Source organism: Bidens hawaiensis, unplaced genomic scaffold, assembly GCF_021521415.1.
Source record: "Bidens hawaiensis isolate Kalapana, Puna unplaced genomic scaffold, B.hawaiensis_p1.1 tig00002123_1, whole genome shotgun sequence".
NCBI lineage: Eukaryota > Viridiplantae > Streptophyta > Magnoliopsida > Asterales > Asteraceae > Bidens > Bidens hawaiensis.
Window position 1 is genome coordinate 173,072 of NW_027491112.1, and position 72,089 is coordinate 245,160.

Below are 72,089 nucleotides of genomic sequence, written 5' to 3' on the forward strand. Positions count from 1 at the left end.
GGTTTCACAACGGATGCCATTTTTTCTTGTACTTTGTCTCTTAGCTTTTGTTGTTCTGCCTCGAGCCACGCCATGATGTCTGGCGCCATGGTTGCTTTGGAACGTGTCTTCGCTTTTTGTTTATCCGTGACGGTAAGGTGAACGGTGGAGGTGTTTAGAAGACCTCCGCCTGTATCCTCTACGTCCAGATTTTCAATGTTTTCTTCTAGGTTGGCTTTTTGGCCAACCTCCTTTGGTGTAGTCTTGCCACTCATCTGAGTCAAGAACGGAGTGAGTTACTGTTCTAGCTATATGAACGGATGGCGCCAATGAAGAAACACGAACCCACCCCTCAAGGTCTAACACGTTAGTCCGAGGGTAATGGTTAAGTATTCTACACGAGGGGTTATAAAACCTTCTTGGCGCAGATAAGTGTAACCTGCAAAACAGAAACATCGTGAGCTCGTTACGAGGAATGGGTGGATTCTCTCGTAACCACCCTCCGGCGTGAGAATCAGTACTTGATAGTACGAAGTAGTATAATTTGATAGTGATAGTAGGGGAAAGTATATGATTTACCATTTAGAGGTTTACTGGTATTTATAGCCTGAGGAGAGAGTGTGTGACCAACCACCTTGTCAGGTTTTCCACAAATAATATTCTCCATTCGTGCGGTTGTGGTGGTTGGTAGAAGTTGGTGGGCATCATGGCCTTTTGACAAGGACGTGGTTGTATTGTTTGTACCGTCCTTTATGTGTTGTCTAATCCCCATTAGTTTGGTGTTTATCCCTATGTGGGTTACCATCTTTTTATCCCATGCTGGTGAGACTTTTGCATTACCATTCCCAAGGTGTCAGGAAAAGTAATATTTGACTACCCTCTTCGCGCCATGCACTACGCCCCGCGTTAGTGATATTCTGGCGCTTAGTGTTCCGCACAGCGTATGCAGTTAGTGATACTTTGTCAAATGGTGGGTTTCATACCCTACCTCTACAAGATTTAATTGCAGTTTGGTCAATTTGGTAAAACTCAAATCGCAAAATTCAACACCATGATGGATTTTTTTCAGGATTAACCCATGTGTCAGTCCTTTTTTTGTAATTGGTCCTCCGTCAAGTGAAGCAGTTTGAAAACGGTGAAATTACTATTTTATCCGTGATCGATTATAATGAACAACCCTCTGCACTTTTCAACCTTGCTATCATGTTCTTTATAAAAAAAACAAAATTAAATGAGAAACCATAGAGTTCAAAATTAGGGTTCATCAATTTTCGTTGTTGTTGTTAATACAATATCTTGAATATTCTTCCATCTCCATAATGCAAACATCATACCCAAAATTGTCTTCCATCTCCATCTCTATAATGCAGACATCAATCAATTCTACAAATTCATTCAGTGTGTTACTGAGAGTGTTGCTATTGGTGATTTCACTTATCCTGATCAGAACATATACCAGCGTCATCTCTTTCTATTTCAACCCTAATTCCACGATCAAATTCTAATAATTCAACCCATTCACATCAAATACCCCCAAATCCACATTATCGCAAATTCATTTCTCAAATCATTCCAATTTCACCCTTCACAATCCCCCCTAATTATCAACAAAGATGATGGGCACCGTTGTATGTATAGTGTGTACTCATCGAATCCTTGTTGACGATTACCATAACACCAGAAGACGAATGTTCTATCCGTTGACGGAGTACGGTGTCGCCAGAGAAGTGGAAGAGATGTTGTGTAAGCACCGGTATGGTGACGACGGTTACCCACCTCCCAACTCCAGCATCAGCCGCCACCATCGCCACTAAACAACGTGTAACACCTCGACTTTTAGCGAATTACGTCCAGGTGCAACGTACAAATCGCTCATAAGCTCGTAGCACTATTACTAGTAAAAATATAATTAATTTATTTCATAAATTCGCAAGTACACGAATAGCTTGATAATAAGACAAATACCATTACATTGTAATAAAACAAATAATATATATTCTTTATTTAAATATCCTAAGGTCGACTAATGATCTTTGTCCTTAGCACATCATTGAATTTAACCTGCAATACGTTTAAAATAATATATTTTTACCAACAACACATGCTGGTGAGCTTTCATATGTAAAACATTTGTTGATTCACCTGTCACGAATGCAATATATTCAAACATAATGTAAATGGAATGCAACCAAAAATAACGGCCAAACCTAAGGGAATGCTAAGGATACCACTATTATCGACAACCGAAGTTGAAGTATAAGTAGTGTAGGTACGCCCCGTCCCTCCCTCCTGCTTTAATATTTGATGTATCAACCATAAAGCAATAAACACACTGCACATTATACGCGTATAGTCATTATAAATAGTATGAAATAATGTTATTCACATGGATGACATAATTGCGAATCGGTTTATAAACAATGATAATAAAATAAGGAGAAGCATGGTAACGTGTTACGCTCCAAAAAAATATTAAAAGTGAAAAGGGGTTATGAAAACCTCACCTCGAAAATGAGGACGATAGTTTGAACGAGTCAAACAAACGAGACGAAGAATCACAGTGGATTATTCTAAACAAGTAAATACTGCTAGATTTGTTACGAGTCTAAATGGAAAGAAAACTATGACAAATTGGGACTTAAGGATTTTTAATTTAAAATGAGTTTAACTAAAATGAATTAAATTTATATAAATCGATTGATATTTATTAGTTGAAGAAGGATTGTAAATGAATAATTATAACTTATAAATATAAGCTTTAATAACAAGATTAAAAACAATTTATGATTAAACGTTTCATTTTTTGAGTAACATAATAAATTAATTTACTGGTTAATTAATTTAAAGGATTTTACATGAATTATTTTAAAAAAATTATGCATATTAGTTTATGCTGAATAAAAATAAACAATAATTAAATTACTCAACTAATTATTTAGAGATATCAATGAAAAATTTAAATAAAACATTTTTTATACTCATTTTATTTTAAAGAAAGTTTATAAGTTCATGATGATAAATGGATCATAAGATTTAACTAAATATTTATGTTTTTCTTGCAAAATAATTAGCATTGATACAAAATTTAGAAAATCAAATTGTTTATCTTGGATACATGAAGAACAAGTTATGAACATTCAAGGTAAAATCAAAACAAAAGCTATAAAATGCATGAAATCGTAAAACTTACTTGTTAGTGTTATCAAGCTTAAGAAAATAACATTTTGAGTTGTGAAAATGATTGTGGATTAGTCCTTTTTTTATAGTAAAATTGTAGAGTTGTTATGTTTATAAAATTTATGGAATTTAATCACGTTAATATAATTAAAAACAAAAATTAAAATGGTTTAAGAGGTTTTCAAAGTGTTTAACTTTTTCAATAAATTTTATTTAAGTAAAATATTCATTGTTTTTTTTTATTAGTTAAATACAACATATGAAAGATGGCAATAAAAATAATATTAATAATAAAAATAATAAATATCTAAGAATAATTCTAGTGATCTGAACCCACCCTATCCCTGAACCATAAATTAGATGTGGGGTTTGGCCAAACGAATAGATGGACGGCTACGGTGGTGTTGGCCGGAGAAATTGTTGGTGATGGTGAATTTAGGCGGTGGTAGTGGGAAGAAATGGAGGATGTCGGGTTGTTTTAGCAAGTGGTTTAGGCTTATTATTATTATTATGCGTGAAAAGACGATGTTACCATTTGTTCTAACGGTCAAACAAACATAAAATTCAATTGCAAAACATTACCATCATAGGGGTCATATTTACGAAAAATCCACCACGTGGTTTAATCCTATGTTTTGGGTTATAACATGAACCAAAACTGCAATTAAGTCTTGTTTATATGTAGTGCAAAAATGTTTAGTTAAGTTACATTATTTATTTTTTTTATAAACCGTAACAAACATAAAAGTTTTATTTAGCAGTGGAGACTCATGTCGAAAGTAAAATCACATCCCCGAATATAAAGATTACTGTGTGAAAACTGATGTAACGATATAATGTGACGAATTCTACTCAAGTGGACTTATGTCGAAAGTGAAATCACATCCCCGAATATAAAGATTACTGTGTGAAAACTGATGTAATGATATAATGTGACGGATTCTACTCAAGTGGAAAGTGAAGCCACACGTCCACACCCGATGATCTTAAAATAGCTTTTACAATCCTACATAGGTTATAACGTGCGGTCCTAAGCTGACCAACGCATATTATAACAAACTACAATAAAGTGATCATAAACAACCTATACAATTATAATAAAATCCCCATACACCTATACAAATCGTAAAATACCTACACAACTATAATAATCCTATAGACCTATACCCAAATTTCAAATTGACAACCTACATATCTATTGTTGCATGAAAAAAAGTCATTTTTATTGTGGTGTAGTGCTAAAATTTCCGAGTTCTTTAATAGAGAACTCAGGTTCCACTGACAACATTTTAAAGATGACATGGGTGGCTCAGTAAATGTGGGATCTTCAGTTCGATCACGAGTGAGTCCAGGTTTAATTATCATTAGCGGGTTTTCAAACGGATAAGTTTTCCTTGAAACTAGAGAATTTAAAGACGTTTAAAGGCTCTAATGTAAATCTTCCGGCAAGAGTTGTGAATATTTTTGGTATTAATTTCTGGAATCCTCTTGGGGACCCACTTCTGCATCATGTGAGAGTGTGTCATCTCTTCTTAGTTTTCATAAAAGTATAAAGTGAATTGATCAGTGTATTATGTAAAGTTAAAAATTCCTTTGCCATTTGCCAAGTGTATATACATCATGCCATGCACCACCACGTCACCCAATACCCGTGATCTTAAACCTTATATATAAATAACTCTTGCATACATCTACCCTTAGTTGCATGTTATATATCCGACCATGGTTTCCAAAAGTGTCCTCATCGGCTTCTTCCTCTGCCTTCTTGGCACCACCACCTTCGCCGCCACTCGCTCCGGTGGGCCTGAGGTGTGCGACATCCAACAACTGACCACCTCCCAGCCTGCTGAGCGGTATGACTTCGAAGGTGGTTCTGTGGAGTTGTGGGATATAAAGGATCAACAGTTTCAGTGCATCGGTGCCTTCCCGTCAAGGATTACGGTTCAACCCGGCTCTCTTCAACTTCCATCATTCCATCATTTCCCTCTTCTAGTCTTCGTTCAACAAGGTATATATATAACATTGGTATCCTGTATAAATAAAATTTACTTGGTAAACATATAAATAACAAGAGTAATCTATCAAGGCACAGGATCGATCATACACTTTATTACTGTAAGAGAAAATTGACTCAAAACTTGTTATAATAATTCTCTACTAATCACACATCTAAGAGCATTCTTAGCAGCTCATCTAATAGTTGTGAGAGAAATCTCCAAAATATTTTAGAGGATTGTAAGGGTGTGTGTAGTGGTAAGGAGAAAGGGGTGACAAAGTGAAGTTTTGTGGCAATAAGTCGGGGGAACACCGCCCCCGGGCTACACATGGGCGAAATTTGTGTGTGTGGGGGTGGTGGTGGTGGGGTTGACATGCAGTTCTCGCCATGTGGTGTTTTCGTTTTATTATTATTATATGTTTGTGTGTGTGCGATATATATATATATATATATAGGGCTACAACACCATTACACCCTGAAAACAAAAACATACAATTTGCTGACTGTGCATTATGTGTCGTAATTCGTCCCAATTTGTAGTCCCTTCACTACACATAGCCAAATTTAAAAAGTGAGGAAATTTAAAGAGATGGATAAATTTGGAGTAAATTTGGAGGAACAATGTTCCTCCTTTATTTATTTTTTAATATATTTTAAAGTGGTTGTGAGTGGAGGAAAATGAAAATATAATTATAAATATGTAAAAAAATATTATTTAATTGTATATGTTTTGTAGTGTAATTATAGAGATAGAGATAAATAAGCTACTCGGAATGCTCTAAAGCCTTTAACCAAGCCCTATATTTAGAATCTAACATACTTGGTGAGCAAGACATTGCCATAACATATTACAATTATGAAACTAAATCTACTCGACCAACCAGGCTCGGCTCCGAGAAAGCAAAAAAAATTTTGGGCCAAAGGCGAAATATTTTTTGGGCCTTAATTAAAAATGAGTAATTTTGTTGGTTTAAATAATTACATTTTTATATAGGTTTACTTGGTTATAATTTGGGTTGTGTAAAAATTTAAATAGGATTAAACATGTCTCAATTGAGACTTAACCCATAACCTTTTGGTTGAGAGTAATACCTCTTTGTCATTAGACCAAGCTAGTGATCATGTAATTAGGTTTAAATATTAAATATACATGTAGTTTTTAATTAAAATAAATATAATTTTTAAAAAATAAAATTTCCAGCCTAACGGGGTGTCGGGCCTGTTGCCATCGACCACCCCGCCACCCCTATGGGCCGGCCCTGTGACCAACTAGTCATTTTAAGTCACTCTATATTCACCAACTTGTGAATACGATTTAAAAATTACCAATAAGTAATTATACAGTTTTTACTCTAATTTTTTGTGTGTTTCTGACGCTAATGGAACTTTTTGTATTTTACTCTCTCTCTCTCTCTCTCTCTCTATATATATATATATATATAATGGTTCAAACAAGAATAAAGAGTTTTCTAGGAATTGTAAGAACCAATAAATTTGTGACATTTGGCATTACAAATGATGGTGAAAGGACAATTCTAGGAAACTATGTCGGTTATTGGTGATTTTAAATTTCAACCATTGATTAACATGATCCAATGGCTATGATTTATTCCTAGTCTTCCTAGAAAACTACTTATTTTTAGGATAACCCTCCCATATATATATATATATATAATTATTAGGCAATGCTAATATTTTAATTAAAACACTAACAGGTGAAGGAGTGATGGGAATACATTTCCCCGGATGTGCCGAGACGTACGATTCTGGTGGTGACTCTTATCAGAAAGAGTTTCGGGTTAAACAAGGAGACGTCATCGCCATTCCCGCCGGCGCCGTCCATTGGGCTTACAACAACGGGAACAAAGATTCGGTTTCTGTCATAATTAATGATCTCAGCAACCCCTCAAATCAAATGGACATGATACCAAGGGTTAGTAATCTTTTATTTTAAAACGAAAAATATTACACCTATTACAAAAAAATTAATTTTCTTTCCTGTTTTTGGTAGACATTTCATCTTGCCGGAGTTTACAGTCAGCATCAAGGTCACTACTACGTCGGTAATAGTATTTTAAACGGCTTTGACACAGCATTACTAGCGGAAGCCTTCAACGCCAACCCAGAAGCCGTGAGGGCCATGCAAATGTCTGGTGGTACCGACGCTGAACGAGGGTTCATTGTTAAGGTCCAGGAACCCATGTTATTCGATGATCGACAATTATCAAACGGCCTTGAAGAACAAAACATATGCACCTCAAAAGCCTTCTACAACTTGGATAGCCAAAGAGAAGCCGATATCTTTTCCCGTCAAGCCGGAAAGGTCAATACCGTCAACAAGCACAAATTACCACTTCTGTCTTACCTGGACCTCAGTGCGGAGAAAGGATACCTTCAACCGGTATATATCAACCTTTTATTTACAAATGCATGCATGCATATTTGATATTATTAAAATTTAATTTGTGTTAGTAGTTATAACATATTTATGTAAAAAGTGAGCTCTATTAGTTTTTATCATAAAAAATCTACAATATACAAACAAATGTTTGAAATGTTGACTCTTCTAAAATTCTTAAAAAATAAAGCATATAAGCATAAATGCATAATACATTCATTTATACTTATTACATACATATTTGCTACATGTCTGGTTAGAAATAAAAAATATATGCAAAACAAAATAGTTTAATGAGTTCTTTTATTATATTTAGCATTCGCATACAGTTTGTGTATTAAGTTAAAAATTATTAACACTTAAAAGTTTTATTTATGCTTCTCTCATAGGGATGGCAATGCTTCGGGTTTAGGTATTCTGCCAAGCATCATCCGAGTTATATATGTGGTTTCTTAATTCCCATTTAATTTCTAAATGAATTGATTTGCTGTACAGAATGCATTATTGTCGCCACTATGGTCAACAAACAGCCACACTATGTTGTATGTGCTCAGTGGTGATGCTCAGATCGAGACCGTGTCGAATCACGGTGAAGCCGTGTTTGACCAGAAAGTGAGCACAGGTGACATTGTTGTAGTTCCGCAGTTTTTCGTGTCAACAGCTCGAGCTGGTGAAAATGGGTTCGAGTGGGTGGCGTTCAAGACCAACAAATCTCCAATGAAGAGCCCGTTAGCGGGGTACACCTCGGTGTTCCGAGCTATGCCTCTTGATGTGATCACTAACGCGTACCAAATGTCGCCTAAGCAGGCTCAAAACTTGAAAACCAACAGGGAGACCGAGAGTATACTGTTTTCTCCACAAACTAAGAACTAAATAGCCAAAGGTCTTAGAATGCGTACCAGAATAAAAAGTGTATGAATAAGGTCGCTAGTTCACATCTTGTCTTCACTTTGTATTGTGTCAACTTCTAAATAAAACTAGCTAGTTGACTTAGGTTATGTCATATTCATCAAGAGCTTATCAGCATAATTAAATAACAAAAGAAAATATCAACAATTCATTCATCAATAACTAAAAAACCAATATCATCAATAATTTATAAACAATTGTCTTCTCCACTACGATCACTTTCCATTGTGTGTTAGTGCTCCATTCCACTGTGATCCAACTAATCAAAAGTAAAATAATACTAATTGATATCGAAATAGAAGACTCGACAAGCATGCTTAATTTAACATAATTAACATGATATTAGAGGATCAAGGCCAAGTCATTTAAGTTTAACAAAGAAAAAGAGCTTGAGGCAGGAACTGTGTTAGAAGTTAGCGAGCAACAAAAAAGTATTAATCAACGGCATATATATACGCAACCTAGAAACACACAACAGTCTTTGACTAAATTTAGTGGATCACATTGTCATAATTCACGACAAGAGAGTCTATTTTTTCTATTATTGTTATTGTTATATTATTATTTTATATTTTATTTTAATGTATATTGTATTTTTTGTTGTATCTTTGATATATTACTATTATATTTTTATTTAGTGTTATACTTTTATATATAAAAAAATAGTAATGACCAGACCAGTGATGGAAAAGTTTTCAAGTCGTGTGGTATGTGGAACTATGCTCCACATTTTTTTTATCTCGTATACAAAATATATGGAAATGAGTTAGCATTTGTATGACATTATCTACGCCTATCAATCTAAAAATTCATCCTTAGAAGGCAATTTTTTGTATTTATTTGGACTCAACCCCATAACTTTTAAGAATTCATCTATTTGAATATTTATTCACCAAAATACTTGGCTCCAACCCATAATCTTATCGGTCGACCTTAGAATTCTTGATCCCTGCGGTTTTACTTTTGTGTATACAGACAACACGTTTGATGGTTGGAGTTCTGATTTTGACTTTTGTCGACTTATGGCGTTTGCATTTTTATCTTTATTTTAAATTGAAAACTGAAAAGCGAACGTTAAGTGTTAAGAAATTAAGCATGTCCGTGTAGCTTTTGACAGACAACCGGACGGTTCATAAACACTTTACCGAACGAAAATTCATGTCCGTCCATTAAGAAATTAAGTTTGTCTGTGTCCATCCGTTAATATTGTAAATGAACAGTAACAGACAATAATGGACAAACGGACAACATTAATGGACAAACGAACATGTGAATATTAATAGACAAGAGACACTAATGGACGCTAATGAATAAACATAAACGGTTACATATTGATTCCAAACATAATTAAATTCAAACAACTTCACCTACAAATTTAGAATTACACCATATAATATCCAAATATACTTAACATTTAATATATTAACAAAAAGTGGATCACTATAAGAGACATCATACATATCTAGCAAAACAAAATTGTGATTAGTAACACTAGAAATTCCACAATTAAATTACAATACTAATATATCTAAACACTTAAAATACCAGACGGAGGTAATCGGACGAACGTGACCAGACATTCACGAACACTACAGAACGAACTTGGCCCTTTTCTATGTACGTCCGTTAAACTTACCGAACAATTTTTTTCCATGTCCTGTTCGTTTATTAAACGGATGAACATAAACGAAATTCTTGTCGAACGGACAATCAGACGTCTGTTGGACGTCGGTTCACTTACAGCCCTCCCTATTCATAGGATATGAGGATAAGCTAACTGGCTGGGAGCACCACTAGATTTGCTAACATAAAAAAAACGTGTGTTATCGCTTTACAAATTATTGATTGATATGTTTACGTGTAAGCAATATCTTCACTCAAGCACCATATAAAGCCTGACCTGAATCACGGTATACTCAAACACAAGATGGAGGGGATACAACACAAGTTCATACATGTCAATGGGCTCAACATGCACGTAGCCGAAAAGGGTCAAGGTCCATTAGTCTTGTTCCTTCACGGATTCCCCGAGCTCTGGTACTCCTGGAGCCACCAGATAGTGTATTTTGCGGACCATGGTTACCAAGCCGTGGCACCAGACCTTCGCGGTTATGGTCAGACTACGGGTGTGTTGGGTTCCAGTGGCGATCAGTCAACGGTTTAACAATTAAACCCGGTTTTAATTATAAAGGTTTTATAGATATTAATCATATTAATAAGAGATTACGCAGCGGAACATTAAAACCAATAATCACTTTTAGTGGAACCGTACAGGATCCGGTTACATACGATACGAGTACGATACGAACAATCAAATTAAATATAAACCAAAACCGACAATATTTAATTTACCTCGGTTAATGATTAACCGGTTGAGACATCGAGGTTCAACGAACAAACGCTAGTTGACGAATCGAATAAACGGGTTGCGATAGCGGCTATGCACGGTGGCAGCGACGTGTCAACGGCAGCAGCGGAGGACGGCGCGGGCTAGGCGGCGTCGTGCGGTGGTGACGGCTTGCTTGTAGAAACGACGGAGGGTTTTGGCTTGCGGCAGTTTACGAGTTGGTAGCTGCTCCTTTTTCCTTTCTCCAAGAATGTGGGAAAGGTTTTATGTTTATTAGGATTGATTATTTTTTTTAACCTACGTAAGATTATATATATATAATCTTTAGTTATCCCTAATAAATATTAATCGGGCCTAAAGTCCAACTTGGTCCAACTCTCGGATAAAGCCAAAACCAGTTCATTTAGCTAGTAAATAAACTATATTATTTATAACTATTATAAATAATAATTTCGTCATAACTATATTCGTCATTTACCGGTTAAACAACTTAAGCGGATTTTAGTTCGTTGCCCAAGGTGTAACTCTCACGGGTCATAACCCGGTCAGCCGCGTTGACTTAAGCGGACCGGTCCGTATTTCCAACAGTCTCCCACTTGGACGGATTCCGGTTAAGTTTCTCAACGCTGACAACCAGCGGTGCTCTAGCTACACATGGATGCCCCCAACAGGTTATGACATTTTAAATTCATTAACCAAAAGATCTTGGAATACACTATTGCAAGATAATGAAAATATAGTAATCGTTGCCATCTAACCTTTCCGTATAAGACACCAATTGAACAATGAGACATGGATCAGATCAATCTCATATGGCGTTCAACCATTATCGTTTTCGTTCACGAGTCAAAGTGGTCCAATCAAACACACAGTAAGTTTGGGTAAGGCCTCACACTTTACCTGTTTGAATCAACGAAGGCGCCATAATGTCTAACTGTTACATATCATGTAAGAGTATAGAATCCCATCTTGATTACATACAACTCCCACTGAACTTCAGAATATTCCCAACCGATGTCTTTATGACTGGCAGTTACGCGACAACGTTTGACACTGATCAAAGAATACCTTTAGTAAACGAAAGTTCTAATATGTATCTCAGGTCTAAGGTTACTAAATGAGCATACCAATATCAAATGCATCTTATGACTAAGATCCATGAAGATGATTTGATGCAAGTTACATCCAACGTCATTCATAATGAGGTCTTTGAGTTTGGTAGTCAACCCTTTGAGTCCAAAGTCAGAATAGTCTTAATTCAGAATCTGACCGACTACGGATAATTTAGAATACAATATTCATGGATTGAACGTATTAAAATAAACACAGTTATAATATTCAACGTTTGCATTTAACCATTAAATCAAAAGTGAACTCAAAAGTATAACTGTTTAAATGTTCATACATCCAAATACTAAATCAAAACAAATTACTAGCTATCTAAGACCGATAGCATCCCTGTGATGGTCATGCTTGTCATGAGTCATCGGCTTAGTGAACGGGTCCGCTAGGTTTTAATATGTGTCTATTTTGCTTATTATGATGTCACCTCGTTCCAGTATCTCATGTATGAGGTGGAACTTCCTTAGAATGTGCTTGGCTATGTGATGAGATCTGAGCTCTTTGGCCTGAGCAATAGCACCTGTGTTATCACAGAACACCTCGATTGGTTTGCGAATACTCGGAACCACATCGAGATCGGTGATGAACTTCTTCATCCAAGCAGCCTCTTTAGCAGCATCCGATGCAGCTATATATTCGGATTCGGTGGTAGAATCCGCCACTACACTCTGCTTGGAGTTCTTCCAATAAATGGCTCCTCCACTGAGAGTGAAAACGAAACCTGACTATGAGCGAGAATCATCTCGGTCAGTTTGGAAGCTAGCATCAGTGTAACACCTTACAGTGAGCTCCTCTTCCACTCCCCCAAACACCAAGAACATATCTTTGGTCCTATTCAAGTACCTTAAAATATTCTTTACAGCAGTCCAATGGGCAATGCCAGGACTCTGTTGAAAACGACTGGTCATGCTCAAGGCATACGAGATGTCAGGTCTAGTACACAACATAGCATACATGATAGAGCCAACCGCAGAAGCATATGGAATTGCTTGCATATGCTTAGATTCAATGTCCGTTGCCGGAGATTGCGATTTGCTCAACACGGTTCCTTTAGTCATCGGAACAACTCCTTTCTTGGAGTTTTCCATTGAGAAGTGTGCCATTACTTTGTCTATGTAAGTACTTTGACTTAGCCCTAGAATCCGCTTAGATCTATCTCTATAGATCTTTATTCCTAGAATATATGCAACTTCTCCAAGATTCTTTCATTGCAAAACAAGATTCCAACCAATGCTTAACTTCCATAAGCATAAGAATGTTGTTTCCAATGATTAGTATATCATCCACATACAAGATGAAGAATGATATAGTGCTCCCACTAGCCTTTCTGTAAACACAAGGCTCATCTTCATTTTTGACAAAACCAAACTCTTTGATTTTCTCATCAAAGTGTAGATTCCAGCTTCGAGATGCTTGCTTAAGTCCATAAATGGACTTATTTAATTTGCAAACCTTATTAAGATATTTAGTATCGACAAAACCTTCAGGCTGAACCATATAAACATCTTCAGAAAGATGTCCATTAAGAAAAGCGGTTTTAACATCCATTTGCCATATCTCGTAGTCATAGTACGCGGCTATGGCAAGTAATATCCTTATTGACTTAGTCATAGCAACGGGCGATAAGGTTTCATCATAGTCAACACCTTGAGTTTGAGTAAAACCTTTCGCGACTAGCCATGCCTTATAGGTTTGCACATTTCCATGCATGTCCGTTTTTCTCTTGAAAATCCATTTGCTCCATACTGCCCGACTATCGGGGGTAGCTCAACCAAGTTCCAACTTGGTTATCCTGCGTGGATTGCATCTCGGCGTTCTTGGAATCTTGCCATTTCTCGGATTCCGGATCCAAGATAACATATTTGTAGTTAGTAGGCACGCCGCCAGACTCGGCTACTAATAAGACTTCGGGACCATCTAGACGCCATAAGTATCTAGGATTTGGTATGGGAGTCCTACTACTTCTGCTAACGCTCGTGTTCACGTCTGATGTATCAGCAACAACAACTTGTTGATCAGACGCTCCAACTTCCTCAGCGGTTGTTTGTGGTTCTTGAATTTCTTAAAGATCGACAATGTTATCTCCAGTTCCTTGATTGAGAAATTTCTTCTCAAGGAAGTGGCCTTTCCTCTTGATAGAAATCGTATTTGTATCAGGATGAAAGAAGTAATAACCGCTTTGGTTATAGTATCCGACGAAAACAACTTTTACGCCATGGGGATCAAGTTTGTCATCAGACTCACTTGAGATGTAAGCATCACATCCCCATACTCTAAGGTAAGACAATTTGGGCTTCTTTCCCTTATGCCATATCTCATATGGGGTTTTGTCTATCTTCTTAGTTGGAGCTAGATTGACAATGCGGGCGACGGTCATAAGGGCGTAACCCCAAAAGGAGTGAGGCAAGTTAGTTCTACACATCATCGATCGAACCATGTTTAGCAAAGTTCGATTTCTCTTCTCGCTCACGCCATTATGTTGGGGTGTGCCAGGTGGAGTGAGTTGTGAAACAATTCCATGCTCTTTTAGATGAGTGATGAACTCTGAGCTGAGATACTCTCCACCTAGATCTGATCGAAGCATTTTAATGGTTTTACCAAGTTGTTTTTCCACTTCGTTTTGAAACTCTTTGAACCTTTCAAAAGTTTCGTTCTTGTGTTTCATAAGATACACATAAGCGTATCGACTATAATCGTCGATAAAAGAAACGAAGTATATTTCATGGTTTCTAGCCATGGTTCTGAAGGGTCCACATACATCAGAATGTATGAGTCCTAACTGATCACTTGATCGTTCACTTTTATGGGTGAAGGAGTCTTTGGCGAGTTTGCCAGCTGAGCAAGGTTCGCAATCATCAAACGAGTCCGGTCCTGTGGATTCAATGATCCCTTCGGATTTGAGTCTTTTAACTCGTGCCTTGCTTATGTGGCCAAGTCGGCAATGCCATAGAAAAGTATTATTGATGCTAGTCTTGATACGTTTTGAAAGATGATATACGTTATTATCAGGTTGAACATCAATCTCATAAATACCATTTCGAGGTTTAGCCTCAAAATAAAATATATCATTTAAGTAAGCAGAAATAGCCATGCCATTAAAAACGTACTTAAAACTTTGTTCAAGCAACAATGAAAATGAAATGATGTTTCTGGTCAAACCAGGAGCATACAAACAATTGTTCAAAGGAAAAACTAGGTTAGATGGACAAGTAAAATGAAAAACTCCAGTTGCCAGAACTGGTACTCTTTCCCATCTCTAACGATGAGTTCCATGCTGCCTTTATTCAGTTTCTTCCACTTCTCAGGCTCCTGCAAGATATTAACAACATAGAAACCACGTCTGGTATCAAATACCCATGTGTTGCTAGAGACAGTGAAAAGTTCAATAACGTATATGGAAATACCTCGAGAAGAGCCTTCACCATTGGCCTTCCTCTTTGCTAACTCAGCTAGATGCTCGGGGCAGTTACGCATCCAGTGCCCCATCTTGTTGCACTTGTAGTACTTGCGCTCGGCGGCGGTGCCTTTGCAACTTTCTTGTTAGTGTTGGTGGCAAATTTGGCAGCAACAGTAACTTTCTTCTTGCATTTTCTCTTATAACCTTGACTCTTGGTTTTAGGATTCTTTACACAGCAGATCGGATCATCAAAACTTGATTGGTCCTAGAAGGTATGTTCATCTCAGCCGTTTTGAGCATGTTGTGCAGCTCCAGCACATTCTTTACCCAGCCATTCATGTTGAAATTCATTACTAACTGGTCGTAAGAGCTAGGGAGAGAGTTGAGGATGAAATCCGATGTCATCTCATCAAGCATGGGATAATCAAGTTTCTTGAGCTGATCGATGTGCCCCTTCATCTTAAGAACATGTGCACTGACGGGAGACCCTTCTGCCATCTTGCAACTTATGAGTTGTTTCATGGTATCGAACCGCTCCTGACGGGCTTGTTTCTGGAACATGCCTTTGAGTTGTTCCAGCATCTTATAGGCATCGAAGTCTTCTAATCCTTTAGCAAGCTCATAAGTCATGGTGGCTAGCATAATACAGGAGACCTCAGCCGAGTCATCCCTATGCTTGTCAAGAGCTTTTCGAGCAGCGGCTGTGTTGTTTTCAGGCTCATTTGGAACAGGTCCATCGAGAACATGCATGCGCTTTGCTATAGTAAGAACAAGTCTTAAGTTGCGGTGCCATTCGATGAAGTTGGTACCGTTCAGTTTCTCCTTCTCAAGGATAGACTTAAGGGCGTAGGGTGAATTTTCGTTTGATGACATCTGATTAATAAAGCAAAAGTAAATTTAATTAGTATTTTTGATGTTGCAATCCTATTATTAATGACCCAATAACATTAATCAAATAGGAGTATGGGAATCTGGCTTCCAGTTATTAAAGGTAGCTGTAGCACACAACATTAATAAGTGGTTAGGCAGACTGACAACGATTGTCAATTGTGAAAAGAGCACAACTCTCGGTTATGAGGCCCATAGGGACAACGATTGTCCGTATAGATACGTTTAGCCTCATCTTTGCCCACTTTAAGTCTCTAGACAGCTTTAGCACGTAGCAGGAGAGTAAAGTAATAGTTTTCCTAGTATAGTGACGTGTGAAAGCGCCGGATGTGTCAACGAAACGCTTTCACCTTGATGGGATAGGCTAGAAAACTAGTGCGGTGCTTTAGCTCCAAACACTCGAAATTTCGCAGTATGCCTCAAGTGTGACTTGTAGTAGATTGGCATAAACTATTATTTTTAAATTGGGATAAATATTAGGATTACCAAATAGAGTAAAATGTCAAATTTTACTGTATATGTAATCAGGACAAAATTGATGAACCCTTTCATCTCTCAGGACACTTAGTTTTAAATAACCTATTAAAACTAAGTTTGTCGCGATATCACTAACCAATTTTAAGTTAATAGTTAAACTATTAAGTTATAAGGTTTTGAAAAATCAAATTTAGTTTAATTTTGCAAAAACTCAATTGGTTAATTAAAAATTTATTTTAATATATATTTGGTATTAGGTTGATGGTATTATAACCTATTATAATCAAGCAAGCAACCACAATAGCAAACAAGAATATGTAAATCTTAATTGGCCAAAAAGGTGATTGGTCTTGCTAGAGCCTATTAGCAAGACCAATTGGGTCAAGGGGTCACAACACAAAAACAACCACATGGATGGACTCCTGGTGCATCCCGTCATCTTTGCTAACTCCTACTGACTTCAAGAACTCCGCGAGCTCGTCCTCGGTTTTCCTTCGGGTCTTCTTCATTACAATATTCACTAATACAAGTAATGAAAAACTAAACCCTATCTATTACAATCTTGAACCATCAAAGTGGCCAAAAACCATAAAATAAAACCGAAAAATAAAATACAACTTTGAATCATCCATATGGCCAAAATCAAACAACCAATCACACAAGGTCGGGCCAGATTTACATATTCAATAAAAATAAAGGTGAGCAATATTTTGGTCAAATAAAATAAATAAAAATTGACCAAACCAAGATTGCTCAAAAAACATATCTAGATCAAAAACTTCAACTAGCTTGAAGTTTATGATGTAGATCCGGTGAAAAGACCGGATTCGACTCGTATGTTGTAACCAAGGCTCTGATACCACTGTTGGGTTCCAGTGGCGATCAGTCAACGGTTTAACAATTAAACCCGGTTTTAATTATAAAGGTTTTATAGATATTAATCATATTAATAAGAGATTACGCAGCGGAAAATTAAAACCAATAATCATCACTTTTAGTGGAACCGTACAGGATCCGGTTACATACGATACGAGTACGATACGAACAATCAAATTAAATATAAACCAAAACCGACAGTATTTAATTTACCTCGGTTAATGATTAACCGGTTGAGACACCGAGGTTCAACGAACAAACGCTAGTTGACGAATCAAATAAACGGGTTGCGATAGCGGCTATGCGCGGTGGCAGCGACGTGTCAACGGCAGCAGCGGAGGACGGTGCGGGCTAGGCGGCGTCGTGCGGTGGTGAAAGCTTGCTTGTAGAAACGACGGAGGGTTTTGGCTTGCGGCAGTTTACGAGTTGGTAGCTGCTCCTTTTTCCTTTCTCCAAGAATGTGGGAAAGGTTTTATGTTTATTAGGATTGATTATCTTTTTTTTAACCTACGTAAGATTATATATATATAATCTTTAGTTATCCCTAATAAATATTAATCGGGCCTAAAGTCCAACTTGGTCCAACTCTCGTTTAAAGCCAAAACCAGTTCATTTAGCTAGTAAATAAACTATATTATTTATAACTATTATAAATAATAATTCCGTCATAACTATATTCGTCATTTACCGGTTAAACAACTTAAGCGGATTTTAGTTCGTTGCCTAAGGTGTAACTCTCACGGGTCATAACCCGGTCAGCCGCGTTGACTTAAGCAGACCGGTCCATATTTCCAACAGGGTGCACCCATCAACGACCACACCAAGTTCACCATCCTTCATTTGGTGGGCGACCTGATTGGGCTGCTTGATGCCATCACAAACGAAGGTGAAAAGGTTTTTGTTGTGGGTCATGACTGGGGTGCGTACATTGCTTGGTACTTGTGTCTGTTTCGGTCCGATAGAGTCAAAGCTTTGGTTAACCTTAGTGAGGTATTTTATCCTTGGAACCCAAAGGGAGACCTGGCCGAGTTGCTAAGACGTGAGTATGGAGATGATTACTTCATATGCAGATTTCAGGTATCGATAACTTGGTTATTTATATTTTGAGTTACGATTTTTTTAAGGTTTTTTTTTAATCACAAATTATTCTCATCATTTTCATTTTTATAATCCTTAATAGAATAACTCAACCCGAGAAAGATTGTAAATTTATAATGGAAAATGATAGTTATAAGGCTAAACGACTATAATAAACCAGATAGTACGGTGGTGGTGGTGGTGGTGGTGGTGGTGGTAGAAACTCTTTTAACATTATGTGTTGATCAATCTTTAAAGTGTGGTTGGTTCTTATGATTATTGTTGTGTATTTATGTTTGTAGAAACCGGGTGATATTGAAAGTGAGATAGCAAAAATCAAAATGAGTTATGAGACTGTAATGAAGAAGTTCTTGATATTACGAGATCCAGGACCACTTTATCTCCCTAAAGGTAAAGGATTTCTGTATTCACCGCTTCCAGAAACCTTACCACCTTGGTTGTCTGAAGAAGATGTTGAATACTTTGCTAGCCAATACGAAAAGGCGGGTGGAATTACCGGTGGACTCAACTATTACCGAGCTTTACATTTGTAAGTAATACTAATACAAATTATATGTAAAATTGGGGATTAGTGGGTTTGATTAACTCTTTGAATCGTGATGGTTACGAATTAAAATAGTTTGATAGTATTTCAAAACTTTAATCTCTGATGTTACTTTGAATGTTTTATCAAATAAATCATAAAGTAATTTTGTTATTAAAACGTGTACTAAAAGTAGATCAAATACATAGGGGAAGTTTAAGTTGATGATTCGTGGCAGTTATAACTAGCGACAGTTGGATAGTTTCATATCTAGGATGGCCATGAGTAAAATCGTTAATGCTCAGTTATCACTATTCCAAGTTCCTTCTCATTAACAATAACTTTTTCCCTTTAAGCATTTGAATTTGCTAATGTATGAAATAATAATAGATATTATAGTGTAAACGTACTCCGCACTTCCTAATTCATGTATGTATTTATTCTTATTTCCCTTTGGTTTAAGTGAACCTCGACCGCCTAAAATGTATTGATAACACTAAAATCACTAACATGCATGTACGTGCAAAGGAAATGATCCATTATATATTTGGTTTTGTTACATGATGGCAGGAGCTAGGAACATACGTTAGCATGGAGAGGTGCTAAGGTTACGGTGCCAACAAAATATGTCGCTGGAGACCTGGACCTTGTCTATTATGCTCGATATCCCGAACTACATCAAGAGTGGTGTGACATTCGTCAATTTCGGGTCTCGGTTATATTCATTTGGTAATCATTTTGTAACATGTCGATTTCTTTGCGTTTTATTTTAATAAGTTATACTTCGTAATGGTGGTTAAACTTGTAAATCCGAACTGTCAAATTATCAAACCATTGTTAATATAACTCTAGCGTGTGCGAGGTTTGTCAAATACAGTTATTAATAATTTATAAGCTAGGTTAAGTAAACGTTAGGGACTAAAGTGGATTTCTTTAAAGTTATACAAGTTTTAAACCAATTATAACTAAATACCAAACTTGAGGGGCCAAAAACGTAACATTTATAACCTACCTATAAAAGAAACAAACCCTAATCCTAATATCATTACACCCAGCCGCCTCCTTCTTCTTCCATTTCATTTTCCGGCGACCCCGGCCGTTTTTCGGCGACGTCCGACCACCCACCTTCGGCCACCACCTCTCACCGCACCACCACTAACCTTTATTTCCCCTCTGGTACGCAAACCATCACCCGCAGCCACCACCACCACTCATTTCCCCGTTTTTCCGGCGACCTTCGGCCGCTGTGGCCTCACCGGAAAACCAGCCCCGCCACCTCTCTCTCGCCGTCTCTATCTTTCTCCCTCTGTCTCTCTCGCTGTCTCTATCTATCTCTCTCTGTTTCTCTCTCCGTCTCTATATATCTCTCTCGCTCTCTCTCTCTCTCCCGCCGTCTCTCTCTCTCTCTGCCTCTCTCTCTCTTTCTCTCTCATTGTAACTCTCTCTCTGCTCTCTCCCTCTCTACGTCTCTCTCTCTCTCTTTTTCCTTTCCTCCCTCCCTCGGTTGCGGTTTCCATCTCCGACTACCTCGGGAACATATATTAGGTACAAGTTAATTTGGGTTTTGTTATTATTAATTCTAGTATATCAATCAGTTTGAAATCGTTAATCATCGGTTAAATACTTTGAAACGGGTTGGATGAATATTGGTGTTATTTTGAATTGGGGATAAGATGAACATCGGGTTTGGTTAGCTAAGATGAAATACACCCGAGTTACTAACCACTTAAAATCGATCTTGGATTTATGTTTAAAAATAAATATATATAAATGTTATAATATTATTTTAGGTTTAATTCAAATTGTTACTATTATTATTACTATTACTATTAATATTATTAGTATTAGAATTGTTATTAATGTTATTGTTATTATAAATATTAAAGTTGTTAATATTATTTTTAAAGATCATATTATTATTATTTATTAAAATTATATTTGATAATTTATTATTATCAATAATATTATTACATTTATCTTGTGAACTCGTTTAGAACTCGAACCGACACCGAGGATGGTATTGTTATTTACTATCAATATTATTTGTTATTATTATTATTTTTTTTTATCAACAACGCTTTAATTAATACTTGGGGTTTTTATTCTTTAACTATTATTATTAGTATCATACTATATTAGTATTATTAATAATAATTATTGAAATTATTATCATCATCGTTATCTTATACATCTATCTCTCTATATATATATATAACATATTTTTTTAGATTTATTATTATCATTACTATCATTATCATTAATAATATTATTATAAGCTATATTATAAATTCATGTTATGAAAACCGAACTCTTGATTTAAAACCCGTCTTGTTTCTATTTAATATTGGTTTAGTTATTTAAAAGCCCAAATAAAATAATATTATTTTATTTTAAATTACCAATTAAGTATGAGTCCCTAACCATTAACAAATTAACCGATAATTCGATTTACAACCGAACCTTCTCGTTCAATGTTTCAAATGAAGTTTCAACTAAAGTTCAAGTTCATTAATATACTTTATTTATTCGTTTTCATTTAGCTTTCAAGTTGGATTCGTTCGTTTCGTTTGCAAGCTTTCTACATTTCAATCATTTGTTATTTCTCGGTTCGTTAATCGAGGTGAGTACATTTCATCCCCCGTTTTCCCTTTTATGTTTTGGGGGTAACATGCATATTTATTCAAAACAATAATGATTTATTATACATTTTTCTCAAACCACAAACTTTAGGGTATATGATACTTGGAATACTTGCTCTTTTGTGATGCTTTACGTGCACGAGTGTTTATTTTTATGTTGTTGTTGAGCCTCATTAAGTATGAGCATACGCTCCCCTAACTACTTAGCCTTGTGCTAGTAGAATAGGGCCTCATTATCCATGTATGTCGATTACTGAGTAGAAAGGATCCTCATTTACATATGTTTTATAAGCCACGAATGATGCTTTTATTTATAGTCTCATATACGTTTGTGGATTTCGCTCATATTATATATACTCAAACTATGAAATTCCTCACCAACATACGTGTTGACAAAATATTATTTTATGCATTGTTACAGGTTTGACTTTTATCGACTTAAGGACTTGTCGGAAAACGTTACCAAGACTATTAGGATATTAGTAAAACGAACAATATATTTGTTTACTTGTGTTCAATTTGTTTGTATGACCAAGATGTGTTGTTTATTGATTTGTGACATAAATGAGTTGATTAAATATTTTCACTTTAATAGTCTTGTGTATTTGTCCAATCACGTTGCACCCCGGCATGTTCCGCCTTTGGTCGGGGTGTGACAGATTGGTATCAGAGCCACAAGACTATAAGATAGGTGGTTAGACGTAACGGCCTAGTATAGTCTTTACTTTAGGGTCCTTATACGTGTTTGCTTATACGTGTTTACCCTACTTGATTGTTCAATACACTTGTTTATTTATATACTTATTTATTTCATCAAATTGTATATATACACAAATACTCGAAACTACTAAGGTATCCTTACCTTACTTTTGTTTAATTTTATTTATACACATAAACACACTTTATAGTACTCCAAGGTATCATTGCCTTAATACGCAAAAACGTTAGTTTTTATTGTGTTTTATGGATCACGAGCTTAACTTGGATCCCGTTGTTTTAAATCCACTTAAAGATCGTCTCATATGAGATGACCACTTTAAGTAGTCGAATGCGAGCGTTCCGCCCGCCATTCAAATTTTCGGTGTTAAAACAATAGAACTACGGTGATTTCGTGGACTAGCGTTTTGACATGACGTTGTATTCTGATTTATTGTTTTTTGTTACAATCGTTATTTGAGTCGAAGACATGAAAAAGACGCGGTGGTACGTGCACATGTTTAGACTCCAACATGGTATTTTTGTATTAAAGGTTTTTAGTGTCGGAATATCAAGTCATGGTGGTTCATGCACGATTTCTCCGCCTTTAAATCTTAAAACATTATTATTACGTTTCAAGAATTTAAACCATTTTTCCTTTATTTTGTTATAAATTCTTATCACAAGTCTTCATTTATAAATGTTATATATATATTTTTTATATATCTCGATTTTATATGGTAAAGTTTTACACCAATTTTCTCATTTTGATTTCACGATGATTTTATTACAAATTTCGTACATTATTATCTCTTCGATATAGGTTAAATATATGTATATATAGAGTTTGATCTATTCATAATAATTTTTAATATGCCATTTATTTTCATTAAGACGATTTACAAACGAAAATCTTATTATATAAATTTCATCATATTAAGAAGGTTTTATGATAAATTTCACCTCAACTTTTCAAGTAAATTTCTTATTGTATAAACTTTAAATTGTTTTAAAAGTCCTTGCACGAAAATTTTATAATTTTTTTTATAACTATTCCGTTTATTTTGGACGATCACTTCAAAATTTTAATTATTTAAACTTCTCACGACATTTTTAATTATACTATATTATATAATACACGTGGTAAAATTTTCGTTACCCAAATTTATTTTGTTAACAACTTTCATCATGCAATCTTTGGTTCATTATAAATTTCCGCAAATAAAAAAAATTTACATCATACGATTTTTCACGTTTTAAAATTTTTATGATAGTTTTGTCATGGTATTTCAAGAAAGTCACAAACTTATAACTTGTAATCTTCTTGAAACTCTCATGCAAAACTTCAAAAAAAAAATTTAAGACAAAAAAAAAAATCGTTTACCTCTGATTTCTTGATTTACAATGCCAGTCATTTAGCTTACCATGGTATTTTCATTACACTATATTAAATAACGAACTTGGTAAAAAAAATTTCATTTCGCAACTTTGTATTTCCAAAAACGGCATTCATCATTTAATACTGAGACCTCATAACAAATTTCGACATTCAATATATGTATTTTAAATTTCCTCATAAGCAAAAAAAAAATAATAATAATAAATTTATTGTAATTTTATAAAAAAAAATTGTGTGATTCACACGCTCGGATCTCAAAAATTCTATTTATAAACTATATATATTTATACATATATTAACTTGTAACTTTAATTATCAAAATTTTCATGGATATTTCAAACATTAGTTATAAAGTATGATATTTTTCAAATTAATATTTATTACTAGTAAAAAAAATCTCCCTATACACAACCACAAGTTCCCAAATACCCGTAATCCATCTCAAACTACCGCCTTAAATCAAACCATCCTTACACTTCAAAAATTTTCCCGCGCACTCAAATTTTTCCTCAATATGAACGAAACCTAAACATCCAAAAGTATATCATCACCTACTCAAACCACATGCAAGTCCAAGATATACAAAAATCAACCCAACAAAAGGCCCTAACTACCGACACTTCTACGCCACGAAAACATATCAAACTCGCTATCCTAATACTTCAAAGACACCGACAAACACACTTACAAATTCCTTGAACATATACAAACCAAAACTTACCCAACTATGACTTAAAATCCTTCGACCCATAATATGTCAAGTCACAAACCATATCGCCACATCGTTCCCATCCAACCATAGAGTTTGATATCAAAATAGCAATCCAAACACTCCTTTCCAAATACATGTATAAACCGAATCTCAACCCAAACTAGTCATGATCAAATTATCCAACTCATCAACTTAACCCGAGCTCAAATAAGCAAAAACCTCACCTTTTAGCCAAACCACTACTCACACAAATCATCTAAGCCTAAATTACTCAAACGACATAAACTCAACAAACCTCATAAATCCAACTCAAGAAAACGCAACTACGCAAGCCAACCGAAACATACTCACTCATCACCAAATTTCCAAACCATTCACCACTCGAAGCTTAAAACCCCTCCCTACGTATGCAAGCTTCGTTTTTCCCTAATTATATATATATATATATATATATATATATATATATATATATATATATATATACAACTAGTGTATTTATAACAACATCAGGTGCTAAAATAATCAATTTTAAATTTTAAACCCTAAATACATATATATGGTCTTGTCATGACAACAAATTTAATTATGAGGATTGCTTTCAAAGATTATTAAACGATTATGTATGATTTCAAAATTTATAAATATTGTCACCTAAGGTGATAAATCTCATAAAGACTTTATAATCCAGGTTTCATTTTGAATATTGAATGCGGGATTTATTTAGTAATAAATTACAATTTTCAACCATATTGCATAAACTCAATGACCATGGCTTTGCAAATCTTTTGGGACACGTTTATAAATATTTGTGGTGTTACACAAATTTTTTTGCTCAATAACGATTTACGCAAACTATTACTTCTTATTATCGCAAGCATCATCGCTTTATATAATTTATTTTCATCACGATGACTTTATGTATACAAACTCCTTTAACAATTTGGGTTATAAGATTTACATTTAATAATGATTTAAATGTTTTCCCTAGCAACGCGTTACCGCGATGCTTTGTTATTATGTACATTTCATATAAACAATACACTTAAGACCTCATTTTAAATTTTAGTCTATTATACGCTACACGATTTACGTATTTCGTCATTTATTCGAGTCTCACTGTTATTGCGATTTTCTTTCCCATTGATGAGATGTTTCGATGGTAAATTTATGCACATGGGATTTCATTTTGGTGTTTTGATTTTCACCGAATCCAAGCTATTCAATAACAATTTGGGTAATACTTTCAAAACTTTAACTTCGCCAAAAATCTCATTTATCTTTTAAAACGATATTTTCATGACTATGTTGTTTATATTTGAGCATTTATGTAAACACGATTCTATACATTATTCTATATCATTTTATCTAATCTATTAACGGCCTATGTATGGTTGTCCACAAGTTTTGGCGCTATTAGAAACCGTTATTATAATAACGATTATATAAATGGTTTCACAATAGTGGCCGTATTCATGTTTTATCACATTTCATCGATTGTTTTGGTTGTTAATCAAATACTACTTTATTTATATTGATGCACGTATGCGTCACCCCAAAGAAACTCACCTCATCCTCATGATTTCACGAAATCGTATTCTCAATTATTTATAACCTCAAGTTTGTACGCGTATGAAACTCAGTGTACGACATTATTATTAATTGTAACGTTGTTTACCCCGACCTTATGTACTCACCTTTCGGATTTCTCATTTTCAGTTTTTGGATCCTCGTTTCCTTTATTGGAATCCTCATTCCCTTCTATCAGAGTTCTCATTTTAAAAAAAAAAATCAACAGATTTATGCACGTTTCAAATGTTTAAGATTTCAAAATAAATATGTCTTTTAAACCACACAATGGGACGGACCATGTGGACCGTACGACGATCTAAATAATTATGGGTGCACACTTAATTATCGAAATCCCCGTATGGAAGCCATAGTAAGTACACGTGTGTGCGATAACTCATGTCCGAGGATGATAGCGGAAAAACGGTAGAAATACGAGTTATGATAAGGGCATGGTGGGTACGCCGCTTGTACTTCCTATATATAAGTGCCTTTATTATATTCTCATTTGTAGCGTTTTTTCGAGTCATGCAAAGATTTGACGTTATTCTTTTTCTTAAAGTTTTCCTTGCAAATTATCTTACTACGGACAATATTAATTAATAGTTACTTTTTCTTTGATTTTATTTTAATTTCGGGACGAAATTTCCAAAAAGTTGGGGATACTGTGACATTCGTCAATTTCGGGTCTCGGTTATATTCATTTGGTAATCATTTTGTAACATGTCGATTTCTTTGCGTTTTATTTTAATAAGTTATACTTCGTAATGGTGGTTAAACTTGTAAATCCGAACTGTCAAATTATCAAACCATTGTTAATATAACTCTAGCGTGTGCGAGGTTTATCAAATACAGTTATTTATAATTTATAAGCTAGGTTAAGTAAACGTTAGGTACTAAAGTGGATTTCTTTAAAGTTATACAAGTTTTAAACCAACTATAACTAAATACCAAACTTGAGGGGCCAAAAACGTAACATTTATAACCTACCTATAAAAGAAACAAACCCTAATCCTAATATCATTACACCCAGCCGCCTCCTTCTTCTTCCCTTTCATTTTCCGGCGACCCCGGCCGTTTTCTGGCGACGTCCGACCACCCACCTTCGGCCACCACCTCTCACCGCACCACCACTAACCTTTATTTCCCCTCTGGTACGCAAACCATCACCCGCAGCCACCACCACCACTCCTTTCCCCGTTTTTCCGGCGACCTTCGGCCGCTATGGCCTCACCGGAAAACCAGCCCCGCCACCTCTCTCTCGCCGTCTCTATCTTTCTCCCTCTGTATCTCTCGCTGTCTCTATCTCTCTCTCTGTTTCTCTCTCCGTCTCTATCTATCTCTCTCGCTGTCTCTCTCTCTCCCGCCGTCTCTCTCTCTCTCTCTCTTTCTCTCTCGTTGTAACTCTCTCTCTGCTATCTCCCTCTCTACGTCTCTCTCTCTCTTTTTCCTTTCCTCCCTCCCTCGGTTGCGGTTTCCATCTCCGACTACCTCGGGAACATATATTAGGTACAAGTTAATTTGGGTTTTGTTATTATTAATTTTAGTATATCAATCAGTTTGAAATCGTTAATTATCGGTTAAATACTTTGAAACGGGTTGGATGAATATTGGTGTTATTTTGAATTGGGGATAAGATGAACATCGGGTTTGGTTAGCTAAGACGGAATACACTCGAGTTACTAACCACTTAAAATCGATCTTGGATTTATGTTTAAAAATAAATATATATAAATGTTATAATATTATTTTAGGTTTAATTCATATTGTTACTATTATTATTACTATTACTATTAATATTATTTGTATTAGAATTATTATTAATGTTATTGTTATTATAAATATTAAAGTTGTTAATATTATTCTTAAAGATCATATTATTGTTATTTATTAAAATTATATTTGATAATTTATTATTATCAATAATATTATTACATTTATCTTGTGAACTCGTTTAGAACTCGAACCGACACCGAGGATGGTATTATTATTTACTATCAATATTATTTGTTATTATTATTATTATTATTTTATCATCAACGCTTTAATTAATACATGGGGTTTTTATTCTTTAACTAGTATTAGTACCATACTATATTAGTATTATTAATAATAATTTCGAAATTATTATTATCATCGTTATCTTATACATCTATAAATATATAACATATTTTTTTGGATTTATTATTATCATTAATAATATTATTATAAGCTATATTATAAATTCATGTTATGAAAACCGAACTCTTGATTTAAAACTCGTCTTGTTTCTATTTAATATTGGTTTAGTTATTTAAAAGCCCAAATAAAATAATAATTTTATTTTAAATTACCAATTAAGTATGAGTCCCTAACCATTAACAAATTAACCGATAATTCGATTTACAACCGAACCTTCTCGTTCAATGTTTCAAATGAAGTTTCAAGTAAAGTTCAAGTTCATTAATATAATTTATTTATTCGTTTTCATTTAGCTTTCAAGTTGGATTCGTTCGTTTCGTTTGCAAGCTTTCTACATTTCAATCATTTGTTATTTCTCGGTTCGTTAATCGAGGTGAGTACATTTCATCCCCCGTTTTCCCTTTTATGTTTTGGGGGTAACATGCATACTTATTCAAAACAAGAATGATTTATTATACACTTTTCTCAAACCACAAACTTTAGGGTATATGATACTTGGAATACTTGCTCTTTTGTGTGTTATATTCCTCATATACTTTACGTGTGCGAGTGTTTATTTTTATGTTGTTGTTGAGCCTCATTAAGTATGAGCATACGCTCCCCTAACTACTTAGCCTTGTGCTAGTAGAATAGGGCTTCATTATCCGAGTATGTCGGTTGTTAACGAGTAGAAAGGATCCTCATTTACATATGTTTTATATGCCACGATTGATGCTTTTATTTATAGTCTCATATACGTTTATGGATTTCGCTCATATTATATATACTCAAACTATGAAATTGCTCACCAACATACGTGTTGACAAAATATTATTTTATGTATTGTTACAGGTTTCACTTTTATCGACTTGAGGACTTGTAGGAAAACGTTACCAAGAATATTAGGATATTAGTAAAACGAACAATATATTTGTTTACTTGTGTTCAATTTGTTTGTATGACCAAGATGTGTGTTTATTGATTTGTGACATAAATGAGTTGATTAAATATTTTTACTTTAATAGTGTCTTGTGTATTTGTCCAATCACGTTGCACCCCGGCATGTTCCGCCTTTGGTCGGGGTGTGACAAGTGTTGAGTTTAAGAAGGATGTTCCATTGTTGGAAGAAGTTGTAGTGATGGAAGGTGCAGGCCACTTTATCAATTCAACCAAGAGAAGCCTGATGAGATCAACAAACACATAATTGATTTTATACAAAAATTCTAATTTTTGTTTTCAGAAATGCGTATGCCTATTAAATAAAGATGTCAAGGATACCTTCCATTTGGTAAAAATAAATATACAAATAAACAAATAAATAAGGGACATTGTTTCTCTAAATATATCGTTTGTTTTGTATTTCTTTCATAATAATTGTGGGGCTACTTGATCTTTGAGTTTATGATACATTTTGATTTCCATAGCTCATCATTGAATAGTATTATATGGAGTATATTCAATAACTAAAATTTCTAGATACATAACAGGGTTAGAAAAATGACCCTACTTGTGTACAGAAATTTAAGAGTGAACGGAAACACCTCAATGAACCAGATCATATGATAAAACATCATAGGAGCGTGGTTTATACCTCACCTAATTCTTAACTTTTGTTAACCAAACCCTAAACCGGTTCACCACTTCTAACTAGCAATGATAATAGGTTATATTACTCCAATAGTGATAACTGGTAAGGGAACCCTGGGTAATGGCCTAAACCTATTAAACATTTTTTTCCTTTGTAGAATAATCTGGCTCTCATTAAACCGATCACTTCCAAATCTGTTATAACCGGTGTATGGAACAATATTGCAAGAATTGAGGGGCTCTTTTTTGACCACAATGTACCGTTAAATTTGGTGATGAAAAGTAAGATTGGTAATGGGAAAAAAACACACTATTTTGGTTGGATATGTGGACAGAAGACACACCGGCCACTTTGCTGGAAATTCCCATCATTATTCATATTGAAAGACAATATAAGTGCCACATATGGGATAAAGTCCTAAAACTGATTTGGGTTTATCCATAAACGGATGGAGCTGGTCGTGGGAGAGAGAACTGACTAAATGAGCACATCCGTGGAGTTACAAGAGCTGTGGGATATATTGGATTGTACTACCGGAAATGGTATTGGGACCAGGTATGGATAAATGGGGCTTAGAGTCTAGAGTCTAGACAGAAATGGTGATTATGCTGTAGAATCTTGCAGGATAGCTTTTCAAAAAGAAGGTTTGACGATTATGGTTTTTGTTGTGGATTGAAATATATGGGTGTCGTTAAAAGTCAATTTATTTGTTTAGAAGGCAGAGATGGGAAGGATTGCCACTACGAATGTTCCTTTCATAAGGAGTGCCTTGAAGAGACGAAATGGTGCTCATTATGTGAGGATGCCTTAGGGTCAGTCTACCATATCCTAATTTCGTGCTATATCACATTGGTAATATGGCATTTTATTAGTGTTTGGTGTGAGATCCCACCAACCTTTTGAAGATCAACTTAACCAAGCATAAAGGAAAAAAAAACCTGTAATCCAATCAGTTGTTCACACGACGTATTGGTGCATATAGAAGATGAGGAATGAATGCATTTTCAACAACACCCGAGAAATAGGCTCAAAGAAGGCATTAAGGTGACTCTCATTCCTTTGGGTAAAGAATTAATAAGGGCAAAATAGTTGGGTTCAATTGGGTTGTGTAGAGATGATCAAAAAAACCAGTTCCTGGAACCGAACCGGTTCCTACCCGTTTTTTGTAGGAACCGGACCCTATCTGATTCAACCCGATGATCCGTGACCGGTTCTTGCATTTCTGAGTGGGGGCGGGTAGAACCGGTTCCTAACCGGAACCGAACCGGAACCGGTTCCTAACCGGTTCTAGCCGTTGGATCGAGTATATTGGAAATCGTTTTTGGCCGTTTTTTGACCGTTGGGGTCAAAAATAGCCGTTTTTTTGTCTCCCCCAAGCACCCCACTACTAGTATAAATAGGTATTTGGTGTCATGGGTTCATCACAACACTCAAAACGCAAACCCGAACGCAAAAAAATACAAAAAAACGCTATTACAACGTTTTGAGTTCTCTAATCTCTTGTTTTCTCTTCTTCTATATTCATATTTGTTGTTATGGCTGCCTCACAATCATCGGTTGGTCAAGGTTCCAACGCCGAACCAAGTTTCGTTCGTATTGTACCTCATAATCGTAATCAAGAGATTTGGTGCAATTGGGATTTGGTTGAATTGAGTGACCATTCATTGAAGGCTCGGTGCAAGTTTTGTGGGGTTTATTTAAACCCACTTTCGAATTCAAATTTGAAGAAACACATCGAAAAACCGTATTGCAAGACGTTGAAAAAGAACGTCGATTCGCAACAAACGCAAATGGATAGTGAAGGCGGAATATTACATACCAAATTGATCGAGTTCAAGATCGTATGGCGAAGTTTGTGATTCAAGAAGCTTTGCCGTTTAGCCACTTCGACAACCCTCGCTTAACCGCCATGATTCGAGATACGCTTCAACCACAATACACTCACGTAAGTCGTCATACTCTGAAACGTTATTGTTTAAAATTGTGGAAGAAGGCCAAAGAGGTACTAATTGCATATTTTGAAAATATAAATACGGGAATAAACTTAACTAGTGATGTTTGGTCGGCTCCACATGGTCTACCCGAATCTTATCTTTGTGTCACCGCTCATTGGGTAGACCCGTCATCGTGGGAAATGATGAAACGCACCATTGCTTTCGAACTCTTTGAGTATCCACATACGGGAGATAATTTGTTTGAAATTTTAGATTATGTTATAAAAACTTATAAACTAGAAAATAAAATATTTTCAATGGCATTTGATAACGCGTCGAATAATACATCGGCGGTTGATAAATTAAAATTAAAATATACGGCGATTTGCAATGGTGTATTTTTTCACTCAAGGTGTGTTGCACATATCATTAATTTAATCGTGCAAGACGGACTTGCTTCGGATGAGGTTACATCGGTTATAAACGATTTTAGACTTATGATACATGAAGTTTTTAAGAAAAGTAAAAAAAGACAAATGGAATATAGAAAATTTTGTAAAGATACGGGAAGAAAAGCTTTGGGAGCTAATTGGGATGTAGCTTATCGATGGAATTCCACTTGCATAATGTTTCAAAGTGCTTTGGAACAAAGAGAAACTTTACAAATGTTTCATTCTAGTCTTGCCGAGAATGATTTGGCAATCCCCTTTTCAAATGAGAAATGGGAAATTATCAATGACTTATCGACTTTTCTTGAAGTTTTTAAAACATCAACTACGAAACTATCGGGAACGTATTATCCGACAAGTCCCTTGGTTCTTTCGGAGTTATTTTTAATGGTTAACAATCTTAAAGAATTTGAAAATAAAAGTCCAATGTTTTCAAACATCATATTACCAATGAAGTTTAAATTAAAAAAATACTTTCTTGAATTGCCACCAGTTTTTACTTGCGCCGCCGCTTTAAACCCAATGTTAAATGTTACGGGGGTTGAATGTGTGATAGACGAAATTTTTTCAGCCTTAGATATGCATGAAGTTGACCCAAACTTTTCAACAGAGGCAAAAAATTATTTTAACTTGAATTTTAAATTTATGTATGACTTTTATTTAAATAAATATGGGTCAAACATACACATGCCTATGCCGGGGGGTCTTCATCAAGTTCAAGTGCTACTAGAGTACGAGATCCCATGATTAGCCTTATGAACACCGTTCGCAACGTAACGGCTAAAAAACAAAGGGGTAACACCCCTTCAAGCGAACTAGGAAGGTATAGTGCAAATGATTACTCTACCGGTTTATCCGAAGAGGAATATCACACTTTTTATGTTTTGGCTTGGTGGAAGGTAAAGGAAACCGAGTTTCCGATTCTTGCCACCATGGCCCGTGATTTACTAACCGTCTAAGCTTCTACGGTAGCTTCGGAATCCACTTTTTCTCTTAGTGGCAGGGTAATATCGGTGAGAAGAACAAGATTAAATTCGGAGTCGGTGAAGATGTGCATTTGCTTAAAGGATCACTTGGGCTCAATCGATCGTATTCAACACGTAACCACTCTCGAAGATGAAACACCACTTGATGTTCGAGTGCACGACGAACAAGAAGGCATTTCTACAAGTAATTCCGAGGAAGAAGTCGCCGCTCAATAATTACGACGAACAAGAAGGCTTTTCTAGAAATAATATGTCACAACTTTATATTATAAGTTTAATGTTTTGTTAGTTTGTTTTTGAAGATTTTAAAACATTTAACCTTTTTTTTTTAACTTCTTAAAGTAAATAAAATGAATTTTATGTTAATTGTTTTTTTTATTTTTCATGTTATACAAATACGAATCGTAGTTTAGAATCCAAATCGCAAACGAAAAACGAAAAAAAAAAAAAAATTTTTACACTGTAACAGGTTGGAACCGGTTACAGTACAGGAACCGGTTTAGGAACCGGTAAGAACCGGTTAGATTGGTTAGGGGTCCGAGGGTGGGAGAACCGGTTCGGTTCCCTAACAGGTTCGAGCCTGGAACCGGTTTAAAATGGGGTTTTGAATATAGGAACCAGTTAGGAACCGGTTCCGGTTCCTAGTCCCAAACCGTTTTGAACATCTCTAGGGTTGTGTGGTGCTCTTTCCCTTTTTGATCAATAGTTTTGTACGTTGAAATTTGGTGTTCATCTTGTATGTATTGGTGTATCTTGGAGGCTAGTTGCTTACGAGTCTCTTCTTTTTTAATTAAAGTTGGTCGTTCTAAAAAGAAAAAGAAAACTAATTAATATTAAAACTTGAGCTGAATTACGTGAATAAATAGTTCAAATTTTATATTAAAAAGTAAGAAGATGGAGGAGATCCAACAAAATAATTAACATTTAAAAAATATCAATCAACAAGAATGCAACGAGTGTTTTTTTCTGTATCAAATTTTCAATATGATGATACACATTGCATCCTTTGGCATTGTTTAAACAAATGTTTTTGAAGAAAAACGCGTGATGCGTGTAATTTTACTTCAACCCAAAAAATTTTAATTGATAGGTTCATCAATAATTGATAACACATGTCCTTGCATGTAATGGAAATTATTAAAATTTAAAAGTATAAAAAACCAAAACGAATATTTCTATAATCTTATAAAAAGGTTTTTATTTTCATGATGTTTTCTTAATAAATCCCCGAATGTTAAAAAAAATGATCCTAACTCCATTTGTAGCACAAGTCACTCTTGCACATGCATGTTTTTATCAACCAAATTTTCCACGTTACGCTTTAATTTTATTCAAAACAAAGTCGTTTGTCTAACATAATATTATTCAAAAACCTAATTAAACTATTTAGCTAGAGTAAGTAAGTATCGTATCACGAAAAGCATGTGGTTAATATTACACTTTTTGTTTGTTTGTTTACCCTAATGTTAATCTAAGTGGACAAACGATGTCAAGCGATTTTTGTAATGTGCTTGTGAAACAATTGCATAAACGAATTACTTTTTAGTTTTGAAACAGTTGGAAAGAAAAGCAATCACCGCAGGTTCTGGTTTAGCAAACAATGAGTTCAACTAAGATGATCTTAGATAAGAAATCATATAGCTAGACATGATTCTGTTTAAATTGTTCAACCCAGTTCATTTACGTAAACAACCCATAATCAAATTCCAATTAAAAGAAATTGAGAAACGATGATTTGAGTAAAATCAAACAGAGAAAACTGATTAAATTAATCAAATTGACATTTGAATCAAAAAAGATTCCTTTTTCTTTTTAATTTCCTTTTGTCATGTGGGTTGTGTTGTTTGGTTGCACGTCCCAATATTTCTATAAACCAATGCTACCTTTGTCTTCTTTCATGGTACTATGTGGAGGCATAATCTTTATTCAAGTAATGCATAAAACCTGAGGTGGATCACACGGAGCAAAATGATCAAATTTTTTACCCAGAAACAAGAAGATGGAGGGGATACAACACAAGACCATACAAGTCAATGAGCTAAACATGCACGTAGCCGAAAAGGGTGAAGGTCCAATAGTCTTGTTCATTCATGGATTCCCTGAGCTCTGGTACTCTTGGCGCCACCAGATTGTGTATCTGGCGGACCATGGTTACCGAGCAGTTGCACCAGACCTTCGCGGGTATGTCCAGACTACTGGTGCACCGGTCAACGACCACACCAAGTTCACCATTCCTCATGCGGTGGGCGACCTGATTGGGCTACTTGATGTCATCACAAACGAAGATAAAAAGGTTTTTGTTGTGGGTCATGACTGGGGTGCGCTTGTTGCTTGGTACTTGTGTATGTTTCGGCCTGATAGAGTCAAGGCTTTGGTTAACCATAGCGTAGTGTTTCTTCCCTAGAACCAAATGGAGAACTGGCTCAGTTTCTAAGACTCGAGTATGGAGATAATCACTACATGACCAGATTTTAGGTATCAATTATTATTTTTATTGTTGTCCATATGATTTGTTGAGTAAGTAAACTTTGGTTTCTTGTGACTATTGGTAAGTGTTTATAAATGTAGAAACCGGGTGACATTGAATCTGAGTTTGCTCAAATGAGTTATCAAACTTTTATGATAAAGTTCTTGACAGTACGAGATCCTGGACCACTTCTTTTCCCCAAAGGTAAAGGATTTTTACATTCGCCACCAGGTGTCCCTGTGACCTTACCACATTGGTTGTCAGAAGAAGACATTGAATACTATGCTAGCCAACATGAGAAAGCTGGTGGACTTACCGATGGAATCAACTATTACCGAGCACTTCATTTGTAAGTAACAAATTAAATGCAAGTTTAGGGTTTCGTAGGGGCTGAAGAACTCAGAATCGTGTTGGAAATAATCATATTGAAATATTATGGGGTACTTTGAAAGTTCAATCTGATCATTCAAAGAGTAGTACAAGAACCTACCTGCATAATCGGTTATGAATATATCTACCAAAACAAAATCACCCAGTGTTTAACAGTTATAATTGTCCATAATTGGATAGTTATATTTGTGGGAATATCATGAGTTGAGCCTCTATCAACCATAAATAACTCAATTGCAATTGATGATCAAGTTACAACCAATGCTCGGTTACAACTACACCAAGTTACTACTCATCAATAATAACTTCCCAATTGTTGATCAAAATTGCCACTTATGATCAAAATATCGACTTACTATTAATAATCGTTCCTACTAAAGGTCAACTCCATGAAATTTTATCAGACCCCAACAATGGTGTTGCCCTCTGGCTAAGGGGGTGCTGCTTGAAATAAGTGTACTTCAAAGTTCACGCCTTCTAACTCAAGTCAATATTTATTCTTGAGCCTATCCCGGCTGTAACGTTAATATCATGCACCGATACTAGAATTGGGCATTATGTGTTTGATTTTGATTACATGACCGCAGGATCCGGGAACTGACTTCAGCATTGAGGGTGCTAAAGTTATGGTCCCGACAAAATTTGTGGCTGGAGAGATGGACGCTGTCTATAATATGCCGGGTGTCAAGGACTACATAATTAACGGCGGTTTTAAGAAGGATGTTCCATTATTGGAAGAAGTTGTGGTGATGAAAGGTGGAGCCCACTTCATCAACCAAGAGAAGGCTGATGAAATCAACAAACACATAATCGACTTTATACAAAAGTTCTAATTTCGGTTTCAAATGTTTATGCTTAAAAAGCGCAATTTTATAGTTATGATATCATCCATTTTGTCAAAACTAAGTGACTTGCGTTTCTTGAGTTCTTTGGGTGTTTTAAGTCGTTAACTACGTTTTTTAAGATCTTCGCGTTACTTTGTGTTTGGAATATTGTTTGTTACATAAACAAGTTTTCAAATTAGAGTTTTTAAATATCATAATTGATGACCATAGGAACAATATAGAATTTGGAATTAAACATGTTGATAGAGATCATATCAACATTATTAGGATATATTATGATTTACATTGTTCTTATCTTAAATCTTAAATCTTAGATATATATAAATAAAAGCTTTCTAAATTCTTTTAAGTCACCGGATTGTTTTATTCTTAAATGAAAGTTTCTCATGCATTTGACCCGAATTAATGCGTATGTGTCTCACGAAATCCAGATAGCCCTTAAACGGGTTATGATAGCTCATTATATTAAAAATTAACTTATCAAATATTTGATATGAAATAAAATAGAGATATACTAAAAATTAATATCAATTTTTTAAAAAGATAATATTTATAATTAAAAAACAAATTTATAGTAAAAATAATAAATAAGCGGATCATGGGTTTCACTAAACCCAGATAGCTTTTAAATCGGTATAACATCTCATTTATTTATGAAATCATTTTATCATCTAATCCTAAGTATATTATTAATTTCCTTACAATAAACAAAATTAAAATTCAAAAAATATATAAATATTATAAATAAATAATATAAATCAACATATGAGAATGTAAATAAATTACAATACGTGTTGTGTGTAAAATAAAAGGAAAACGAAAAAAGGAAAAGAAAAGAAAAGAAAAACTATAAAACTTATAAGAATCTTAATCTTAAATGTATATAAACGAAACATTTAAAAGTTCTGTGGTTGCTTCTTACATTTTCTCAAGCCACCAAATTGTTTTATTTGTAAATGAAGATTTCTCATGCATTTTACCTGAATTCACGGGTATGTGACTCACAAATCCAAATAACCTTAAACGGGTTATAACATCTTATTATATTAAAAATTAATCTCACCAAATATTTGATATGAAAATCCTATAAAATAGGGATATACTAAAATTAATATCCAATTTTTTAAGAAAAAGATATTAATTATATTAAGAAACGATTTTGTAGTAAAAAAAATAATCGTGTCATCGGTCTCAACAAACTCATATCTTTTAAATGAGTTATAAAATCTCATTTATTTGTGAAACCCTTTCATCATCAAACCTTAAGTAAATTATTAACTTTCTTACAATAAATAAAATTAACATCCAAAAAATATATAAATATTAGACACGAATATTAAACACAACTCCCGTAATACGAGAGATAAAAACTAGTATAATATATTTTGAAGCAACTAATTAAATACTTACTCTCAAATGTTTCAAGGGCTTGTTAACTATATATTGTCATCCAAATTAGAATGCTAAAAGCAAATGCAACCGTTGAAGTTACGTTTATAAACTTACACAATTAAGTCAAATGAAGAAAACCAAACGCGCTCGAACTCGGGACTTCTATAATATTGACTTTTGACGTCTTCCTGTAGAATAATGAAAACCCTGTAAGGTGTAGTGTATTATTGATCAACTATATATAGGGTTACAAGTAGATAAATACAAGGAAACATAATCAAATACAATCTTCTAATTACAGTAACGCTATAATACTAAAACTCTAATAATATATTCTTCTACAATATTCTCTAACATTTCCCTGCAGTCAGAGCGGTAGGAAATCGGACGCTCAGACTGGAGCGCTAAACTTGTGTAGATACATGATCGGCTGTCACGTAGAGCAGGAAATCGATCGGTTATAGGATCTAAGAAGATCACTGGTGGCATGACCGTGGTCAGGCGGCTAAGTATGATGACATGAGCTTCGACTGCGATGGTAGGAGCTATGATTGAGCCGACCGAAGCAACGACTTGACGGCAAAGAAAAAAAATTATATATTCCGAAGAATAAATTAAAAAAGAAAATAAAAAAAAAAATTTTTTTCCAAAGAAAAAACTAAAACTAAATAAAATATAAATAAAAATTTTCAATTGGTAAAACCAAAAATAAAACACAAAACTTCAAGTTAAATAACAATCGATAGATTGAAGATGAGGGTTGGAACTCTTTTTTTTTTCAAATCAAATTACGTAAAAAGAGGAAGGCAAGAATTGCCATACCAAAACAAAGAAAATAGACAGAAAAAAATCAAAGAAATATTAAAATAAAACTAAGAGTAGACCGTAGTTGACCCAAAAAAATATAATAAAAAAAATTAAGTTTTTGATCATGAAATCTAAGAGTAAACCGTAGAAAACTAAGAACTACGGTAACTGTTCTTGCTCGGAATTGAATGGGAAGAAAACCGGTGGCAGCGGTGTCGTTTACTATGGCCCGTAGGCGCGTAAATCTGAGATAGAACACCAACTAGAAAGTAATATATTATATATGTACAAAAGTCCCCAGGCCAGGACAAGAACAAGAAGAAGAAAAAGAAACAGGCCAGAACCCTAAGGCTCTGATACCATGTAGAATAATGAAAACCCCGTAAGGTGTAATGTATTATTGATCAACTATATATAGGGTTACAAGTAGATAAATACAAGGAAACATAATCAAATACAATCTCCTAATTACAGTAACGCTATAATACTAAAACTCTAATAATATAGTCTTCTACAATATTCTCTAACACTTCCAACATCAAAGTGCACATCCAAGAGACCATCTTCTGAGTTATTAACATGAGAAAATAAGTAGCACAAATAATGGGTCACTTTTTATATTAAAATTAATACAAATAATAACAATACTTTCGTTATTAACATGAGAAAATAAGTAGTACAAATACCGTAATACAAAATAAAAATAAACAATGAAAAACATAACAAACATGTTAAATGATTCAACTCAATAACTTCATATGATAAAGTCTTTAACTTTTTATTTAGCAACATATTTTTGTAATCTCCCTGGCAAAAACTTAAAAATAAAATTTTTAATTTTTATCACAACAGCAACAACTAGTAGTCTCTTTGACTGCAAGAATGAACAAAATAAAAGTTGACAGTTGTAGCTGAGGAACGTGTTCAACACGCTTCCCTTAAAACAGTTTCGGCGCCTCCACATAAGCCAGCGCGTCTGTCCCCCAGGGTACAACAGCCGAAGCAGTTTGTACTGCCAGAGATGTCCACGCGCCCGAGGTTACATCAGGTAAATTTAGTGTTAGAACTTGTGGAAAACATAAAAGGAATGAAAGGTAGAAATTGAATAAAGAAACTCATCTTTATGGGTTCTTCACATATGGGTGTTCAAAACTTTCTTCTTACCTAGAACTCTTCATGTATGCATATATTTTTTTCTTGTATTTTCAAGCTACTACTTTTTTTAGCATTCTAAAAATGAGACACATAGCCACTATGTATAAGAGTTATGGATAATGAAAAATGTCTCTTAATTTGAAATTCAATTAGGGACATAAAATCTAATAAAAACCAATCAAATTCATAAAGAGCTTTACTCAAGAGTTTTTCACCGTATGAAGAATTAAATAAGAATTCAATATTAATATAAATTCTAATAAATCAAACAAGTGACATAAAAAATTTAATATTAATAATTTAATAAATTTTCATTCACATTATTCAATTTTTCCAACATTATATATGTGGTTCTTAATTCCCATTTAATTTCTTAATTACATGGTTGACTTGCTGTACATAATGTGTTACTGTCGTCACAATGGTCAACCAACAGCCACACCATTTGTATGTGCTCAGTGGTGATACTCAGATTGAGACCGTGTCGAATTAAGGTGAATCCGTGTTTGACCAGAAAGTGAGCACGTGTGACATTGTTGTACGTAGTTCCACAGTTTTTCGTGTTAACAGCTCGAGCTGGTGAAAATGGGTTCGAGTGGGTGCGTTCAAGACCAACAAATCTCCAATGAAAAGCCCGATAGCAGGGTACACGTCAGTGTTCCTAGCCATGCCTCTTGATGTGATCACTAACGCGTACCAAATGTCGCCTAAGCAGGCCCAAAACTTGAAAACCAACAGGGAGACCGAGAGCATAATGTTTTCTCCACAAACTAAGAACTAAATAGCCAAAGGTCTTAGAATGCGTATCAGAATAAAAAAAATGTATGAATAAGGTCGCTAGTTTCAACATTCATATCTTGTCTTTACTTTCTATTAATGTGTCAACTTCTAAATAAATCTAGCTAGTTGACTTAGGTTGTGTCACATTTAAATTAATTCTGTTTTCTGTTAAAGCGACAGAGCTAATCAACATAAATAATTAAAGAAAATGTCAAAACTTCATTCATCAATAACTAAAAAATTAATATCATCAATAATTAATAAACAATTGTCTTCACTACGATCACTTTCCATTGAGTGTTAGTGGTTCCTACCATTGTGATCCAACTAATCAAAACTAAAGCAATACTAATTATTATTATATATATTAAATATGAAGTTTCTCTTCACACAGAGTTTTACTGTTTCTTTGATTTTGTGCATGGGTTGTATATCCTGCAAATGTTGTTGTACCCTTTCTATTCATTCCAGGCTACTCCGCGTGTTCATAACTTTACATTCCAGGCGACGCCGCCGTCGATGAAGCCTAAATACAGTTGCTTCTTCGTCTTCATCCTCCTGGTAACTGATGTGGGTTTCGAAAATATGACGCTGGTGTGGTGCCACTTTTTTATACAATTACCCTTTTGTTCACAAGGTGTTTTTGTTGTTTCGTTTTGTTCCATTGCTGCCATTTAGTGGTTTGAATTGCAATTTGTATGCTACTCCTATTATCTTAAGGCGGTGTATGCTTGCCACTTGCTTGGGAATGATGAATTGAATTGATGCTATTATATTGCGTTAACATGTGCCTTATTATAAGATTGATGTTCTTATATTGAGTTAACATGCTATTATATTTGTAATCTTGCTTTAGTAGCATATGATGATGATGATGTTATTTGGTGAGAAGCAATGTTGTAGCTAGAAGCCCACCAGTAAGAAAATGCAGTTATGTACACTTGGTTCACTTTAGATGTTCAAAAAGTTACATACACTTGGTTCACTTTAGATGTTAAAAAACTGTTCAATTAACCACTTAGATAAGTTATCTAAGATAACTCGAACTGAGCTTTCATTTTGTACCGTTGATTTATTTGAATTCATTAGTGCTATTATGATGATTTGAAACCGAACTTTGAATTACTTTTCTCATTTTTCAAAGCCACGATGATCATTGAAAACATTGGATTGACTCTCGATTACCAAGATCATCCGAGCTTCGCAACGCGGGGGGTCGCAATACTAGTATATATTAAAAGACAACATAGTTAATAAAAAACGAGCTTTGTTGGTTGTATTTTCTGCTTTTTTGGTTGTAATTGACGTTTAAATAGTTGTACATGATGCTACTAAAGTTGTTCGCCTTCAGCATGTTACACGTGGTCTGCCACATATCCTTTCCGGCACGGCACACGTATGCAGGCAAACACGTGTATATTATTATTTTCAGGAATTGAAAGGTTTCTCTCTCTATCTTCCATCTCTTCCGATCTCTTTTGATGTCGTCGTTGCCGGCTTCCGTTTTGGAAGCCTAGGTGGCGGAACAAAGATGGTTTTTTTTACTGCCTTTGGGTTCCATTTTAGACCCTAACTGACGGCGTTAGTGGTCTCGGGTAAGCGGTTGATTGGGATGGTCATTGGTGTCCTTAGTTTCGCCCTTTTTTCTTCGATTGTTTGTTGATATTTAGAAGATAGACATTTGTAAGGTTTATGAACTTGCTGTCGATTTGCTTTGCACGGTTACGGACACGATTTTGGTGGTCACGCACCTTCAAATATTCTCTTTTGGATTTGCAGGTAATGGAAAGCAACTTTCTTGAATCAAAATAATAAGATGGTTAGTGTTTGTAGTTTTATATGGCCTTTTGTTTTGAGTTATGTTAAACAAGCAAACTGTCAGTGAGTACCTTATCAAGATTTATGTGTTTTTTTTTTGCTACAAGCAGCAGTAACCACCATGGACCAAACCCAAGTTATGTCTCAAATGTCAAGAAAGATAGCTAGAAAGAAACACCCAGATTGGATTATTCTCATTGTAGTGGCGGTTTTTCGGTGTTTATGGTTTCAATGATGTTCATGATTGTGATCGGATTCGTTGTTATAAAGGCTATGTTGACGAACTTGGCTTCATCTAAAGTTGTCGACTCATTTTTCTTTGTGCTATGATGATACAAATATCGCGGATTTGCATCAATGGGTTTTAAGGTTATGATGATTGTCGGAGGTCTGAACCTCTTCAGATAGATTGATTGTTTTTATATCTTTGATGCGATGCTTTGGATACGAGTTGAAATGATGAGACTGTATTCATTTTTGTGGCGGTTTTTGGATGTTTATGTGGTTTGAAACCGATCTAAGCACATTTGATGTCGGTTCGTTGCTGCTCCATTCTTATGAGCTTTATTTCTTTGTATTATATGGAAGCTTGGTTGTACTTTAGTGGTTATTATTAGTCTGCTATTGTTTGTACATTTTGTTTCGCTATGAAGCTCCGTTATTTGGAATGGTAACATGTGTTGCAACCGTAACGGAGATCTTCGCCTTTCTTTTTCACCGTTGAACATCGAATTACTTTCATTTTTCAGTGCTATGATGTTCCCAATCGAGAAAGCGGTGATGATCAAAATGTTCCTAATCGAGAAAGCGGTGATGATCAAAATTGAGAAGATTCGATCTGACTTTTGGGTCTCGATAGAGTCTATGGTTTCACAACCCCCGCGTCGAAATACTAGTTATATATATTAATTTTCAACTTTCTTGAGCATTAAGGGTTGTACCCTTAGCTTAAGGAGTTGTACCCTTACTTCACATATATAAAACACAAATCTTTTAGTTTTTCTTTTCCTATTATTCACATTTCAGTTTAATATTTGCGGGTAAACACGCCACAACGGACGTGCGTGATTGAACGTTTTACATTTAATTTTCGTTAGGTTTAACAGTCTTGATGCAAAGCACGAGTCTACTCCTGTCAAAACACAGCTTGAATAAAACGATTTAACATTACTTTTTCATGATTCTACGCCCCCACCGCAACACGAGAGGCTTGATACTAGTTTATATTAAAATAGAAGAAAAGTGTGCTTAATTCAACATAACATGATATTAGAAGATCGAGGGCGAGAACTATGTTAGAAGTTAGCGACAACAAAAAAGTATTAATTAATGACATATACGCAATCAAGAAACACACAATCTTTGATTATTAGATTTAGTGAATCACATCGTCACACTTCACGACACGAGAGTCTAGTTATTATTATTATTATTATTATTATTATTATTATTATTATTATTATTTTGTTGTATATTATATTTTTTGTTGTACCTTTCATAACTATAATTATATTTTTATTTATTTTAACTGTTTTATATAAAAAAGAGTAGCAATGAGGGGGCGGTTTTCACGTCCTGTTGTATATGTAGAACTATGGTCCACATTTTTTTTATCTTGTATAGAAAATATATTGAAATGAGGTAGCTTCTGACATGATCTACGACCTCACCACATGACCTAATTGAAGTAACTTAAAAACTAAAAACCTAAAATTCTAATACCAAACTTTACCGAGTGACTATCAAACTAAAATTCATCTATTTTTAGAAGGCAATTTTTTGTATTCTTTCGACTCAAACCCAGGATTTATGGGAATTCATCTATTTGAATATTTATTCACCAAAATACTTGGCTCCAACCCATAATCTTAACGGTCGACCCTAGAATTCTTGGTCATTGCATTTTACCTTTGTACTACAGACAACACGTTTGATGGTTGGATTTCTGATTTTGATTTTTTGTCGACTTATGGCATTTGTATTTTTATTTCCATTTTCATTTTAACTTGAAAACTAAAACGCGAAAGTTCGTGCTAAGATGTTTAATATTTAATTGCTTATTTGCGTGACTAAGTTGAGTACGTCTTGATTATAATTTGGGTTTTCAATTTAATGTGATTTAAAGTTGTTTGAAACTTGTAACATCATTGGATCCTTTTTGAACCTTGTTAGGTAATAAATAATTAATAGGATATAGTGGATAAGCTAACCTGGCTGGGAGCACCACTAGATTTGCTAACATAAAAAAACGTGCGTTATTCTATCGCTTTACATATTATTGATTGATAGATTTACGTGTAAGCATTCACTCAAGCACCATATAAAGCCTGACCTGAATCACGGTATACTCAAACACAAAATGGAGGGCATACAACACAAGTTCATACATGTCAATGGGCTAAACATGCACGTAGCCGAAAAGGGTCAAGGTCCATTAGTCTTGTTCCTTCACGGATTCCCCGAGCTCTGGTACTCCTGGCGCCACCAAATTGTGTATTTCGCGGACCATGGTTACCGAGCCGTGGCACCAGACCTTCGCGGCTATGGTCAGACTACGGGTGCACCGGTTAACGACCACACCAAGTTCACCATTCCTCATGTGGCGGGTGACCTGATTGGGCTACTTGATGCCATCACAAAAGAAGGTGAAAAGGTTTATGTTGTGGGTCATGATTGGGGCGCGATTATTGCTTGGCACTTGTGCATGTTTCGGCCCGATAGAGTCAAAGCTTTGGTTAACCTCAGTGTGGTGTTTTTCCCTTGGAACCCAAAGGGAGACCTGGCCGAGTTGCTAAGACGCGAGTATGGAGATGATTACTACGTGTGCAGATTTCAGGTATCAATAACTTGGTTATTATTTTGCTACATTTTAACATTCCCCTTATATTTTGGTGAACAACATTTTATATAACGGTAGCTCAACTCGAGAAAGATTATAAATTTATAATGGAAAATGATAGTTATAAAGCTAAACGAGTAATAAATATTATAAAAAGTGAATAAGTTCCTAATAATCCAACCATGGATATATAGAGTAATGACTAACAAAGGAAATTAAATAATAAACCAGATAACAGTAGTAGGAGTGGTGATGGTGATGGTGGTGGTGGTGGTGGTGGTGGTTGTGGTTGTGGTTGTGGTAGTAGCAGAAGAAAAAGAAACTCTTTTAACGTTATGTGTTGTTCAATCTTTAAAGTTTGGTTCTTGTGATTAATGTTGTGTACTTATGTTTGTAGAAAGTTTGGTTCTTGTGATTAATGTTGTGTATTTATGTTTGTAGAAACCGGGTGATATTGAAAGTGAGATAGCAGAAATCAAAATGAGTTATGAGACTTTAATGAAAAAGTTCTTGACATTACGAGATCCAGGACCACTTTATCTCCCTAAAGGTAAAGGATTTCTATATTCACCGCTTCCAGAAACCTTACCACCTTGGTTGTCAGAAGAAGATATTGAATACTTTGCTAGCCAACACAAAAAGGCGGGTGGAATTACCGGTGGACTCAACTATTACCGAGCTTTTCATTTGTAAGTAATAATACAAATTATATGTAAAGTTGGGGATTATGGGTCTGGTTAACTCTTTGAATCGTGACGGTTACGAATTAAAAGAGTTTGATAGTATTTCAAAACTTTAATCTCTGATGTTACTTTCTATCAAATAAATCATAAAGTAATTTTGTTATGAAAATATGTACTAAAAGTAGATGAAATACATAGGGGACGCACCATCAGGAAGCTTAACTTGATATTTCGTAGCAGTTATGACTAGCGACAGTTGATAGTTTCATATATAGGATGGCCATGAGTAAAATCTCTATCAATAGTAATTCAACTACTAATGATACCAAGTTACCACCTATGCTTAGTTATCACTACTCCAAGTTACTTCTCACTAACAATAACTTTTTCCCTTTAAGCATCTGAGCCTACTAATGTATGAAATTATAATAATAGATTTAATAGTGTATACTCCGCACTTTCTAATTCATGTCCATATTTATTCTTATTTCCCTTTGGTTTAAGTAAACCTCGACCACCCAAAATGTGTTGATAACACTAAAATCACAAACATGTATGTACGTGTAAAGGAAATGATCCTTATATTTGGTTTTGGTTACATGATGGCAGGAGCTGGGAACATACTTCAGCATGGAGAGGTGCAAAGGTTACGGTGCCAACAAAATTTGTCACTGGAGAGCTGGATCTTGCCTATTATATGCTCGATACCCCGAACTACATCAAGAGTGGTGAGTTTAAGAAGGATGTTCCATTGTTGGAAGAAGTTGTAGTGATGGAAGGTGCAGCCCACTTTATCAATCAAGAGAAGCCTGATGAGATCAGCAAGCACATAATTGATTTTATACAAAAATTCTAATTTTTGTTTTCAAAATGTGTATGCCTATGAAATAAAGTTTGGTGTTAAGGATATCTTCCATTTGGTAAAAATAAATAAATGACTTATGTTTCTTTAGATTTGTCCTTTGTTTTGTATTTCTTTCCTGATAATTATGGGGCTACTTAATCTTTGAGTTTATGATACATTATATGGAGTGTATTCAATAACTAAAATTTCAAGACACATAACAGGGTTAGAAAAATGACCCTACTTGTGTACAGAAATTTGAGGATGGACGAAAACACCTCAATGAATCGGATCATACGACAAAACATCATAGGAGCGTTGTTTGCCCCAACCCTCAATCCCAATTGTATAACCGCATCGCTCTGATTTCGAATTCAAGACCTTTTTCTAATTTTTAGTAGTATTTAATTATTCCATTTAATTGTAAAATAATGTAAATTATAGAATGTATATGTTTTTTTTAGTTTTGAATTAGGAGATTTTGATAATTTCCCCAAATTTAGAATTATAATATAAGAAAGCTGTAAGATGGTATCACAATATGCTCTCGCAATTTTCTGGTGCCTCTATTAATAAAACAAAGCAGCTATAAATAACTGAAATAAAGAAACAATCTCCAAACGTTCACCACTAACTAGACCATGATCTCTTACAAACCAGGACAATCATGTGGACTCTATCAAACCCTAACTCAAAAGTAAATAACTGAAAATAACTTGACTAACATGCGGACTAGCATTCTGACTCAAGCATCACGTGGGCTAAGCCCATTATTCTACCGGACTAAATAAGACACATAAACTACTAAGTCCATTACAAATCCTTTCCTAAACTGAAGGTGGGCTCACACTTCAGTTTACACATCAATCTCACGAACCCCCAGCAGCTTTCTCATTTTCTCAATTACTTCAAGTTTGACTGGCTTTGTCATTATGTTGGCAATTTGATTCGAAGTGGAACAAAACTTCAGCTGCACTTTTCCTTCATTCACCAAGTCCCTCAGGTAGTGAAATCGCACATCAATGTGCTTAGTTTGTCTATGCATCACAGGATTTTTCGACAGCTTGATAGTAGAACTATTATCACATTGTATGTCAATAGTGTCAATAGATGTGCCACTTAACTCTTACAGCAACCCCTTTAACCACATACAATGACAAACACATATAGTAGCAGCCACATATTCTGCTTCTGTTGATGAGAGGGTGACAATGTCTTGCTTCTTGGAGCTCCAACATATGGCTGCACGACTCATGATACAAGCATAACCAGAAGTGCATCTTCTGTCCTCAACATCTCTTGCATAATCACTCGTGAACACATACAATCCACCCCCCTTCGAGCCATCATAATACAACCCAAAATTATAAGTTTCTTTCAAGTACCTTAGAATTCTCTTCGCTACCAACAGATGTTCTTCATGAGGGTCGAACATAAACCTGGAACTAAAGCTCACTAAATACATTAAATCGGGCCTTGTAACAGTGAGATACATTAAACTTCCCACCAAGCTTTTATACTCCATCTCATTTACTTTTCTTCCCACTCCTGCCTTGGTGACATCAGTTCTAGGCACAATAGGATTCTTTACTCCATTACTTTCCCACATGTGGAATCGTTAGAGTACATCCTTGCCATAATTCTTTTGACACACACTTATGCCATCTTTCCCTTGATTCACTTCAACTCCAAGAAAATACTTCATTTTTCCCAAATCTGTCATTTCAAATTCCTGCATCATGGAGTTTTTAAATTCTTCACACAGTCTTTCATTACTTCCAGCATAAATTAGATCATCAACATAGAGGCTGACAATCACTACATCTTCCGCTAGCTTCTTGATGAATAAGGTATGGTCGTAATAGCTTTTAACAAAACCTAGCTACCTTCAGAAAATAACCTTCAATCCGATTGAATCAAGCCCGGGGCACTTGTTTCAAGTCGTACAATGCCTTTTTCAGTTTGCATACTTTGTACTCTTCACCTTTCTTGATAAACCCCTGTGGTTGTGCAACGAACACAGTTTCTTTTAGATCTCCATTTAAAAATGCACACTTTACATCCAATTGATAGATGATCCATTTTCTTTTGGCCGCCATGGCTAAAATACTTCTAACCGTATCCCAACGTGCAACCGGAGCATAAATCTCGTCATAATCTATGCCCTTTCTTTGAGCGTACCCCTTGACCACTAATCTAGCTTTATATTTATCTACCTCTCCTTTCTCGTTCAACTTTGTTTTGTATAGCCACTTGACACCAATTGGTTTTGCACCTTCAGGAAGTTCAACAAGCTCCCATGTATTATTTTTCATAATTGACTGGATCTCATTTTCCATTGCATCAACCCACTTCTTTTCTTTAACAGCCTCTTCAAAAGTTGAAGGATCATTAACTGTACTGAACATGGTAAAATCAGCTTCATCTTCAAAAAATCCTTCCCCACTTACATAATCTGACATCCAACTTGGAGTCTTCACATTTCTTCTGGACGATTCTGCCCTTTCTCTTTGAGGTGTATTTCTTTCATGATGAGTGTTGTGTTAAGGGTCATTTAAGGGATTTGAGACTTCCCCTACACCATTTGTAGCTTCAGAGTTACTTTCTTGACCAACATTAGAATTAGGATCCAATGTATGACTAGTCACATCACTTTGAGATTCCCCAACTTCTCTCTCTTCATCATCTAACACATCATTTTCAGGAATAGACAATTCCCTTTGACTAGTCACTTCATTATCCCATTCCCAACACTCATTTTCAACAAACTTCACATTTTTACTTATAATCAGTTTCTTTTGAATGGGGTCATACATTCTGTATGCTTTAGATTCCTTACTAATCCCTAAGAAGACACACTTTATGCTTTTGTTATCTAACTTAGTTCTTAGTTGGGATGGAATTAATACATACCCAATGCACCCAAATATACGAACATGCTCTACACTAGGTTTATTTCCTGATCATCTTTCTTCAGGAACCCTGTTTATAACAAAAGTTGTTGCACATCTGTTCAATATGTGGCAGCCATCGTCTTTTCTATCAACAAACAACTCACCATGTCCATCAAGGTTCTATTACGACGCTCTGCCACTCCATTCTGTTGTGGAGTGTAGGCAGTCGTAAGTTGTCTCTTGATCCCATGTGTTTCACAAAAATCATTGAATAATTTTGATGTGAATTCCGCCCACGATCACTTCTTAAACACTTTATGTTTAACCCGGTTTCTTTCTCAACCATGACCTTGAATCTTTTAAAATATTCCAAACTTTCACTTTTCTTTTCAAGGAAACAAACCCAGCCTTTTCGTGATAAATCATCAATGAGAACCATTACGTACCTTTTCCCACTTGGGGATGTTGGGTTTATGGGTCCACACAGATCCGTGTGGATGAGTTCTAGCTTGTTAGTTTCCCTCCATAAGCTCCTCTTTGGAATATTCTCTCTTATTTGTTTTCCCAGATTACACACTTTACAAGGCTTACTTGATTCTGCTTCTTTGGGTAACCTTCTACCATGTGATTGAAATGCATTGTTCTCAAACTTTTGTGGTTTACATGGCCCAACCGTCGGTGCCACAACTGGTCTTGACATTCCTTTTAAGTCTTAAAACATCGGGCTTCTACTGGCTTCATGGGTGCTCTTATAAGGAACATCCTATTTTTTGTCATTCTTGATGTGACTATCAGCCCTCTTTTTGGGTGATATATTTTGCACTCTCCTTGTTTTATCACCACAGTTACATTCTTCTCCTGCAGCTGCCCTATGCTGATGAGACTTGAAGTGAGTTCGGGAACGTAATACACTTTTGTAATTACTTAAGTTATGCCATTGACCTCCAACCTTACATCGCCTATCCCCTTTACCAACAATCGAAGATCATTCCCAAGCTTCACGGTGTGTGAAAAGCTTTCATCAAGATTCACAAACCAATCTTTAATTCCAGTCATGTGATTGGAACATGCGGAATCAAGAAACCAAATTCATGTTGGTTGTCCTTCATGTATCACAGCGTGTGTCATTAACAATAGATCATCCCCTTCATCAAACTCGGTGTAGTTGACTGACTTGTCTCCTTGGTTACGCTCATATGCAAAATGGCCCAACTGGTGGCAACGATAGCAATCGATGAGTGACTTGTCAAAGTCTGGTCTTGATCTCCCGCGACCATGTCCTCGACCTCGATTAAAAGAGCCCCTTCCACGTCCCCGTCCACCCGATGAATCAAGCTCGGCTTTCAACACTTGATCATTAGAGGGTTTTCGAGATAGCTTCTGTTCATGGACAAGGAGGGAGCTTTGTAGTTCATCTACTGAAAGATCATCAATGTCTTTCGACTCTTCGATGGAGCACACCACAAAATTGTAATTCTCAGTAAGAGATCTGAGAATTTTCTCCACTATCTTCACATCGGGCATGTCTTCACCGAAATTCCGCATGTCATTAGCAACCGTCATGACACGACCAAAGTAATCGGTGATTCCTTCTCCTTCCCTCATTTCAAGGGTCTCAAATTCCCTGCGCAACCTCTGAAGTTGCGCCCTTTTTACCCTGGAATTACCTTGGTATTTTCCCTTCATGGCGTCCAATATCTATTTCGACGTCTCCTTCTTGGTCATTGTTTTCAGAATCTGCTTGTCAATTGATTGAAACAAGTAGTTCTTGGCTTTCAAATCTTTTAGTCGCATCGCCTTGAGGCTGGTTCGCTAAGCGGCGGTGATTTGTTCTCCTTCACCAGGTTTTGTGAACCCAGGTTCAATCACCGACCAGTACTCCTTCGATCTCAGCAACGTCTTCATTACCATACTCCAATGATCATAGTCCCCGTCGAACTTCGGTACGCTAGGGGCTTGAAATCCTGCTCTTTCTTCAGCCATGGAAACAAATGCTCTTGTCTCTCAATTCTCTCCCAGTATTACGCTCTGATACCACTTGTAAGATGGTATCACAATATGCTCTCGCAATTTTCTGGTGCCTAATTTTGACGTTATTTTACTAATCTCGTGAAAATAACGTTAAAAGTGACGGACGGTTAATCAGGCATCATGTAGTGGCGTTGATAGCCGAAAGACAAGGGTACATGCACCGATCAGCCGGTGTCCCGATGATTGAGTGCTATGTGCCTTATGTCCAAGGCTTGATGCAAAACTACTATCGAGCCGGGGGTCTCACCGGAAGCAGCCTCTCTATCCTTATGGGGTAGAGGTAAGGCTGTCTACATCTTACCCTCCTCAGACCCTACTATAACTTTGCTATTGGTGGGATATACTGAGTACGATGATGATGATGATGATGATGATGATGATGATGATGATGATGATGAATTTTCTGGTGCCTCTATTAATAAAACACAACAGCTATAAATAGCTGAAACAAAGAAACAGACTCTAAACGTTCACCACTAACTAGACCATGATCTCCTACAAACCAGGACAATCATGTGGACTCTATCAAACCCTAACTTAAAAGTAAATAACTGAAATAACTTGACTAACATGCGGACTAGCATTCTGACTCAAACATCACGTGGGCTAAGCCCATTATTCTACTCGACTAAATAAGACACATAAACTACTAAGCCCATTACAAAAGCAACCCAAATCATTTTATAAATATGAGTTTATTGATTTAAATCCTTGTAAATCTAACATAAAAGTGGAATTTTACTGTTAAAAAATACTTTTTTTTTATTTGAGCTTCCAATCTATGTAGGATCAACGTTGTTAATTAGCATCCTCAATGCGAGAAATAGATCCAACTACTAAACTACAAGTGTACTGTGAAATATTAAATACAAACTAACTTTTAGCCATTGTGAGTAATAGATTTAAAAACCTGATTTACATAAACTTCATATACTGGTGTATTATCTGAACTAAATATCTGGAACCGGGCCTGGTTCTACCTGATCTGTGGGTATGGGCTAGGTTTTTATTTGTCCCCATAACCGTACACGGACCCGTAAACGACTCGTACCCACTAGAACGGTTCCACCTACCCGACCCCGCCAAAATCCGATAAAAACCCGGAAAAACCGGTCAAAAGCCCGACCATACCCGAAACCGGTTCATACCTCACCCGATTCTTAACTTATGTTAACCAAAACCCTGAACTGGTTCACCCATCTCTAACCGGCAACGATAATAGGTTTCCCTTTATAGAGTAACCTGGCCCATTAAACCGATCCCTTCCAAATCTGTTATAACCGGTGTATGGAACAATTGCAAGAATTGAGGGGCTCTTTTCTGACCATAATGTACCATTAAATTTGGTGATGAAATGTAAGATTGGTAATGGGAAAAAACACATTGTTTTGGTTGGATATGTGGACAGAAGACACACCACTTTGCTGGAAATTCCCAGCATTATTCACCATTGAAAGACAATATAAGTGATGCATATGGGATAAAGTCGTAAAACTGATTTACTTGAATATAATATTGAATACTAGAAAACTATATGAGTGTTGTATTTATTAACTTATATGAAGAAGGAAAAATTGTTTCAAGCACCGACAGCACGTTATTAAACCGAATATTCCGGTATCAAATTTGGTTTATTTTATGTTGCTTGCATTATTAATCACTCCGGTTGTAGATCAGTATTAATATTGTGGGTTTGTGTATTTCATTTAAAAGACCCGAAGTAGCAAAGCCTTGGGTAAAAACAGTACATGAGGCAAGAATAATTCAGCGACTCATAGGCAGTGGCTCAACCAAGGGAACCCACCGGAGCCGTAGAGAAAGTGCTACACCCCTTCCTATCTGATAGAAAAATGATCCCATGATCATGGACTAATCTTACCTGGAATCGCAAATCCCAAATTTGTCTATGGTTCATCCATAAACGGATGGAGCTGGTCATGGGCGAGAGAACTGACTAACTGAGCACATCCATGGAGTTACAAGAGTTGTGGGATATGTTGGAGGTACTCCCGAAAATGGTATTGGGATCGGGTATGGATAACTAGGCTTAGAGTCTAAACAGAAGTGGTGAATTTGCTTTAGAATCTTGCAGGCTAGCATTTCAAAAAGAAAGTGTGACATACTCCGGTTTTGTTGTGGATTGGAATGTATGGGTGTCGTTAAAAGTCAATTTATTTGTTTGGAAGGCAGAGATGGGAATGATTGCTACTATGGACGTTCCTTGCATAAGGAGTGCCTTGAAGAGACGAAATGGTGCCCATTATGTGAGGATGCCTTAGGGTCAGTCAACCATATCATAATTTCACGCTATGTCGCCTTGGATCTATGGCATTTTATTAGTGTTTGGTGTGGGATCCCACCAATCTATGCATTTAGGTAACTTTTTGAAGATCAACTCAACCGAAAAAAAAAAGTGTAATCCAATCAATTGTTCACATAGCATGTTGGTGCATATAGAAGGTGAGGAATGAATGCATTTTCAGCAGAAAACAATACCCGGGCAATAGGCTCAAAGAAGACATTACGGTGACTCTCATTCCTTTGGGTAAAGAATTAATAGGGGGAAGATAGTATGGCTCAATTGGGTGGCGTGGTGCTCTTTCTCTTTTTGAATAGTTTTGTTGAAATTTTGGTGTTCATCTTTGGATGCATTTTGGTGCATCTTGGATGCTAGTTACTTACGAGTCTCTTGTTATTTAAATAAAGTTGGCCGGTCAAAAAAAAAAAGAAAACTAATTAATATTAAAACTTGAGCTGAATCAGGTGAATAAATAGTTCAAATTTTATATTAAAAAGTAAGAAGATGGAGGAGATAAAACAAAATAGTTAACATTTAAAAAATATCAATCAACAAGAATGCAACAAGTGTTTTTTTGTTGTATCAGATTTTCAATATGACGCGACACACTGCATCCTTTGGCATTGTTTTTTAAAGCAAAACACGTGGTGCGTGTAATTTCAATTCGACCCAAGAAATGTTAATTAATTTGAATTTATAGTTTTAGTTCGTCAATAATTTATGACACATGTCCTTCCATGTAATGTAAATTATTAAAATTCAAAAGTATAAATAACCAAATGAATATTTCTATAATCTTATAAATAAGTTTTATTTTCATGATGTTTACTTAATAAATTGCCCCGAATGTTAAAAAAAACTAGTGTTTTACCTGACGCGTTGCGTCGGGGCAATAGTAAACCCAAGAGTTGTCGGTCACAAGTGTTCAGGCGGTCAGTCAACGCGAATTCGGTTGGTTCCGGTTGCATGTGTTATTGTACAAGAACTAAAACCAAAATAAAAAATTTTGAGGTGGACCAATGGGGTGGCATCAGTCGGAAAACTTGGGCTTTGGTGAACCCGATCGTTATTGATCACGGGCATGAAAGCAAATGAGTCTACACAAATTAGGTTGGTTTATGTCACATTCGTGACAATACTAGAACTAAAACAAAATAACTCAGCATTTTGTCGATTTTCGTTACGTTTGTTACAATTCTAGTACTAAAAGAAAACGTGTTGAGTCTACTCGAATTCAGTCAGTTTCCATCATGTTAGTTACAGTATCGAAACTAAAACAAAACAAAACTTACATTCGATAGGTTTTCGTTACGTTTGTTACGGACCAAAACTAAAACAGACCAAGACTAATACGGCGCCGCAATATTGCCCAATCGGGACTTTGCGGCACCAAACTTCTTGTTTGCATTATATAATAATGATCCTAACTCCATTTGCAGCGCAAGTCACTCATGCACATGCATGCTATTATCAACCAAGTCTCCCGCATTACGCTTTAATTTTATTCAAAACAAAGCCGTTTGTCTACTGTTATATTTACCTAGTCTTTAGGAGTTTTTATTTCTGGTTTGTCATCTATCTTATTTAAGAGATCGTTTAGATCTCAAGTATTGTACGCTATGAATCATTATTCAATAATCAAAGTGAACCTTTTGATTACTCTCGTTTTAGTCATTCAAAAAGCTAATTAAACTATAAAGCTACATTAAGCAGAGTATCATATCCACAAAAAACATGTGGTCAGTATTACACTTTTTGTTTAATTGCTTATTCTAATATCAATCTAAGTGGACGAACGATGTCAAGCAATCTTTGAAAAGTGCTTGTGCAACAATTGCATAAACGATTTACTTTTTAGTCTTAAAACAGTTGGAAAGAAAAGCAATCACCGCAGGTTATGGTTTAGAAAACAACCAGTTCAACTAAGATGATATTAGATAGGAAATTCATATAGACATGACTTTGTTTCAACTGTTCAACCCAGCTCAATTAAGTAACCAACCCATAATCAAATTATTTCAAATGAAAAGAGACCGAGAAACAATGATTTGAGTAAAACCAAAATTTCAAACAGAGAAAATTGATTAAATTAGTTGAATAGACAATTGAATCCAAAAAGGCTCCTTTTTCTTTTTTAGTTTCCTTTTGCCATGTGGGTGGTGTTGTTTAGAATTAGAGTGCATAGTTGGTTGCACCTCCCATATTTCTATAAACCAATGCTACCTTTGTCTTCTTTCATGGTACTATGACGTGGAGGCATAATCTTTACTCAAGTAATGCATAAAACCTGAGGTGACTCACATGGAGCAAAATGTTCAATTTTTTTTTACCCAGAAACAAGAAGATGGAGGGGATACAACACAAGATCATACAAGTCAATGAGCTAAACATGCACGTAGCCGAAAAGGGTGAAGGTCCAATAGTCTTGTTCATTCATGGATTCCCCGAGCTTTGGTACTCTTGGCGCCACCAGATTGTGTATCTGGCGGACCATGGTTACCGAGCAGTGGCACCAGACCTTCGCAGCTATGGTCAGACTATGGGTGCACCTATCAATGACCACACCAAGTTCACCATTCCTCATGTGGTGGGCGACCTGATTGGGCTACTTGATGCAATCACAAACGAAGATGAAAAGGTTTTTGTTGTGGGTCATGACTGGGGTGCGATTATTGCTTGGTACTTGTGTATGTTTCGGCCCGATAGAGTCAAGGCTTTGGTTAACCTTAGCGTAGTGTTTCTTCCCTGGAACCCAAATGGAGACCTGGCTCAGTTGCTAAGACTCGAGTACGGAGATGATCACTACATGACCAGATTTCAGGTATCATTTATTATTGTTGTTGTTGTTCATATGATTTGGTGAATAAGTAAACTTTGGTTTCTTGTGACTATTGATGTGTGTTTATAAATGTAGAAACCGGGTGACATTGAATCTGAGATTGCTAATATGAGTTATCAAACATTCATGAAAAAGTTCTTGACATTACGAGATCTGGGACCACTTTTTTTACCTAAAGGTAAAGGATTTTTACATTCTCCACCTGGCGTCCCGGTGACCTTACCACCTTGGTTGTCAGAAGAAGACATCGAATACTATGCTAGCCAACATGAGAAAGCTGGTGGACTTGCCGGTGGAATCAACTATTACCGAGCTCTTCATTTGTAAGTAACAAATTAAATGCATGTTTAGGGATTCGTAGGGGCTGAATAACTCTAGGAATCGTGTTGGACATTGTCATACTGAAATATTACAGGGTACTTAAAAAAGTTCAATCTGATAGTTAAGTAATGACCTAGCGTGTACTTCATAGTTCACACCTCTTAACTCGAGTCAATATTTATTCTTATTTTATTTTGGTTTTAAGCTTATCCTGGCTATATATAACATTAAAATCACCAACACTAGAACTGGGCATTATGTATTTGATTTTGATTACATAACCGCAGGAGCTGGGAACTAACTTCACTATTGAGGGGTGCTAAAGTTATGGTGCCAACAAAATTTGTGGCTGGAGACATGGACGTTGCCTATAATATGCCGGGTGTCAAGGACTACATAAACAGTGGCGGTTTCAAGAAGGATGTTCCATTATTGGAAGAAGTTGTGGTGATGGAAGGTGTAGCCCACTTCATTAACCAAGAGAGGGCTGATGAGATCAACAAACACATAATCGACTTTATACAAAAGTTCTAATTTCGGTTTCAAAATGCTTAATAAATTATGAAGTTTTCTGTTATGATATCATCCATTTGGTCAAAAGTAAGTGACTTGTGTTTCTTGAGATCTTAATTTGGGTTTTCTAAGATTTGGTTGTTGTTAACTCATTAGCTACGTTTGCCCTTGACTCATTCATTGTGGATGCGTTCGGTTTACGATATTGTTTGTTACATAAACAAGTTTCAAATTAGAGTTTTTGAATATTATGTTTGATGACCATAGGAACAACATAGAATTTGGAACTAAATATGTTGATAGATCATATAAACATTGTTAGGTTAGATTATGATTTGTGTGGTTCTTATATAATATATTTTGTAGCAACTAAATGCTTCAAGGGCTTGTTAATTATTATCATCCAAATTTAGAATGCTAGAAGCAAATGCAACTGTTAAAGTTGCGTTTATAAACTTACACAATTAAGTCAAATGCAGACAACCAAACGCGCTTGAACTCAGGACTTCCATATTGACTTTTGACGTCTTACAACAACGAAGTGCACATCCAAGAGACCAGTAATGCACACCTTCATGGGGTTCCTGCCCATCTGTATGTTCGACCACATTAAAATAATGGTATAAATGTTAGCTTTGAGAATCAGCAGTATAATGTTTCCCACCAAGTATAGCATCGCCTTCTAGAAGTGTCATAATACTACTAATATGACTGATCAAATACAGGATCTTGAAAATCATATCCTCTGTTGATCCTTTTTGCCTTATTTCTCCATCTACCTAAGGAGTAAAACATTAACTTATATGCATCTATTTATAAATATAAATTGTAAAAGCAGTACTACAAGTTAATAAAATGTTGTGCCTTTAACCACAATTCCAAGCTATGAGGATCCGGCACCCTTGATAATGACAACTGCATCGTAGGGTGAATCCACTCAATTTTAAAACAAAATTCTCATTAAACAACCCAAATTAAACAATCAAGTTATAATAAAACAACCCAATTATAAAGAACTAGTTCTAATTAAACAACCGAATTCATTTTTTAAATACATATTAGTAACATATTGTGCCAAGTTCTCCAAAGAATGGATCAAAAATATATTGAATGTGGTCAGCTTAGTTTAAACAACACAAGCAAAATTACAAAGGTATCAACTTGAAGGTTTTGACTCGCTTTTAAAAGATGTCACATCCTTTTGTGACAAACATGAGATTGTGTGAACCTGAAACATTGAAGAAAGTCGTCATCATTATGAGGTTAGTAATTTCAGCGTAGTTCTCAATATGCAAATTCAAGAGCTTGGAAACTGTTTTAGAGAGATAACCACCAATTGCTTACATGTTTGAGTCATTTGAGCCCATGTCTTAGTTTTAGAGCCTTTAATATAGAAAACTTGTTAGAGTTGTTTGACATGTATGCTAATGATTTTGATTTTGATCTTGATGAAGAAGACAAACTTAAGCATGAATTGGTAACTACATTGATAATGTGAAAAAAGATACACAATTTGCCAACATGAATGGGGTCAGTGATCTTGCCAAAAGGATGTGGAAACAATAAAACACATTGATTGGCCTTTTCAACAAACTTAGGATCTGGGTGAGCACCAGTATGGAGCAGGAGCAGGGTGCATGGACATCCAAATGTTTTGAAGTAGTTGACATGCGGCTTTGTCTTGTAGTAGACTTCAAAAAGAGTCTTCTTCATGCGCTTTTTGATGATCATTCGGTTTTGTTTTGAAGCATGCGGCGTTGATAGCTTCACCTCAAAAGAACAATGGAAGTTTGGAATCTAACAGCATAGTTCTTGCAGCTTCTATCAGCGTTCGATTGCGACGTTCAGCTACCCCATTGTGTTGTGGAGTGTATGGAGCGCTGAATTGGCAATCTAATCCATTTGAGTGACAAAAATCATCCACTGCTTTGTTGCATAACTCAGTCTTGTTATCACTTCTAATGCACTTCACTTTCTTGTCTGTCTGCTTCTCCACAAGAGTAATGAACCTGATCAAAAACTGGGCGGTTTTCCTTATGCCCTAAAAGGAAAGTCCAACTGAAGTGAGAATAATCATCAGTAATCACAAGCCAATGGCCTTTTTGGCCGATTGCCAAAGGATGAATAGTACCATATAAATCCATGTGTAAAAGTTAAAGAATGGAATCTATGTTGTTGACCGTCTTGGGCTTGTGATGGAGCTTGTGTTGCTTGCAATTGGAGCACGAAATACATTTTTCAATGCAAGAAAAGATTTTAACAGGCAATCCCCTCACATGCTCACCTTTGACTAGTTTGTTTAAATTTTTAAAGTTTACATGACCAAGACGTCTATGCCATAAATTGATGAGTCGTTCTATGAGGCCTTAGATATTAAACATGAAGGGTCTTACATGAGTAAGAGCTATTCATATCTAATATATAAGCATCAGTATGCCTTGGAGTACGCATCAAGATCTATTCCTCAGAAACTTTGAAACCTGGTTTTAAGATCAAACATTCATTTTCTGTGAATAGAGTGGGGTACTGTCGATCACTAATTTGTGAAACACTGAGCAGATTGTGGTTGAGCTATTCTACAAGATTTACATCATCAAACGGTAAGATTCTGTTTGATTCCCTTCCTCTCTTTGTGATATTTCCTCCCATGTCACCGCCAAACGAAACGTGTCCACCATCGAACGGTTGAACGGTTGAACGTCAAATAGTAAGGACTCGTCTCCTAAGTTATCTCGGGAAATTCAACCACAAAGTTACCGAAAGTTATTTTTTATTTTCTGGAATTATGAAGTGTTGAGGTGTGTCCGAATAAGAAGAACAGTCCTCGGGAACCCATGCAGAGGCAGGTTTCTTGGTTTTAGAAGACTTTTGGGACCGTCTTCTTCCTGATTTTTCTTGATTTTAAAACAAAATCCTCGGATCTTTTAATCTTTTGACTTCTTTTCACATTTCTTTTATGCGGGTTCTTTGGCTTTTCAGTCTTAGAACCCCTTTTTGCTCTCTCCTTCTTGGTTATCCAAAAAGGCTTTTCGGTTCTCGCATTGTTTTTGGATATCACATCTATTTCACTGGCATAATTGTCAGATTGAGTTCTTGTTCTTGAGCTTGGTACAACCATTGAACGGAACTGATTAAACCAATTGTTCATTTCCTTTTGTTGTCTATGCCAGTTCTTGCAATGTCTTGCAAGGTGAGAAGGATTATCGCACACAAAACAACACTTTCTTCTAGAGTCCCTATAGAAATCATCAGAAGGTGATGCTAGGAAAGGAACATGAAGGTTATCTTATGTGTAACCTCGATCATCAAAAACATTTGAATAGAATGAATTGACATAATCTTGTTGATGAAACCGTAGTAGTTGTTATCAAAGTGATTGTATAAATGAGGGTGCTCATATTGATTAGTGGATTGAAAGAACGACTTTTTGTGAGGCAGAACATATTTACTTATGTGCTAACCTTTTCATTTTCAAAACTATTTCTTTTATTATAGTCTCCCTCAATTCTGCAATCTTTAGATGAACAACTAGTCACATTTGTCTCAACAACCACCTTTTCATGCATATTTGTTTTAATGTAAGTTTCATCATATATAGTTTCACAATCACTATCAAAAACCGAAATATCATTTTCATTCAAATCATTTTGAGAGGCGTCAACATCAACACTCTCATACAATACATGATCATTCAAAATGTTTTTCACTGTTTTATTATTACAGAACGAGTTATCAAACGATTGTTTGGATTCACACTTGAATCAAAAAATGAATTTAAAACTTTTCTCTCTCCATAACCCATGTCCTTTTCCACACATTCATTCCCGTCTACCCAACCTGCTAAAAAAGATTAACTACCATTAGGACTAACTGATGAAAGAATTGGATCAACAGTTTTAGAGACATAAGGAACAAATGTCTTTGGTTTTGGCACATGACTAATGTCATAGACCATTCCGTCCTCTAGTGGGGTGTTGAAACTAAAATGAGGTATGCTAGTATAATTCTTATTAAAAGGAGGTAGAACAGTTTATTAGCATAGCATATACCTGTCTTTTGTTTTACCCCAAATGTGTGCCCCAATTATTCCATTTCGTTTATCAGAGGCTAACTCAAATATTTCTACGACTATTTTTCTTTTTTGTATTTTGTTTGTTAAATTGAAACCCGGACAGCCATCGTTTACCATCGCCAGCAGTAACTGGCAAACTCGTCGGTCACATCTTCATCCACAGTTGCCACGTTCATAAATAGCCGACACTCACGCACATCAGAGTTTGATATTTTTACATCTTCAACCTCTGAAACGTCGCCGAAGAAGAACCGTATGGTCGCTGGATTTTAGGCTTGTGGCAGACGGGTTCCCAAAACGCCCAGATCGGGCACTTAGATCCCAAACATTTGGATCTGCAAGGAGAAGCTTCAAACATGTTTATTTCCCACTTTATTTCCAACTTTATTTCTAGATCTATAAACTTTATTTTTAAACTTCAACATGTTTTAACGTCTCGGTTCTAGTAATAGCGTCAATAGAACCCGAATATCAAGAGCAAAGTTAAATCATAAGATTTGACCCGCTCTGATACCAATTGTAGGTCCTATGGACGGATCAAACAAGAAACAACTAGTTTACTTGGATCAATCTCAACACTAGCTAGCGGAAATCACTAGTGAGGAACCGATATCTCATATCTTATTTGTGTTTTTTATTCACCTGAAATGGAAAGGTAGGAGAGTAAGAGGATAGAGTTGGTGAATGGATAAAATAATTTGCAAAAAAAATGTGTGCATGAGTATGCTCCACCTTATATAGGTAAGAGCATATCATGCACTCTTCCAATAAATAGGCCCAAATGGGTTTTGTGTACATGGCCTCAGGTCCAAACATACAAGAAAATAAACCGACAAGCTAATTATGATACAACGTTTACGGTACGAGTAACTACAAAAAAAAAATAAACAAAACAGGGCCCTACCCCGTCATCACCCATCATACATAATTAATGTCTATGTCACCTAATATGCATTTACTTATTTAGAGACATTATTGTTCATTAAAATATAGCTATGAGGACACATGATGCAATTATCAGTAACTTGACAGTTGAGGTGACATTACTATACCACCGAAAAATACAAAAAGTTCATAAGGGTATGTGTAGTATAGGGGCTACAAGTGGGGGCGAATTGTAACACGTGGCGCCCATCAACAAAGGGGGCAAATTTATTTTTTATGGTGTAATGGTGTAGGGGCTACAAGTTGGGCCCACGGTATCTTTTTTTATTATTTTCTTTTTATAATTAAACTAATCAAATAAAACCCAATTTCTTCAAATAATTAAATAAAAATGCATTAAAATTAAAAAGAAATACAAAAAAAATACATAACTAAAAATACTAAAAAAACATATAGCTCGGTTGGCGTACATATTTAGGTTTGGGTCGGGAAATTGAAACGGATAGCTCGGTTGGTTTAGGTTCATCGGGTTCCATTATAAGTTTACCTTCGGTTGATTTTGCGAACCATGGTGTTGACCGAAATGAGGGAATGGGTGGTTTGGTTGGTTCGGGTTGTTTATAGGATTCATTTTGCATATACATATATATATACACACACAACATATATATATATCACACACACAACATATATACATATACATATACATATACATATACATATATATACACACACAAACATATATAATAATAATATAAATATATATACATACGTACAATACACACAGCACATATACATACACATACATCTCCAGGCGACAAGAACAATCCGCCCCCGCCCCAAAAATCGCCCACGGGGGCGGTGTTGTAGCCCCTGTCGCTCATCTCTCGCCCCAATCCGTCGCCCACTACATAAGGCCTAATTGTGAGATACGTATCACATTCTAACAGTTATCTTATAATAAAGTTATAAAACCAAGTTTTATTTCGTATAAGTCATTTTGAAAGGCAATTAGCACCTGTTTGATAATATAATATAATCTTATTTTTGAAGAATCATACGTGGTTAAGTTATTCCATAAAAGGGAACAAAAATGAGAAAGCTGAGAAGGATTTGTAGTCACATAAAAAACCCGTCAACAAAAATTAAAAATAAATAAATCATAACTCAAAATATAACAGAAAAACAAAAAAATATTTAAACCGTCTTTCTCGTTCTCATAAAAAAACACAATGTTAAGTGATAAAAGCCGTTATGTCTTTTTGTTTATTATTGTGTTTTGTGTTTATTTTCGTCATTGTGTTTTTTTTCCTTGACATTGTATCTTTTTTTATATAGTGTTATATTACTCAATATTGTTCTATATTTTGTTCGGCATTATGTTATATTTTGCGATCTATTGTGTCTTTTTTAGTTATAATTGTGTCTTTTGTTCATTTTCGTCATTGTGTCTTTGATCTCGGTATTGTGTCTTTTCGTCAATTTTTTTTTATTTTTTTTAACGGAAATGATGGCGGAAACATTTTAGTTTTTTTATTTTTTTATTGTTTTATTTATATTTTGAGTTATGATTTTTTTAATCTATTTTTAAAGGGTTTTATGTGTGGTCACAAATTCTTCTCACACTTCTCATTTTTGTCTCCTTTTATATTTTAACTTTACCTATATCATATATATCACATGTTTGTAGCAGTGGTGGGGTGAGTTCGATCAAATGGATCTTAAATGATTACCACCATCGATTGGTTAGTGTATACACCGTCCATTTCTATAATTAAATGCCTTTGTCTTCTTTCATGCTAATGTTAACGTGGAAATATAATCTTCACTCAGCGGATCTATATTAAAAACCTGAGTCACATGAGCCCATAGTTCATATTCGATTAATACTCAAAAACAAGATGGAGGGGATACAACACAAGTTCATACATGTCAATGGGCTCAACATGCACGTAGCCGAAAAGGGTCAAGGCCCAATAGTCTTGTTACTTCACGGATTCCACGAGCTCTGGTACTCTTGGCGCCACCAGATTGTGTATTTGGCGGACCATGGTTACCGAGCCGTGGCACCAGACCTTCGTGGCTATGGTCAGACTACGGGTGCACCCGTCAATGACCACACCAAGTTCACCGTGCCTCATGTGGCGGGCGACCTGATTGGGCTACTTGATGCCATCACAAACGAAGATGAAAAGGTTTTTGTTGTGGGTCATGACTGGGGTGCGTACATTGCTTGGTACTTGTGTCTGTTTCGGCCCGATAGAGTCAAAGCTTTGGTCAACGTTAGCGTTGTAATTTTTCCTTGGAACCCAAATGGAGACATGGTCGAGCTGTTAAGACAAGAGTACGGCGATGATCACTACATGACCAGGTTTCAGGTATCAGTTAGTCATTATTATTATTTTTCATATGATTTGTTGAATAAGTGAAATTTGGTTTTTTGTGATGATTGGTGTGTTTTTATTGGTGTAGAAACCAGGTGAAATTGAAGCTGAGTTTGCTAAAATGAGTTACAAAACATTCATGCAAAAGTTCTTGACATTACGAGCCACTTTTTTTCCCGAAAGGTAAAGGATTTCTACATTCACCGCCTGATGTCCCGGTTACCTTACCACCTTGGTTGTCGGAAGAAGACATCGAGTACTTTGCTAGCCAGCACGAAAAGGCGGGTGGAATCAACTACTACCGAGCTCAAAAATTTGTAAGCAACAAATTTTATTTAAGTTTGGGGAATCCGTTAGGGCTTGAATAACTATTAAAATCCTAGGAAAATAAGAAAAAATAGAAGAGTACGTATCCTCCATCATAATTACCCAATATATTTCTTGATGACACTAAACTCACCAACATGTATATATGTACAAAAGAAATAATCCATTACATATTTGATTTTGTTAACATGACCGCAGGAGCTGGGAACTGACTTCAGCATGGATGGGTGCTAAAGTTATGGTGCCAGCAAAATTTGTGACCGGAGACATGGACCTTGTTTATCATATACCAGGTGTCAAGGACTACATAAACAATGCCGAGATTAAGAAGGATATTCCATTGTCGGAAGAAGTTGTGGTGATGGAAGGTGCAGCCCACTTCATGAACCGCAACCAATTCCCTACCACATATTTTTTCCTTCTCGCATCATCAGACGCGTATCTTTTATTTAATGTGTCCCAAATATTCTTTGCGGATTTGTATTCAATAAACAAGTCAAATAAATTGTTGGTCATATGGTTTAATAAATGACCACGAATAGCCTTGTTATCCTTCTCATATTTTTTAACAGTTTCTATTGATGGCATGAATGAAGAAGAAGCAATAATCTGAATAGGGGCTGATTGAACATGGTATTTGGATGGATCTTCAATTAAAACATAATCTATATGCAAATGCTCGAAAAAATATTAACATCTTTTGAGACCAACGACTGTAATTGGTTCCGTCTAATGGTTCGAGTTTTGACAGATCAGGAATAATTTTTGACAGATTCATAATCTCTACTTGGGTGATTTGAGATCAAAATCGCTTTTAAATTGTTATTTCAAAGAATGGCAACTTTGTTGGGAAGGCCTATCTTAGTGGTGGATTATTTGTGATGAACACTGTTAATGTTTCTAATAATGCATCTAGTTCTGCTTATATTGTTGAGTCTGCTAATATGTGGCATGCTAGATTAGGCCATGTTGGATTTTCATCTATTAAAAGACTTAAAAATGCGGGCACGATTCATGTTAGTAATATGTATGAACAAGCTAAGTGTCATGTATGTGTAGAAGCCAAACATGCTAAAAAGTCTTTTAAAAAAGTAACTAGTAGAAGTACCGATTTGCTAGAACTTATTCATTCAGATTTAGCTAATTTTAAAAATACAACGAGTAAAGGAGGTAAACATTATTATATGACTTTTATTGATGATTATTCGAGATATACTAAAGTTTACCTCTTAAGGTCTAAAGATGAGGCTGACAAAACGTTTATAATTTATAAATCTGAAGTTGAAAACCAACTCGATAGAAATTTGGCAGATCCATTAACTAAAGCATTGACTAAATATTTGGTCTTATCAACGTCGAGGGGGATGGGGCTTAAGCCCAATAGTGAGGATCGTATGGTGGGCACCCACAGTGGTCAAACGAAACCGTATGAATCCTAGTTTACACTACATTCTCATCCCTATGACAAAAGGTAGTGTATTAAATAAAGGTTGAGAATTGTATCTCTTAATTTCATAGCCTAATGAGGTGGTTCTTTGAGACGAACTTGATGAATGCACCGATACTATGTAGAGGGTGAACATTTTATGTTCTTAATGATTTCATAACCAACGTGTGGGTTAGTCTATGTATGAGGTAGACTTTTAATTGAAATTACCTATGTGAGTGTGAAGGTGAGGCCGCCTTCTATAAGAGATACGGGCTATCTCTTTAGAGCACTCATGAGTTCCAAGGTTTGTACATGGCCACATAATTTTTTGTAGTACCGTGAAGATTGAATCGAACACCGGGTTTGGTATGTGTTGTGGGGGTCTCATCTGAATACATTAAGTTCAAGAGTTATTCACTTAATGAAGTTCTAATGTTGCCTCACTACACTACGTGTTAATTCAAATCGTAAGATATTAACACTTATGTACAAAACAAACTCATTATATGACCAGAATATTTTGAACTGTTTTGACAATCTTTTTGTGGGAGATTGTTGGAATTAAAAGAAAGTCTAATATATCTTTAATATTATTAAATATAATATTAATATATCTAATTGTTTTAAAAGACCACCAGATGAGTTTTACGGTATATAACAAAAAGAAAACAGTTTTTTCTTTTAGTTATTTTCAAACCCTAATAAGATAACAACAATCATCCTCTCTAATATACTGATCATACGCTCATTCAATCTTCATCATTGATTTCTTCTTGAGTACACAAGAATACTTCAATTCATCTCTGTGTTAACCTTGGAGAGTGACTGGCAACATCTACATTTGTACCCCGGTAGTGCTCAAATCGCTTTTAAGGCAGTGTGATTACACACGACACAGGTTTAATTTTATTATTGCTTTCGTTTATTCAATTGTTTGGCAGATTCTTCCAACACAATAAACTCATAACCGATTTTATAAAGAAATTCTAATTTCGGTCTCAAATGCTTATGATATCTTCCATAAGTAAAAAATAAGTGACTTATGTTTCTTGAGGTCTTTGGTTTAAGATTTGGGTGTCGTTAGCTACGTTTGTCCTTGACACATTCATTGTGGATGCGTGAATTTCGGTTTAGATTACTACTTGTTGCATAAACATGTTTTCAAATTAGAGTTTTTAAATTATGTTTGATAACCATAGGAACAATATAGAATTTGGAATTAAATATGTTGATAGGTCATATCAACATTATTGGGTTATAATGTTATATTATGGTTTATCTGGTTCTTATGTAATTTATTTTGAAGCAACTAAATGCTTAACCTCAAGTGTTTCAAGGGATTATTATCATCCAAATTTGGAATGCTACAAGCAAATGTAACTGTTGAAGTTATGTTTAAAACACTTACACAATAGAGCCAAACTCAGACAACGAAACGCTCTGAAAACGTGTTTCAACTTTCAACTCGTGACTTCTATAACGACTTTTGACGTCTTCCGACATCAAAGTGCACATCCAACAAACTTGTTGTTCTAGCTTCAATCTTTTGACCAACTTTGACCGGCCCGGCACCTTTTGGGGCTCCTGCTCATCATATATATCCGGCCACATTAGGATAATGGTATAAATATAGTGTCATAAAAACAGTTTATTAGATACCTGTTAGTATAACATTGATCTAGGATATAAGTTAATAGTTTATTATGTAATTATTATTTGGTAAAGGGGTAGAATTGTAATTATTGTAACTAGGCCGCTAAGGCAGTTAGGGTTTGTCACAGTTGTTTAAAGACGCTGTTTAGAATAGAAGTGATGAAACGTTGTTTCGTTTGATGAAGCAGCGCTTCTAAATAGTTCATAATACAATTCAGTTCCATCTATATTCTCTTGTTCATAGTTTTAATCACCAAATCAATTGTCTTCTTTGATATCCAACAAACATCGCCTTTTAGAGGTGTTAATACCACTAAGAGGGGAAAGGGCATTCATGGGTACTACCTATTCACCGGCCAATCATACATCGTTATTTCATTTCTACCCTTAGGTACGCACAAACCAGAAAATAATTGTTATAAGTACCCTAAAACTTTTTTTGTAATATATGTAATAAATTGATTATTAATGGGTATTTAAATTTCTTCAAAAGTCTCCCACAGTCATATAACCGCACGGTAAACCTTTGCCACAAATTGTAATTTGGCAAACTACCTATATAGTTAGAGATGAGTTTGTCATGGACTCATGTGGTAAACTACCCATGAACCTTACCCACACTAGTGCCCGGCCCCTCTAATATGACTGATCAAATATGGGATCTTGAAAATTATATCCTCTGTTGATCCTTTTTGCCTTATACCACATATTTGAAAATGATAGCAACAACATTAAATTAACTATGTGATGCAGACGATTATAAAAGGACAAATGATTTGTAAGTTGTTGTTCTTAATTGTAACATATATAAACCGGAACAGGACATAGAAATTAAGTTGAGAAGCACAATTTATTTAAGCTAAATTAGCGATTTTTCATTACATTGAAAAACCATCATCTCCATTATTACCGAAGGTCGAATTCAGCATGTTTTTCAAATTAATCATCGAATTAAGGTCTTTGACGTACGTGATTCTATATTGCGGCGATGGAATGGCCGGGTAGAAACGGGAAGATATCACTACCTCGTAAGGTTTGTCGAGTATGTTGAAAGAAGTATGATGATATGATATGCTATGATATGAGCCGAATAGGTAAAGAGAAATCAGTAAGTAACAAAAAGAAAGGTGACACCTAGGGACCACGTGGAAAGACTGTTAATACGTGTAAAAATTTAACAAATGTGAAAGCATTGTCTTCCTTCACTCAACCAACATATATATAAAAGGCTGACCTGAATCTCGATCGATATACTCAAAAACAATAAGATGGAGGGGATACAGCACAAGACCATACATGTCAATGGGCTAAACATGCACGTAGCCGAAAAGGGTCAAGGTCCAACAGTATTGTTACTTCACGGATTCCCCGAGCTCTGGTACTCCTGGCGCCACCAGATTGTGTATTTGGCGGACCATGGTTACCGAGCCGTGGCACCAGACCTTCGCGGCTATGGTCAGACTACGGGTGCACCCGTCAACGACCACACCAAGTTCTCTGTCCCTCATGGTGGGCGACCTGATTGGGCTACTTGATGCCATCACAAACGAAGGTGAAAAGGTTTTTGTCGTGGGTCATGACTGGGGTGCGTACATTGCTTGGTACCTGTGCATGTTTAGGCCCATAGAGTCAAGGCTTTCGTCAGCCTTGGCGTGGTATTTTTTCCTTGGAACCCAAATGGAGATATGGCCGAGTTGCTAAGACGCGAGTTCGGAGATGATCACTACATGGCCAGGTTTCAGGTATTATTATTTGGAAAACTGGATTTAAAATAACCCTGACTATAGATTATTTGCAAATAAATGTCTCAATTAACTAGTTGGTTGCTTACAATTTCATCTTTTAACATTTTTTTTCCAACGAGTCGTGACTAGCGGAAGCTTAACTCTGTTAGTCTTCACTCAAATTGCCACCCATCACATCACAGAGCTAGCGCGACCCTCTCTTCTTCTACCACCGCTAACTCCGATGGTGGTTCTAGAGATCTTGCAACCTCAATAATTGGGGGTTTTACAAGAAAAAATTCTTAAAGGTTCAGTCCAATGTTACAAAGGAGTTTGAGACGAAAATATTCATTTTTCTGGCAAATAAAAAGAGTTTTCTAGCCTCGATAAGCGTTCCCCGAATCCTCGTTTGTGTACCAACGTTTTCTCAAAGTTCGTGCCACCCTCCACCCACATACGACAAGATGGTGTTTGTTCTCGAAAAGCGTGTCATCAATTTTTGAAGATTGGTGTTCATCGTTTAGAGTGTCGAGAAAGTAGAGCGGCGTTGAAGTACTGCTCGAGTTCCTAGGGTTTCCAATACGCCAATAAGGTTAGGCGTAACGACAAATCAATATAATATAATATTATATTTAAAATCTTAAGCCTTAAGTCGAGGTTATACTCGATACCTCGATAAAAGAAAAGAAAAGAAAACATAACAAAGAAATGAATGAAAGAATGAATAGTGAATATCGTGAATACATATATATGTGTGTGTAAGTATATATGTATATATATTCTTTATTATGAAAAATATTATTTAATGCATAAATGAGTATTCTTAAATAATAAAAGAAAAGAATACGTTTCTTAGAGAAGAAGAAACGTCGGGCTTTTATAAACTAAAGTTTTATAATTACTTTTAAACTAAAGGTTTTTAAGTAAAAGAAAATGAACTAATGGTTCATCGATGTTGAGGTATAAAATAAGATTAAAGGTCTTAAGCCGGATCGTGTATCCGACTAACAAATGTTTATACTCGTACTATAGGTGCAAGATAAATAAGGGAAAGACCCTCGGACGGTGAGTGATGCCGATCCCAAAGCGACAAGGTGAATACGCCCCCAAACTTTTATAAACTTGTTTTCAAACGAGTCAAACATGGACAATGAACTACGTGTTCCTAAAACCGTTATAAATAAGGGTATAAACCTAGCCCTCAGGCTGTGGTATACGTGTGTCTGGATCCTTACATAGGTGGTACTATGCGGTGGGTACGCCGCACCACCCTTGGTCGTAGGACGCTCTCCTGCAGGAAGTACGACTTTATGTGTATATTTACAGGTACTTAACTAAGTCGAACGCTGCGGTGTTTGCTGAGGTGACCTAGAGTAGAGGCT

At 35.6% G+C, this 72,089-nt stretch overlaps 5 protein-coding genes and 3 pseudogenes across 5 annotated transcripts in view; 6 read left to right on the top strand and 2 right to left on the bottom strand.

Annotated features, from left to right (window-relative positions):
• The first annotated feature begins 4,709 nt into the window (after positions 1-4,709).
• LOC143606500 (11S globulin seed storage protein 2-like) lies at positions 4,710-41,248 on the top strand. The gene is made up of 5 exons (XM_077082258.1): positions 4,710-5,164; positions 6,868-7,085; positions 7,164-7,553; positions 8,046-8,473; positions 41,206-41,248. Exons 1-4 carry the CDS (start codon positions 4,879-4,881, stop codon positions 8,421-8,423), a joined length of 1,272 nt encoding a protein of 423 aa, XP_076938373.1. The 5' UTR covers positions 4,710-4,878; the 3' UTR covers positions 8,424-8,473; positions 41,206-41,248.
• LOC143605929 (epoxide hydrolase 2-like) lies at positions 10,387-30,137 on the top strand. The gene is made up of 5 exons (XM_077081875.1): positions 10,387-10,617; positions 18,365-18,643; positions 18,946-19,193; positions 19,758-19,885; positions 29,465-30,137. The coding sequence occupies exons 1-4, from the start codon at positions 10,387-10,389 to the stop codon at positions 19,762-19,764; spliced, it is 765 nt and encodes a 254-aa protein (XP_076937990.1). The 3' UTR covers positions 19,765-19,885; positions 29,465-30,137.
• Positions 35,297-37,006, top strand: LOC143606543 (epoxide hydrolase 1-like; annotated as a pseudogene).
• A 3,846-nt stretch (positions 41,249-45,094) lies between the features above and the next one.
• Positions 45,095-47,405, top strand: LOC143606521 (epoxide hydrolase 2-like). The gene is made up of 3 exons (XM_077082273.1): positions 45,095-45,806; positions 46,251-46,498; positions 47,102-47,405. The coding sequence occupies exons 1-3, from the start codon at positions 45,330-45,332 to the stop codon at positions 47,346-47,348; spliced, it is 972 nt and encodes a 323-aa protein (XP_076938388.1). The 5' UTR covers positions 45,095-45,329; the 3' UTR covers positions 47,349-47,405.
• A 787-nt stretch (positions 47,406-48,192) lies between these two features.
• On the bottom strand, positions 48,193-48,945 carry LOC143605939 (secreted RxLR effector protein 161 pseudogene; annotated as a pseudogene).
• Positions 48,946-56,679: 7,734 nt separating this feature from the next.
• Positions 56,680-58,260, top strand: LOC143606511 (epoxide hydrolase 1-like). The gene is made up of 3 exons (XM_077082267.1): positions 56,680-57,381; positions 57,475-57,722; positions 58,008-58,260. Exons 1-3 carry the CDS (start codon positions 56,872-56,874, stop codon positions 58,252-58,254), a joined length of 1,005 nt encoding a protein of 334 aa, XP_076938382.1. The 5' UTR covers positions 56,680-56,871; the 3' UTR covers positions 58,255-58,260.
• A 6,723-nt stretch (positions 58,261-64,983) lies between these two features.
• On the top strand, positions 64,984-67,340 carry LOC143605957 (epoxide hydrolase 2-like; annotated as a pseudogene).
• A 1,312-nt stretch (positions 67,341-68,652) lies between these two features.
• The window catches only part of LOC143606554 (oxaloacetate tautomerase FAHD1, mitochondrial-like), a 12,650-nt gene continuing 9,213 nt past the window's right edge, over positions 68,653-72,089 (bottom strand). Inside the window, exon 8 of the transcript XR_013148768.1 lies at positions 68,653-68,733. The gene's annotated coding sequence lies outside the window, so the exon portion shown is untranslated. The remainder of the gene's footprint in view (positions 68,734-72,089) is intronic.

Coding starts and splice junctions, on each gene's coding strand:
- LOC143606511 (XM_077082267.1), top strand. CDS start 56,872: ATGTTCAATTTTTTTTTACCCAGAAACAAGAAGATGGAGGGGATACAA. Junction 57,382..57,474: donor ACTACATGACCAGATTTCAG/GTATCATTTATT, acceptor TTATAAATGTAG/AAACCGGGTGACATTGAATC. Junction 57,723..58,007: donor TATTACCGAGCTCTTCATTT/GTAAGTAACAAA, acceptor ACATAACCGCAG/GAGCTGGGAACTAACTTCAC.
- LOC143606500 (XM_077082258.1), top strand. CDS start 4,879: ATGGTTTCCAAAAGTGTCCTCATCGGCTTCTTCCTCTGCCTTCTTGGC. Junction 5,165..6,867: donor TCTAGTCTTCGTTCAACAAG/GTATATATATAA, acceptor AAACACTAACAG/GTGAAGGAGTGATGGGAATA. Junction 7,086..7,163: donor AAATGGACATGATACCAAGG/GTTAGTAATCTT, acceptor TGTTTTTGGTAG/ACATTTCATCTTGCCGGAGT.
- LOC143606521 (XM_077082273.1), top strand. CDS start 45,330: ATGGAGGGCATACAACACAAGTTCATACATGTCAATGGGCTAAACATG. Junction 45,807..46,250: donor ACTACGTGTGCAGATTTCAG/GTATCAATAACT, acceptor TTATGTTTGTAG/AAACCGGGTGATATTGAAAG. Junction 46,499..47,101: donor TATTACCGAGCTTTTCATTT/GTAAGTAATAAT, acceptor ACATGATGGCAG/GAGCTGGGAACATACTTCAG.
- LOC143605929 (XM_077081875.1), top strand. CDS start 10,387: ATGGAGGGGATACAACACAAGTTCATACATGTCAATGGGCTCAACATG. Junction 10,618..18,364: donor CCAGTGGCGATCAGTCAACG/GTTTAACAATTA, acceptor TATTTCCAACAG/GGTGCACCCATCAACGACCA. Junction 18,644..18,945: donor ACTTCATATGCAGATTTCAG/GTATCGATAACT, acceptor TTATGTTTGTAG/AAACCGGGTGATATTGAAAG.